Source organism: Salvia splendens, chromosome 9, assembly GCF_004379255.2.
Source record: "Salvia splendens isolate huo1 chromosome 9, SspV2, whole genome shotgun sequence".
Taxonomy (NCBI): Eukaryota; Viridiplantae; Streptophyta; class Magnoliopsida; order Lamiales; family Lamiaceae; genus Salvia; species Salvia splendens.
The window spans coordinates 14,535,437-14,596,384 of NC_056040.1; the positions used below are offsets into that span (position 1 = coordinate 14,535,437).

The window sequence follows — 60,948 nt, forward strand, 5'->3', positions numbered from 1 at the left end:
TTTTTTGACTGATTGTTCGTGGGTATAGAAATTTGAAAGTTCGATACTTGTTTGTATGAATCTATCTTTTAACTGCATAGGGAAATATGGCTTTTGGAAGAAGCTATCCAAACTTTTCTTATATTGGAGAATATATCCGGAGTTTCTGTGATTAGTTGTTCCTCTTTGGATAGAGTCCAGTTCGTTTTATCCCAATTTCAAATCTATGTTTAATTATTTTACTTAATGTTAAAGTTTTCCAATGCAACTGCAGTTATAACTGCTAGCTGCACATTTTTGTTATTGATTCTTGAAACCAAAAGAGAAAAAGAGGAAAGGAATAGAAGGGAAGTATCCAACAACGAAACATAGCTCCCCCCTTTGGATTGTGTTTGTCTTGACCTATCTGCCTTCACGTTACAATCACGTTCAATGTTATCAATCTCGTATGGCGGCTTATGGCGGTTCGCCTAAAAACCGCCACAGGGATATGGCGTATTAGTATGGCGGATATGGCGGTCAATAATTAAATACATAAAATAATACTTTATATATTTATATATAATTTAGAAATTAGAAAATAATTAAAATATAACATTTAAAACACTTTAAACAATTAATAAAGTATAAAATACAACTCTAACCTCCATGTTTCTTGCATAATGCCCCATTCCTAAATACAGTACACATGCAATGTTGTCAAAAGTCGGATATGGCGGTGCTATGGCAGGGACATGGTGCTATGGCGTTTCCACCACTGAACGCCAAGCCATAGCGCCATGGCGTCGCCATATCCGCTATTTGATAACATTGATCACGTTTACCTGGTGTAAACATCATTTGTGGTCAAATTCAGAGAACTATTTTGTAATTATAATAAGTAGTATAATGTATCCGGTCATGCAGTTTCTTGCTCCCAAAACATAATCTGGGATGCTATCTAGTAGTGCTCTCAAGTTTCACTTCAAAAATCAAAGCCTTTTTTGAAATAAAGGATTGTGATTCTATCTGATTATAACCGCTCTAATTAATACAGAAACATATAATTGTATATTTGTACAATTACTGTTTATGACTTGAACTGTGCTATTCTGCTGCAAGAATATTGAATTACTCTCCTAACGTTTACACTGTTGTGTTCATGACTTCTTGTGCAGCTGCTAAGCGGACCTGAAAGGAGCAGAGAGACACATGGTGCTTTTCTTGTGTATGTTTAGTTTCAGCATCTCTCTACATTATGCAAAGAAATACTCATTATTTCAGAAGATGTCTTTTGAAGTTACTTGTGGGAAATGAGCCCTAGTTTGTTTGCAAAACATCTTGATATTTATATGAAAGGTTGCTCTTAGGTAGTACTTGCAGCAGTTTTATTTCGATGCTTTTAGTCTTCTATTATCTTATCAGTCCCCATAGTGATAATGTTATGTTTATATATTCTGTTTTTTTGAGTTGATTTTCAGGTAGCTGAACTATTTTGCTTAGGATTTTGTTATAGGTTCTTGCTTTTGAGTTTGTTAGGAGTCTTAGGACCATAATTGAGCAAAGAAAAAGAAGAAGAAATATAGTATACATATAAAAAGATGACTACTTCTGCACTGGGACATTAGACTGTGTGGTGAGAACTATTGCATCTATAAGAGTATTGTTTGAGAGATGGGTCTTGCCTTATCAAATATCGAACAGTAAACATGAGAATAAAATCAACATTGTCAAGGTCCACTAGCATCACCTTGACTTGTTCTTCACGGATTTGGTTTGTGATTTAAATATATTGTTAACTGGCAAAGTTGCACGTAAGTATATGTTTTCATGTTATACCAAAAGTGGCAACAATATGTATGATCAAAGACAACATTTTTTGGCATATGCCAATTTGCAATAATGCATGTTTTGTGCGAATAAGTATTCTGGATAACCCAATAATACTGGAGTATATAAATAAATATACTGAGCATGTGAGAAATAGTGATGAGTAAGGTCCCCAAGATATTTCTTTAATTCATATAGCATATTTCTTGTTACCATCTCAATGATGCTTATAGTTATTGTGCCACATTATATATTATGTAATGTATGTACTTATGAAATAAATGTACGACACACGAATCTTGAGTCAAGTGGGGTTTTTTTTTGGGTTGTGTTTGGTGTCGTGTGTGATTAACCAAGACGAATGCATATATTACGACTAGATTAAAACTGTAATGAAAATTGACCATGGAATCAGATTCATATTTGCCCTTTTTACTTAGGTTTACAAGCACTAAGTTTCAAATCAATGGATGCCAATTGCCCACATTATGACTTGCAAATCACTCTAGTTTCGAATTTACGTATTTAATTGTAGTAGTAATACATTTTAAGAAACAAAATCTGGATGTTAGAGCCATATATGGTAAGATTGAGCCACAAAAGCTTAATTTCCTGAAACCTTGTTTATCTAGCCAACAGTGGAGCATATGTCAAGTGTACGAATATGATTCTCTCTCTCTCTCTCTAAAGTGATTTCAAATAGTATTTGTGATTGCTTAAACAAATTGTTATGCTTTTAGGATGTGTAGGAAGAAACACAGATAAAAAGCTTTACAATTCTTGCAAGTTTAGACTCATTTTCTGAGTTAAAGTAACATTTTGTTCCATAATTTGGAATACGTTCCAATTTAAGAAAGGGGGATAGGATACTATTGATTCCCAAACTCCCATCCTAATTTATTCAACTCTTGCAACACCATGAGCCGTGATTCCTCACCACAGATCAGGCCATAGGCATGTTCAACCGAGGGAAGTGGATTCATTTTAACTATCTCTCGCTTGATTGTTTCGTATTTGTTGTCAATTGCTATCAAGAGGTGATAGAGCCTTTGTTCTTGAATGAATCTGTCGTGAATCTCGACATCTTCTGCACACTTCATTGGGTTGACTTGTCTCTGATCAATTGCAGACCATAGTTCTTGTAATACACCCCATGTCTCCTCTAGGGAGTTGTTTCCTTGCCTCACTATGCTTGCCTTCACTTCCAGGTCATAGATCTGGATCTTGTCACCTCCACTTGCGTATGTGACGGCCAACGCGTCCCATACGTGCTTGGCCGTCGGTTGTTGAGATACTCGGCTAACCAGCCGTGCTTCAAGGCTTTGAATTAGCCATGTGAACACGCAATGGTTAGCCTGTTGCCATTGCGTGTAGGACGGATCTGTTCGAGGCGGGGAAGAGGGAACTCCGGTGACGTGAGACTCCATCCCCCGACCACAAATCGCCTTTTTCATCAGAACTGCCCACAACGGGTAGTTTCCTCCTCCACTTAGTTTGATTCCAATATTGAGAGGTTGGGTATCGATTCGGTAAGAAATGGGGTGATTTCCTGGTGAGTTATTCATCGCAAAACTATTGCGCATGAAATTGGCAAACTACCGGGCAAATTCGTCGGACATATTCTGGTTTTGGGTTTCGGTCAGTTGGTGTTCTTCTGACATTTTGGGTTACTTGCGCAGGTACAAAAAAGAAAAAAGGACAGAATAAGTGCGGAAAAAAAATGGGAAGGGCCGAGAAAGGTATCACGGACAGTGATGATACCTTATCTGAGTCCTAACCCGCTCTGATACCATGTTAAATGGTTCAGGCGACATACTTTAGAATAAAGAATGACAATACACGTTTAGGTTTGTTTAGAATGAGATGATGATTTTACTATGTAGAGATCCCTTTAAATAGGGAGTAGAAACATGTACATGGTAAGTTTAGGGTTCACTAGGAAAACATATCATTCTATTTTCTGAAATATATTATGTTCATCCTTAATTGCAGTAATTGATTCTCCATAATGAATGCAGAATCAATTCCTTTTCTAACACCTTTGTTCAAAGCTAACTCTTTTTTCTGAGTTTCCGTCCAAGTAACCGAAATTCTCTATATTCATTTTCAGAATTTTAGCAAAGCAACAATTCATCTATCTCTTAATTCACAAACAAGTCTAAAAATGATTTGGACATATATTTTGGAGTATGGAAAATTTTGACAAGTCTAGTAAAGCGAAAAATTCCCACCATCGCTAATGTATTCACTTTAGAAGACACTAAATAAACCTTAAATTTCACCAATAAATACTCCATCGATAACCACTACAAATGCTAATATCACCATCAAAAAGTTCCCTCCGGCCACGCGCCGTGATGAAGTACATCGAAATCTCCGACACGAGCCACGCGCACAACCTCAAGTTCGAGTACGCGGAGGCGCCGTTCAAATGCGACGGGTGCAAGGAGGCGGGCATCGGGTCGCGCTACAAGTGCGGCGGCGCGTGTGAGTTTGAGTTGCACACACATTGCGGCATACCATCGCCGACCATCACACACCCTTTCTACCACAAGTGCTCGTTCCAGTTCATGAGGCGGCCGCCGGGGCCGGTGGCGCGTTACTGCAACGCGTGCGAGAAGGACGTGGTGGGGTTCGTTTACCACTGCAGGCTGTGCGGCTTCGACCTCCACCCTTGCTGCGCCAAGCTGCCCATGATGATCGACGACGGCGAGATCAAATTGTACATGTACAAGAAAGTCAGCACCGCCTGTCACAGGCAATCTGTCTCTCTCTCTCATTATCCCATCATTCCCCTTTCAGACTATTACGCGCTGACGGGGCAACCCGTTTAATACATGTGGATAAAATAACAATATTTTGTTCATGTGTTTTAAATTGGGTACCACATCTAGGGCATAGTAGATACGATATATCGCATCGAAAACATTGTATAGTGTATCGTATCGAAAATATCGATATGTAAGAATTTCATATCGTATCAAAAGTTTCGATATATCGAACTTTCGATATGAAAAATATCAATATAATTACCGTATCGATATTTCGATATATCGTACCGAAATTCGATACATCGTTCCATAACGATATATCGAAGTATCGTACCGTTTTAAACATCTGTATATCGAAAAATATAATTTCAAAACTGAAAAATAATACAAAAAATAATAAAATTTCAACACAATAAAATAAACATTGCTCTCATCTCCATAATCAAAATACAACACAACCAAGTAAAAAAAACACCATAAAGTTTGAACAAACTCCATCACAATAATTAGCAAAAACTAGTAACGGTCTTGATTTTAGACTTCAATATGTATTGAATTTCAATATATTTCGATATATACTGTATATATCGATAATTCAATATGTATTGATTTTCAATATAATTCGGTATACCGAAAATATCGTTATATATCGTATATTTGATATAAAACGATATATCGCGATATAAGGAAATTCATATCGTTATCGTATCGAAAACTTACGATACAGTATCGTATCGTATCGAAAATTATGATATACCGAAAATTCGATAATTTTTCGATATTTTTAAATACGATACGAACGATATGCCCCTTCCGTCCCCAATTAGGAGTCACTCTTTGACCGGGCACGGGTTTTAAGGAAGTGTTTGAATGTGTGGTGTAATAAATGGAGTTAGGTAGTGGAATGTGAGACCTCTTTGACTTTTAGGGTATTTTTTATGTCCAAATATAGTAAGTAGGAAGAGTGACTCTTAATCGGGGATGGACCGAAATGGAAAAGAGTGACTCTTAATCGGGGACGGAGGGAGTATCATTTTTTCAGTATTTTTCCCCAGCACAAACCACATCAGCGTGCAATTTGTCAAGAAATCGAAAGGTGGGTTAATTGCGAAAATTTTATGTTTCATATTTTATTTTTCAGATTTTAAAAAGTACTAGGATGGATCAGAATTTGACAAGATTTCATAATTTATTTTGCTAATATACCCTTGTTTTAATGCTCCATAACAGTACACTGAAAATTTATAATTTTAATTAAAAAATGAAAGTTCAAATTTATGTAATATGTTGAAAACTATACAAACTAAACAATATTAATCATTGATTTCGTACTATGAACATTATATTGCTAAATTAATGAAAATTCTAGATGAGCTACCATATCTAGAAGTTGCAATTATTTTTTAATTCTCTATATGAATTCACATTCTCAAAGTATAGTATTTTTATAACATCATGTATTTCACATGTAATAGAGCGTGTGTTGACCACTTGGAATATAAAAGACAGCAGAAGAATTTAATAGATTATAACGTATGCAAGTTTTATTCTTGAATTAGGAGAAAGAAGACGATATTTCTAGGAATTTTTTGTGGCAATTAATTAAATGTTGAAAGAAATGAAGAAATTGTTTTATTGAGTCCAGTATTTGTTTGGAAGAGAAGGTTTCACAGCATTAAATTCGAAAATAGAAATGGATGATACATGACTAATTATTTGGATAAAGCAGAAAGAAAAGATGGAAGTAGTAAGTAAAAAGTGTAAGAAAACGTGCATCAATTTGAAAAGGCTAGGCCTTTTGGCCTTTCATCTTGTGGTAACCTCCAAAATGTTTATGAGATACCTTATTGCAAAGACTCTTCAAATAGGCACTCCTATCCTATAAATAGGTGGAGTCTTGAGAGTTGAGAACACACCACAACTTACACTATCTACTTTCTCTAGTTTAAGCATTCTAGTTCGCATTGCATAGCTCGGTTCTCGCCTTCAATTCAAGTTCGCCGGTGCCTACGAGTTTGAGGTGCTTCAACTCGATAGGAGGAAAGTCGTTTCATCTTTGGGGACATTACGCCAATCCGTGAGCACTAGCCGGGGCGTATTTCGTCTTGCGGAGAGAGGGTCACCTCGACTCGACTTGAAGAATACTATAGTTTGCATCTCTTTACTTTCGTTGTAATTTTTATTATTATATTTACCTTCCAGTTTTGTTCTTTTGTAATAGCAAGAGTTTTCCCGTGTAAAGGCTACAATATTTCCAACAATCGCAAGACGAAATATTGTACTCTTGCTGAATCATGTCGACCGATGCTGGAGGAAACATGAAAGTCAAAGCTGGAATAAAGCAACGAACGGTCGCAATGTCGATGCGCTATGGAGTGGTTAATTCCTTGAGATCTATTCTCTTGAGAATGATGTTTATCGTTTGTCATTTGACAAGCAAGACCAATTTAGATTTAGTAGTAGTAATTGGGATGCATGGGTTGATGAATATACCAATGCACATTTGGTTCAATATAATTGTGTACTTATTGTTGGAAACAATACTGTACAAATTATTTGAACGTGTTGTTATAAACAACAAAGATCACGAGGTGATCGCAGTGGTCTCCGACGTGGACCATGGTAATAATCCAAATGAATGGTTTGTTGATACGGGTGCCACATGTCATGTGTGCTCCGAGAGAAGCGTTTTTTCTACTTACAAATCTGTTGGAGGTAGAAAAGTACGTATGAGAAACCAAGCCTCTTCCGAGGTGGTTGGTGTGGGTAATGTGTTCCTAAAATTAGGATCCGGAAAGGTTCTTACCCTCAAGGATGTGCTGCATGTCCCAGACATCCGAAATAATTTGGTGTCAGGCTCACTTCTAGTAAATCATGGATTTTCACTAGAATTTGAGTGTGAAAAGGTTATATTAACAAAGTTTGAAAAGTTCATAGGTGAAGGTCACCTAGTGAATGGGCTTTTTGAGCTGAATGTTACGGTCATTCACCGTGGAAAAAGATTAAGAAATAAGGAAGATGATACATCCTCCTATTTGCTTGAGTGCTCTGATTTATGGCATAAAAGATTGGGACATGTAAATCTAAATGCTATAAAAAGATTAGTAAATCTTAATTTACTAAAAGTAGATAAGTTTAACTCACAAGAAAAATGTGAAGTCTGTGTTGAAGCAAAAATGACCAAGCTACCGTTTCGCTCGGTAGAACGGAGCACAAAACCTCTAGAGTTAATCCATACAGACGTATGTGATTTAAAATTTGTGCAAACTAGAGGTGGTAAAAAGTACTTCATCACATTTATAGATGATTGCACAAGGTATTGTTACCTTTACTTATTGAGAAGTAAAGATGAGGCAATTGAAGCGTTTAAAGACTTCAAAAATGAAGCCGAAAATCAACTTAATTGTCGAATTAAGTGTGTTCGAAGTGATAGAGGTGGTGAGTATGTAGCCCCGTTTGCAGAATTATGTCATGCAAGTGGTATAATTCACCAAACAACGGCTCCATATTCTCCCCAGTCAAATGGAGTTGCTGAACGAAAAAATCGAACACTTAAAGAGATGATGAATGCTCTGTTGATTAATTCTGGTTTATCCCAGAACATGTGGGGGGAGGCTGTGTTAACAGCGAATCATATCCTGAATAAAATTCCACTAAAAAATAGGGACGTGACTCCTTATGAGTTGTGGAAAAGGAAGAAACCTTCATATTCATACCTCAAAGTGTGAGGGTGTTTAGCAAAGGTAGAAGTGCCACTTCCGAAACAAGTTGCAATAGGCCCTAAAACAGTCGATTGAGTCAGCTGTGCCTGGCGTGGCTGAAGGAACAATTTGAAACAGTCGATTAAGAAAACGTGCATCAATTTGAAAAGGCTAGGCCTTTGGCCTTTCATCTTGTGGTAACCTCCAAAATGTTTATGAGATACCTTATTGCAAAGACTCTTCAAATAGGCACTCCTATCCTATAAATAGGTGGAGTCTTGAGAGTTGAGAACACACCACAACTTACACTATCTACTTTCTCTAGTTTAAGCATTCTAGTTCGCATTGCATAGCTCGGTTCTCGCCTTCAATTCAAGTTCGCCGGTGCCTACGAGTTTGAGGTGCTTCAACTCGATAGGAGGAAAGTCGTTTCATCTTTGGGGACATTACGCCAATCCGTGAGCACTAGCCGGGGCGTATTTCGTCCTGCGGAGAGAGGGTCACCTCGACTCGACTTGAAGAATACTATAGTTTGCATCTCTTTACTTTCGTTGTAATTTTTATTATTATATTTACCTTCCAGTTTTGTTCTTTTGTAATAGCAAGAGTTTTCCCGTGTAAAGGCTACAATATTTCCAACAAAAAGGTGGTAAATATTGAGGGGCGGGAGAAAGGGGAGGAGCTGGAGGTACAGATCATGGCGTGCGTGAAGGAGACAGCAGGCATGAGACCGAAAGCAGCAGATCACAAGAAAAGCAGGAAAGGGATTAATGTAGAGAAATGCTGTGAGGTGGCTGGTTTGGCGTTGCACTTCAGTTTGTCATATCTGCCGTTGTAGGGGATCCCATCCCATTCCATTCCCACCACCCCTCATTGTTGCTCTTCTACGAGTATTATTATTGTCGATACAAGTCTGATTCTGAAGATAACAAAGTAGGATCAAATAACACTTTCTAGGCCTGAGTTTACAATATAAGAGATCCCTTTTAAATTATTGAGTGCCAATCTTCCTTTTCCAACACACGGAGGAGGGCTCCATATGAATTCTAGATTTCCACTTACTACTTTCTAATGATACTTTCATAGGTAAACAGCAAAATTACGAAGAAATAGTTAACAAATCTATGATGAACAAGTAGGAGTATATTTTAGATGGACCGATTTATTATTTATGAATATCAAGCTCCTTTTTTTTTAAATTAATTACCATACTGATAAAAGAAAAGCACTCCGGATAATAAAGAATATATACACACAAATAGTCAACTCTTAAACGAAAAAAAATGGTTTGGAAATAGAATTGATTTGACAATAACATCATTTTCAATGTAGAGAAATTAAAACCGGAGAGGAAATGTACAAAAAGGCCAATTATGGATTTGGGGACATTCTTGTTAAAAATATGCAAAAGCATCTTAAATGAGCAAAGTGTAATGAATAAGAATTACAAATATGCATTTTAAAATATAGGACCACAAATATTATACTACAATCTCAAAGTATAATTCACTCTTTAAAATATTAGGTCTGTGGCAATAATAAAATTACGCTTGTATGCGTATAATAATTTTGCCTATCGCCCTCTCCTATTAATTACTAATTTACCACTCTAATTCTCCATCTTGAAATTTGCAAACCAACGAAAGCGCAATGTTGATATGTGGGAGTGTTTAAAAAAATTGAAAAAAGAGCAAGTGTCAAGTGTGTAAACAAAAGAAAATGAGAAGCAGAAAAATATAAAATTGAGAAAACAAAACGACAAAATTAAAAACTTCCATGAAATCACGTATACATAATGTTTTGCTTATTATTAATAATATTCACTATTGTTCATATTAGAGAAAGATACACTAAGTCCCAAGTCAATTACTTATTATATTTAGACAAGAATTAAGAGAGTGGAAAGACATAAATAAAGTGCAAGAGATATAAAATTGAAAAAAAAATTGTTTGGATAGAAAATAAAAGTATGGTTTAAATTGAAAATTTCAAAGAAATTCAAACCATTTTACTCTAGAGAATGAGAGTATCACGCGGACCGTGTGGGCCAAACTTTTGTAATATTGGGGAAATGTTGCCACGATATCATTTTCAATTTTTCACAATCACCGGCAATGTTTTACACTAGAATTAATTTGAATCATCTCACTCTCCAGTCTCCTTTATATTATTACAAATCACAATCTACACAAACCGTTTGCACTTTTCAAACTCAATTAATTTACAACTCACAAGTAAATCCTCTTCTCGTATTCTTATTTTGGTAAATATATAGCTGTATATACAAAATTGAATTAATTAGGAAAAAATTAATACTATCCAATCCAATACTGATAATAATTGTAAATTACCCTATTACCAAGTCAACATTTAACAACCACCAAAATCTCCTCCCAAAATTCCTATATATAATTATAACACATTTCTGTTATAAATATATATTTGTTCCTAAATGAAAAATATGACTTGTCCGGCCATGTTTCGATCCCTGAGCGCCGCCGCCGCCACCGTTATTTTGAAAATGGGCATTTGTGTGCCTTCTCACGCTATAGAGAAACCGGTGGATGAGCGGCCTTCGTCGTCGGTGAAGGTGGTGGACCTGGAGGGGAGGCTTGAGGAGTTCCGGCAGGCGGTGACGGCGGAGGAGGTGCTCTCCCGCCACCCGAACAGCTACCTGTGCAGCGCAGATAACATGGTGGTGAACTCCCACGCGCCGCAGCTGGCGAAAGACCACGCGCTGCAGCCAGGCCAAATCTATTTCCTAATGCCACTCTCGAGATCACTAACGCCACTCTCTCTTGAAGATTTGTGCGACCTCGCCATCAAAACTAGTAGAACTGTCGACATCGGCGCTGATCCGTTTCTCCATGGATGCAAAAGATTGACGATTTCTGAAGATGGGAATTGCAGGAATTTTGTCTCTTCTTGATTTATTTATTTGTTTTTTCTATTATATTTTTTTACAGGTGGAAATTAATTAGACGGTAATACTGGAGTCGACTAAACTACCATTATTCTTTTCCAAGACAAACTTTTATTTTATTTATGTGTTTTTTTATGTCACCTTTTCTGTGTGATAAGATTCTAAATATTTTATTTTATTTTATTTTATTTTATTTTAGCAAGAAATTTTAGTCAACTATTTTTGCGAGAATAATGGGATTTTGTAATAGGAAAAGTGGGAGGCATTTCTGTTCCCATTGTAGTATAAGTGTGGTGCATGTGAATGATAAGTAGGTGTATATTAAAAAATATTCTTGAATAAAAATTTGTTTCGCACAAACAATTTAGTACATATTGATTCTTTAATAAATTGTTGTTTTTTTTACCATATATTTTCTGGTTATATAGGTCTAATCCTCTGTTTCAAATCTCAACTACTCCCGTATCTATAAACTACATGTCCACATGGTTTATAAAACCATCTCCAATCTTACACAAAAATTAATTTTTTGCATAGAATATTTCTCTAATCGTATTGCAAATCTAAACCTGTTTTTGAGTTTTTCTGTGGAACAATACCAAATATGAGTGTATACTGGAACTACTGTAATAATTTTGTGAGCTCAAAAATATAAAATTTGAGATTTGTTATAGGGTTGGAGTATAATATATATCTAAAAAATAAGTATGAATTTAATGTAAATGCTTGGGGATGGTCTAAATAATAGTTAATAATAAGAGTAATTGAAGCATGGAGTATACGATACGATAGTAGTATCAGTGTAACATCAAACTATCCTATAAACAAATACTCCCTCCGGCCCCCAAAATTCGTCACCATTTGACCCGGCACGGGTTTTAATAAATGTAATAGAAAGTGGGTTGAAAAAGTTGGTGGCATATAAGTCCTACTTTTATATATTAGTTTTATAATAAAATATGAGTGTGAATGAGTTAGTGGAATGTAGGGTCCACTACCAAAAATGGTAAAAGTGAAAGGTGACAAATTTTTAGGGACGGACGAAAAAGGAAATAGGTGACAAATTTTCAGGGACGAAGGGAGTTACAATTTTAAAAGGAAGTGGACAAAAAGAAATTACATAAATTACAAAATGTGCTTTAAATTAATTTGAATTAAAGTGGTGGTCATATATGTGTTGTATGATGTATTAAATTCATATATTGAGAGGAAGGTAGTACAGTATTAAGTAATGTTTATAGAAAGAAGACTGTTACTTGAGTATTCAAAAGAGAGAACTTAGAACTATTATGGAGAGTATAATATATCAATCTGTACTTAGAACTTAGAACTTAGAACTATTCTGGAGTACTTAATATCGCTTTGTGGACTTGCTATTCTGCGTACAAAGTGAAGTCTTGTTGTGGACATACTAGTAGGGTTGGTTATTCGGTCGGTTCGGTTTGGTTATTCGGTCGGTTCGGTTAATAACCGAACCAACTTGTCGGTTAACCGAACTGAATTGTCGCATTTGAATACAAATTAATGCATAGACTAACATAAAGTAGTACCATATGTTAGTCTATGAATTAATTTGTATTCAAATGATACTACTATATGTTAGTCTATGAATTAATTTGTATTCAAATGCATATGTAAATCCAGACTTCCAGTAACGTTTTTAAAAGAATATTACATATATGGGGATACATGTAATGGGATGTGATCAAATGCAAACTCTAAATATTGTACAAATTCCAAATTATGATCTGGACCGTTAGAAAATGTCAACAGATGACAAAATAGTAGCAACAGAAAATGTCAACACAGTGTCAACGATTGATGCTGTGTTGATATTGTGTTGATATTTTCTGTTATTACCAGTGTTGCTACTAGGGTGGCAGGAGAATCCATTATACTAATAGTAGTATTGCATATGCATTGTTTTGAAGAATGTCATACAATCATATCATATGACCGTGCAAATTAAAGCAGTGCATGAATTTGTGATCCTAAACCTTAGCAAAGTTGGGAATCGTTCATGCCTAATTATATTATATGACCTACTTGCAGTTCACATCCTTCTATTTTGGGCTTTCGTCAATAATATATCTCATTCATTGGGATCTAAAGAGTGGTAGATAGCAATTTGTGCCATCTATTATCTACATATAGTGAAACAATGTCGCCCTAACTACAATATGATGACACCATATATTATTTCCATCCATATAATCTTCTATTTTAGTTAGGAATGTCAATCGGGTCAACCTAGCGGGTTTCAGCCAACCCTACTCAGGTTCAGAATATTCAAGTTCGGACTAATCGGGGTGCTACAAATAAAATTAACATTTGATCAATTCAATACATAATGATGATAATTAATAGGATGAAAAATATTTAATAATGATAATTTTGAGATATATATGTGCTTAAACTCCAATATGATAAAATACTAATTTAAGATTTGTATTAAAAAAAAATAAAACATATGAAGTACTCATTTTAAGAAAATTTAAAGTAGGTTGTAGAAACTAAAATATTTCTTATAGTGAATTTAAATTTTCTAATTTATTTATCTTATTAAATCAATAAAAAATAACATAATTAACATAAAATTGAAAGTTTATCTTTTATTTAGTTATTTATATTATAAAAATTATCAATGAACTGTCGAATTAGGTGTTAAACAGACGAAACAATAGTTAATATTTGCACCTAGGTCCAACCCACCGGATTCCGAGTCAGCCTACTCAAGTTGCAGGCTAATCGAATTATAATTTTGTCGGAATAGAAATTTCTAATTCTAAACCCTCTTAATGTCAACCCATGGATTAGGCTGTATGCTGCACTGAAATCCCTAACTTTAGTCCGTCATGGTACAAACCAACACCATTTCCGTATTAACGAAGCTACGAACAAAAAACGCATTTTAAACTCAAGTAACACATTTTATTCAACAAATAACAACGCAATCGAAAATTGACATAGTAATTAATTTTGCACAATACAACCATAACAGACCAAATTAAACCAAATGTGTGATTGAAATAATTGATTTATGAAGTGAATTCAATTCATGATTGTGGATTCATATGAGACTTGATGGCAGCAACCAAATGATCATATGCCACACTCCATGCCTTCTTCATTTCTGGTGACCAAATTTCTCCCACTGCCTCTTTTATAGTCTCCAACAATGCATATTTCGTCACCTGTTTTTTAATTTAATTTTTTCAAAATGATCAAATCGAGTCAAGTTGAATACTAGTATAAAATTCTTGAAAATGTAAAAAAAAATATAAAAACCTCAAAATGTTCATCAACGACGCCATATTTGGAGTGGACAGTCCCTAATTTTGTTAGGGTGGATTCTCTTATCACAACTTTTCCTGCTTTCCTAAGTTGCAGTGCAGCTTCACATGTCTGCCAATATATCATAAATTTATTTCAACAAATAATTGCAAATTTTGCAGTAACTCATTAAAAAATTGAAACTAACCATGACAAATACAGATTTGGCATGAGGCTTAAGCTTAGGATTCTGCTCCAGCGGAACATTTGAATCTCGCAGAAATGGGAATATTTTTTGAGCCGATGGGGCGATCTCAAATATCCTGATTCAAATTAATATAATTAATTGAATTAGAAATTGATTAAAATGAGTTATTTTGAATAGGTTTGGTTTATTACTTGAGAAAAAACTTGAGACCCCATTCGGCAGCATCCTTCTTCATCAAGTTCCATGACTTCACCACTAGACCTTCTTCTTCTTCGGTAAACATAATCACCACATCTTCATATAATAATAAAAATAACCAAATAAATAAGGAAACTGTTTCTAAGAAAAAGAGTAAATAAATGGAAAGGGATTATAAATGTACTAACCATTTTGATTTGCAGCACTCATTGTTCAATTCGTTAGATTTGTGAATGTGGTAAAAATTGATTAGTTTGATACTATAAATAGTGGGAAAATGTTGGCTCTTGAGAAATGCTGAGAGTCATTTAGTTGAGTTGAGGAAACAAAATCTAATTCGATTTAGCAAAACAAGGAGCGGAACGTGGTTTTCCGCAGCTTCAAATGGCGGCTGCTTTTGACCGGATTTTTGTAATATTATTATTGTACTACTACAATGATCATTGTAATAAAGGTACTCCCTTGTCCGCCGAGTCCCATTTAGATTTTAAGAAAAGTTAAAAAAAAAGTGAATTAAAAAAAAATTAGTAAAATAAAAGTCTCACTTGTATATACTAGTTTTAAATTAAATATGAGTAAAATGAGTTAGTGAAAAATGACATCCTGATAAAAATGAACCGGGACCTTTATTCTTGGACGGACTAAAATGGAAAAATGAGACTCCTACTTACGGATGGAGGGATAATCACTTTTGAGGTGGATCTCAAATTTCTTGTTGTCCAAGAATATTCATGAAAAAATTAATTTTGTACACAGGATAGAAAAAAAAAACTGATAGTACATGAAAGCAAAGGGCTAAATTGCAAAATAAATTTAAGATAGTCAATCTCGACGACATAGAGAGACAAAAACAGAGATTAGGATATACAATGAAGAATTCAAGACAAAATGATGAACTAAAAATCAAGAATTCAACCACATCCATAACTCACATCTGGAGCAGAAACAACAGATTCAAATGGAACTTCAACTCTCTCTTTCACAACGCACCTCGTCTCCCCGTTTTCGAGGACAGGGACCTTCCCAGGCGGGCACTCCGCGCCACCCCCCTTCTCCTCATTCCGCTGCTGCTGAAACAGATCCGAGAACTTGAACTGGTTGTCCCGTTTCCCCAGTCGCGCCTCGAAGCCCGCCAAGCTCAAGATGGTGATCACCCCAACTACGGTTATGGCCGTCTTGGCTGCTGTGCCTAACAAGGCTCTGACCGACTTAAATGCTCCCCCGGCCTCTGGTTTGTCAATATTGTTGGGGATGTTGTGGTGGTGTTTTGCGCCACCACTTGTGAACCCGTTTTGAGAGGATCTCCGAGATGAGGTGAAAGTAGAGAGGTAGCCGTTTTTGGACACGATGGATTGAGAAGGCCGGCTTGGATACGGAGGAAGAAGGAGATCGTTGTTGTCCTCAGTTTCGCTGGCAAAAGCCACGGCCTCGTGTATGACTTCCAAGTCCTTGCCTTTGTATTCCTTCAGCTCTTTGAGTAACTTCTGCTGGCAGTATCCGATTTCAGCCAAGGCTGCTTCTTTTTCGTACCATTGTTGCTGCTGCAGTGCCTGAGAAGGAAAACAGGAAGTGATTAAATGCCTCATACTCAGGAAACAAGAAATGGATCCAAGATTAGAGAAATATGAACCCATAGTTAAAGAGATCAAGTTCCAGAAAACTGATGAGCAAACATCTATAACTACTAGTAATTAACATGTGTCGAAGGCAATTTTAAGCCACAACTCCAATGCAAAGATATGGACTGGATTGGGTCATTCAAACATAACACACAAACACACACAATAGATTTTCCTTACCGGAATATAGAGGCAATCAAGGAAAATCGAAACAGGAAAACCAAACCAATGTATTAGTTGAGTACGGTTAAATCTACATAATGTGATTGCATCAGTTTAATGCCTCTCACCAGTCATCGACCTAGTAATCAGTTTTACTTATTGACATTTGTCACTTCCATCATGAAATTTGTCTATTGTTTCTCAATCGCAATCTCTGAAAGCTGGCCGAGCGAGATCCCATGTTTTTCTTCCTGTGGTCTTCATTTGAGGATCTTTATTGCTCTTTATGAACCAATAAACCAAAGAAATCAAATACAAAGATCTTGGTTCAGCTTGATTGCAAAAAGGTTTTAGTTTTCAATATTTTCTGTTTATTTTAGCCGTTAGCCCTACCTTCGTACCCCGGTCCTCTCATATATGTGATGTGAGTATCCTCCCAACTTCTACCGAATACCAGTTAACGATTGCAGCACCTTTTATGAGATACTATAACTTTAGTATGTTTCTAAACTTTTCATGTGATGAAGGATACATGAAAGCTAGTAATAAACAGTTACAAAACCTCTCATATCTTCAAGCAGAGAATCTCAATAATGCACATCCATGGTTAGCAAAAACAAGCCAGACCGTAGCATAACATCCAAGTAAATCTAAACGAAAGACATTCGTTGTAGGCACAAATGATTGAATAGGCTGAATTTACATCTAAAATCACCAAGTACTAAGTAGTCGATACAATTTAGAAACAGCATCACTCAACAGGCATAAAGCACCTTCATTTCTAGACTTAAATCATACTATTTGAGAATCCAATGGATGAATTATACACTTCCAACAAAAATACACCTAATTCATGAAAACATCAAAAACCTTCATAAACCAGATATTTGTAAAATCACAGAATGTCCGCCGGATGAGGAGCCATCTAAACACCCTTAAAACTAGTTCTTGACCTATAATTAGCCATTCCAAGAATCACAAATCACTCTAACCATTCGCAAAAACCTAGAATTGCCAAGTTTCTAAATTGATTCAAGAAACAAAAACCATCTCAAAGCTTCCAAGAATCCGCATTTAAAGAAAACCCCCAAATGAACACACCAAAACCTAAAATTATGAAAAATGTTACAAAATTAAAACCTGCAAAGAAGACAGCTGTGCCTCAAGGGATTCAAGAGCATCTTTGATACTGAGGAGACTCTCCTCAGCATCGTTTTCTCTATTTTCTGCATCTGGGTTTGCTTCAGATTCCTTGGAAACACTCTCTCCACTTTCTGCATTAGAAGCTGTATTCTGAATGCAGCTGACAATTTTGGACCTTAAGTCTGAGGTCTTCGCCAAAACGAGCACAATTCTGTCCTCGTCCATCGTTAGCTGCAAAGATTGATTTTTTCTCTTGAAATTATGATTGTCAATTATGTTAGGTTTGGGGGCGGTGAGGGAAGGAAGGTTTTGAGCTGGAGGAAAGCAGGAAAATCAGTTCAGGGAAAGCGCCAAAGCAAGTGCTGCCATAATCCGGGAAATTGTGGTTAAAAATGAGATTAAGAGTTGCAAGATATTTGAGGCCGACCGCCGACTGGCTTAGAGCATTCGCGATGGCGCCCGTCCCGACGGACGTCCGTGCGGGACGTCCGCCATTGTGCAAAGGTAATGCGGATATGGACGTTCGCTGCGGACACCGGAGATCTGCAGCGCTCCCGGGACGTCCGTGGCGACGTCCTTGTGGACGTCCGTCATTGCGTTGACCCCAGGAACGTCTGCGCGGACATCCCGATTATTTTATTTTTTTTTGAAAATTCTATAAATACGGCTCGTTGAATTTCATTTCATTCGCCCCACTTGTATTAACGAGTATCTCTCTCTAAATACTTTTCTTTCGAAGATAAATGGAGCGCCACGATAGTGATTCCCCCGCCACGAGCGAGTCACAGGGACCGATCTTTCCCGTTGGCGGAAGTACCCCAATGTCCGCCACGATGTCCGGAATGGTGGGGATGATGCCCCAAATGGCCGTTTGAGTGCCGGAATGACCCAAATGCCGGGGATGATGCCGCCCCAGATGTCGGGGATGATGCAGGGCTCGCCTGTCGCTGCGTGGGGGGAGTATGCAGGGGGTCTCTCAATCACCGGTGGACAATGTCTATCGCCCCTATATGGATTTACTGTCGACGGACAACCCACCTGAGTACTCATCTCGAGACTCAGTTCACTGGCATCGAGACGTTCTCGATGGAGGAATTGGGGCTATCTCTGATCCGGGATTCTCTCACAGACGCACCAACGGCGACAGGGAGGAGGGGGAGGACAGGGAGAGGGAGGGGCAGGGGACGGGGCACTACCTCGCCTGCGGCGGGGTACGATGGTGAGGCGGTGGCCGCTGAGGTGGGGGAGGAATCCAGCGGGAAAAAGAGGACTGTCTGGAGCACAGAGGAGTGCATCGCGCTTGCGAAGGCATGGATCAGTAAAGTGGAGGATCCATATATCGGCGCTAACCAGCATATCGACAGGATGTGGTGTCGCATTAGCCAAAACTACCTCCAATTCAAACCGCCAAGGGGGAAGCCTCACAACGGAGAGCAATGCCGGAAACAGTGGGAGCGGCTGAAGAGACAGCTCTGCCGATTCGTCGGCATTTACACAAACAACCGCCGCTCGACAACCAGCGGCATGTATGCCGAGGATGTGAAGCTACTGTCTCACCATCAGTTCAAAGACGCTGCGGCGGGGTTCGGGGAATTCAAATATTGGGATGTGTATCTTGTGGTGTAGACTTCGGCCTAGTTTACTGCGAGTGTTGAATTTAGCTGGCCGAAGCGGACGAAGATCAGCGCCTCCGGGGAGTACATTAGCAGTGCTGGTTCCCACGAACTCCCCCCGCCGAGGCAGAGTTCCCGACACCTTTATCGTCGGCCCGCCGCCGTCGCCCGGTGGGGCAAAAGTCCGCGGCGCGGATGGCGAGTGGAAGCGCCAGCGAGTCCGCCGAGGCCCAATCGGTAGCTCCTACCCAAAACGATCCCGAGCTCCCCTCACTCGCCCGCGTCGCGCAACATGAACCCCTGTTACGTGCAATGGTTGAATGGCGGACATCGACCGATCGCCATTACAGGTCGTCGCTGAAGGATATCATCAACAATATGCGGCACGATTTGGGGTTGGGAGACATGGCGGAGAGTGGTGACGAGGGGACTACCGGCGGGGACGACGAGGGTACTGGCGGCGGGGAATGCGAGGAGTGAGACGGCAGTTTTTTTTAACTATGTAATTTTTTTAATTATTATGTATGTTTTTTTGTACTATGTATGTTTTTTTAAATAAAGTGGTTGCAATTTCTCCGTATTTGTGTCGAAATTTTAATTTCGTAAATTGTTTAATTCCGTAAATTGTTTAATTTGGTGAATTTGTGAATTTTTATTATTGTGGGAAGTCCTTGGGGATGTTCGCCACTATGCAGTGGGATGTCCTTATGACGTGGCAGTGCAGTAGGAAGTCCATATGATGTGGCAGGAGGTGTTTTTGGGATGTCCGCCGGGACATCCGCACCACTGAGGATGCTCTTAGAGCATCAGCAGCGGCGGGCGTCCCGGCGGACGTTGGACCAGCGTGCCGGACGTCCGCCATTAGGCGAGAGACCGGCGGATGCGGACGTTGCTTGCGGACACCGCAAGTCCGCGGCTTTCCGACGACGTCTGTCGTGACGTCCCGATTTTTAATATTTTTAAAATAAACTTCATATATACGGCTTGTTGAACTTCATTTCATTCGCACAACTTGTTTTAACGAGTTTCTCTCTCCACTTTCATTTCTTTTGAAGATAAATAGAACACCACGATAGTGATTCCCCCGCCACGAGTGAGTCACAAACGCCGACGTTTCCCGTTAGAGTTGGGGGAAACGCCGGCGGAAGTGCACCGATGTCCGGGATGATGCCCAGAATGGCGCCGATGATGCCCCAACCCCAAATGGCGGGGATGATGCCCGGGTCATACAATATGTACCCTTGGTGTGCTGGGATGGGTGGGATGATGCCCCAAATGCCCGGGGTGAGTGCCGCGATGACGAGGATGATGCCCCCAAATGCCCGGGATGATGCATGGCATGACTGCCACTGCACGGGGGAGCAGACAGGGGGTCCCCCAATCATCTGGGGACAATGTCTATTTCCCCTACATGGATTTATTGTCTAGTGATCCGCCCAGAGTATTCCTCTGGAGACTCAGTTCACCGGCATTAAGAATTTCTCTTTTGAGGAGTTGGGGTTATCTCCGGTCAGGGAGTCTCCCACTGAGATGCCACCGGCGGCAGGGAGGACGCCGAAGCAGGGGAGAGGGAAGGGCAAGGGCACTACCTCGTCCTCGCGTGCGGGAGAAAGAGGACCATCTGGAGCATAGGGGAGTGCGTCACGCTGGCGAATGCCTGGGTCGGTGTAGTCGAGGATCCCTACATCGGGGCTAACTAGAACGTCGACAGAATGTGGTGGCGCATTAGCCAAAGCTACCTCCAATTCAACCCGTCAGGTGGGAAGCCTCACAATGGAGAGCAATGCCGGAAACAGTGGGAGCGGCTGAGGAGGCACCTCAGCCAATTTTCCGGTATCTACCAAAGCAACCTCCGCACGGCAACCCCTTAATCGTCTTCCTGCCGCCGTCGCCCGGTTGGGCGAAAGGTCGCGATGCGGATGGCTAGGGGAAGCGCCAGTGGTTCCCACGAGGTCCAATCGGAAGCTCCTTCCCATGACACTCCCGACCTCAACCATCTCGCCGGCATGCAGATGACGCAGAGCCTGCTAAACACCATGGACAAGTGGCATGCAACGACTGATCCCCTATACAAGATGATGTTGAAGGATGCCATCGACTCTCTGAGGGCCGATTTGGGGATGCCACCCCTGCCCAGGAGTGACGCCGGGACTGACGACGGGGATGACGGGACTGGCGACGGGGACGGCAAGGAGTGAGATGGGGGCCGCATTTGTCGAAACTTGGGGTTTGTTTTTTTTACTATGTATTTTTAAAAAAAATAATTATATATGTTTTTTTATAAATAAAGTGGTTGCATTTTGTCCGTATTCGTGTCGAAATTTTAATTCCGTTAATTGTTTAATTTCCTGAATTTGTGAATTTTTTTATTGTGGATGTTTGTCGGGATGTCCTTATGACGTGGCAGTGCAGTGAGAGGTCCTTATGACGTGGCATGAGATATTTTTGGGAAGTCCGTCGGGATGTCAGCCGGGACATCCGTCCCACTGTGGATGTTCTTAGATCTTGTCTTACTTTCAAAATTATTGCACTGTACCAATTTAGGGTTTTAAATATTGAAATACATATTATTGCACTGTGGATGTCCCACTGTGGACATCCGTCGGGATGTCAGCCGGGCATCTCAGTCTCCCACTGAGATGCCACCGGCGGCAGGGAGGACGCCGAAGCAGGGGAGAGGGAAGGGCAAGGGCACTACCTCGTCCTCGCGTGCGGGAGAAAGAGGACCATCTGGAGCATAGGGGAGTGCGTCACGCTGGCGAATGCCTGGGTCGGTGTAGTCGAGGATCCCTACATCGGGGCTAACTAGAACGTCGACAGAATGTGGTGGCGCATTAGCCAAAGCTACCTCCAATTCAACCCGTCAGGTGGGAAGCCTCACAATGGAGAGCAATGCCGGAAACAGTGGGAGCGGCTGAGGAGGCACCTCAGCCAATTTTCCGGTATCTACCAAAGCAACCTCCGCACGGCAACCCCTTAATCGTCTTCCTGCCGCCGTCGCCCGGTTGGGCGAAAGGTCGCGATGCGGATGGCTAGGGGAAGCGCCAGTGGTTCCCACGAGGTCCAATCGGAAGCTCCTTCCCATGACACTCCCGACCTCAACCATCTCGCCGGCATGCAGATGACGCAGAGCCTGCTAAACACCATGGACAAGTGGCATGCAACGACTGATCCCCTATACAAGATGATGTTGAAGGATGCCATCGACTCTCTGAGGGCCGATTTGGGGATGCCACCCCTGCCCAGGAGTGACGCCGGGACTGACGACGGGGATGACGGGACTGGCGACGGGGACGGCAAGGAGTGAGATGGGGGCCGCATTTGTCGAAACTTGGGGTTTGTTTTTTTTACTATGTATTTTTTAAAAAAATAATTATATATGTTTTTTTATAAATAAAGTGGTTGCATTTTGTCCGTATTCGTGTCGAAATTTTAATTCCGTTAATTGTTTAATTTCCTGAATTTGTGAATTTTTTTATTGTGGATGTTTGTCGGGATGTCCTTATGACGTGGCAGTGCAGTGAGAGGTCCTTATGACGTGGCATGAGATATTTTTGGGAAGTCCGTCGGGATGTCAGCCGGGACATCCGTCCCACTGTGGATGTTCTTAGATCTTGTCTTACTTTCAAAATTATTGCACTGTACCAATTTAGGGTTTTAAATATTGAAATACATATTATATAAGACTAGTTTTTTTTGGATTTTTATAGTTAATAGGAGTATCATTCCCTAGATTGAAGTTTGACAATTCATTTGAACATACTCCCTCCGTCCATCAATATAAGAGGAGTTTTGACTCGAAACGGGTTTTAAAAAAGAGTGAACTACATAAATGGTACATGATCTTTCACTTTCGCACATAAAATGATACCTAATCTTTATTTTATATCGTTGTTTGTACCTATAAATCACATGTTTGGTACCTGATGCAATTTTCACCCAAAACCCCCTCTAAACAAATACATTTTCTCATTTGTGTCGTACAAGATATTTTGGTCATACACAAAACTAGTACCAAAAGTGATATTCTCACTCTTTATATTAATCAATATTAATATTATTATTTTAACATTATAAATTAATAATTAATCTAATTTTTATTATCATTCAAATATACTTAATTATAATTATAGTTATAATTATATTTAATTATTATGATAATATTATTGTTATAATACTAAAAACTAGGAATAGTAATTAATAAATAATTATAGTATAACTGTTTAAATTATGAATCATATAATATCATATATTATATATTATTATTATTATTATTTTATATTAAATAAATAACTAATCAATATAGTTTTAATAAAATTTTAAAATTGTGAATTTTATTCATACTGATATAAAGAGTTGAATATTTGTAGTTAGGTGATTCTGTCCCACCCAACCCCTCTGACTTATATACTTATAATAAGTAAATAAAAAAATAAAGTAAAGAAATCACATATTAATAATTTCACCATCCAAAATGCTATAATTACAAAATCCATCATTCACCACACATACAAATGACATCAAATATCATAAACAATTTCATATACATATGCATATGCCTCTATGTTCGATTGATTATTATGTGACATATGGCTCTATGTTCAATTGATTATTATGTGACAAATCAAGCCTGGTATTTGCACGGGATTTCTGTTGTATACCCCCAAAGGTCCCTTTTAATTATTTGAGCTTTTCACGAAGGCCCGTCTTTGATTTAAGCTTTCCACGAAGGCCTCTCTTTGCATATTTTCTTTGACATGTAGGTCCATTATCATTGTATATGACCCGTAGGTCTATTTCCATTATTATTGATATCAGACCCAGGGCAAGACTGTCACATATCCTCTTTAATATAATAATGCATATAATTCTAATGCTGTAAATATATCCATTTCGTATTCCACCAAATGATTCCAACATAATATATAAAACATATACATTGTACCACTCACGTATCCATATCATGTTCCATATAATCTAATTATTCACTTCAATTCAACATATAGCATTAATTATATACTACATATAAAATTAAAAGTATAGTTTATACTCACCACTAGGTGTGAGCATTCGGGTTTCGGTTCAGTTTTTGGCTAAAACCGAACTGAACCGAAAAACTAAATTTTATTGAAAATTAAAACCAAACCGAAACCAAAAACCCAACTACAAAAACCGAAAAGCCGAAATTCTATAAGATTTTTAAAAACCTAAAAAAGCTAAAACCAAAAAAATTAGAAATACTGATTGTCATCCACCAAGAACAACCAAAATCTGAAATACAAAAAATTTAAATTTCATTATTAACTAATCTAATCAAAATGGGTAAATAGTAAACTCATCAACAATAATTTACTTTCAACAAAATGAGTACACATTTCGATAACAAAATTCTTAAATTTTCATAATATATTTCATTTACATAGCATTCTGCTAAGCTAGAGCCGGAGAGATTTAACATCTAGGGATAGATGCCAGGTCTGGAGTCGCGTCGCCTACGTGGATGGCTGGATGGCGGATGTTACCGGTGAGGGCGTGAAGTTGAAGACGTGGGTGGAGGGGCGCTGACATGGAGACCGGAGGCGACAGGCTAGACTCTGGAGCACGGCTGGAGGATGGAGGCGACGGGGTGGAGAAGAGATGGAGGCGACGGGGTGGAGAATAGATGGAGGCGAGGTGACGAGGTGGAGAAGAGATGGAGAAGAGGTGGAGAAGAGATGGAGAATCTAAACTTGAAATTTTGGAGAGGTTTTGGAATGGATGCGGAAAGCTAAAGGAGAGAAATTAGGGTTTTAGTCTTTTTTAAGTATATATAGTATAATATATATATATATATATATATATATATATATATTAAAATAAAATTCGATTTTTCGGTTTTTTTTCATCCGAACCGAACCGAACCGAACAAACCAAAATTTTTAAAATTTTAAAACTGAATCGAACCGAATTTCAAATTTTCGGTTTGGTTCCGTTCGGATAATCGATTTTCGGTCCGAGCTTCTAATCCAACTCTCATGCTTCCCACTTTACAATCTTCAGTATAATCGAAAATAATGTATGTACGCGAGTTCTAATGAGCTTTTCCTTTCCTTTCAATTTCTTTTATTATTTTCTCATCTCTTCTACTGAATTTCTCTCGATTTTTGCTTCTCCCTCTTTTTTTTCCTATCCTACAAAACGTTACTTTTTTTTGTATTCATGAAAGTCGGTTCCTTCTATAATAGCTATCTAAACTTATAAAAGTAAAATGTATACAATTTCAATAAGCTGAAACGTGTCATTTCCTTATCAAAACATGGAATATTAATATATGTTTGACATCTGGACATATAAATAGATATAGGAATTGATTAGGTGGCATGCTAAGAAAATTTCACTCTCTAACCTCATTTTAATAACTTTTGTGCACTTAAATTATAAAACTATCAATTTTTATTCTCTAATAGAAAGTAATCTTTATATGATAATGAATTGATCTAGCTAAAACAATACTTTCCTTTTAACTCATAAAAGAAATTAATAAACAAGAATTCATTGACCAACATTAATAGCTTTAGACGTATGCTCAAATATTGTATACAAATAAAAGTATATTTATTGATAAAGAGGGATTTCATTTCATGTACACACAATGTATTTCATTCAAGGAGTAGACATTTAGACCATAAATATATGTAATTAGATACTTTAGTCATGTTAAGTTTAAATACATGAGTAATGGATATTACATTAACTCCTCATAATTTAATTATATCTTATCTTCCATCATCACTTTAAAGTGTCTACTAGGTAAATTATACATATATAAATATAAAATTGATACTTAATATGGAAATATGGATAGGGATGTTACATATTCAACCCTAAAATGAGTATAAAATCATTTTAATAAAAAATATTCAATTAATTTAATTACTTTAAATAATTAACTTAATTAGGTGTTTTGTTCTTGATTTGTATTATGAATGCAATTAGATGTATGTATAAAACACTAAAAAGAAAGAAGAATAAGAAGAGAAAAGAAAAAAGAGGAAACATAACTAAGGAGAAAAAATAAAGAAGAAAGGAAGATAAAATACTAAAAAGAAAAAAGAAAATGAAGAAAAAAGAAAGAAGAAGAAACTAAAGAAGAAAAAAAGAAATAAGAAAGGAAGGAAAAAAATCACATGTTTGGCACTATTTAATTGAAATTTCCAAAAATGTTATCCATAACAAAAAAACACTTGTTTGTTACCTAGGGTTATTTTTGTCATGGGGTACCAAAGATGATATAAAATAAAAATCAGGTACCATTTATGTGCGAAAGTGAAAGATCAGACACCATTTATGTAGTTCACTTTTTAAAAATTATAGTAGAAAGTTGGTTGAAAAAGTTAGTAGAATGTGAGTCATACTTTTATATAATATTAATTTGTTAATAAAATATGAGTGAGATAAAGTTAGTGGAATGTGGGTCCATTATAAGTAGTAAAAAACAAATAGAGAGTTTATTGGTGGACGAATAGAGTATTTTTATACTGAGACAAATACCCAATATTTCGATATATAATAAACTAAAGTTCGAAATTAGTCCCCTACATTTATCGGAAAAAAGTTTTTGATCCTAGACATAAAGTTTGTTAGTTTTTTATCACAATTATTTTGTTTTTTTCCATATCTAACGGTGTTGTCAAAACTTTATCACATTCATAAAACATTACCTTCCATCTCGCCTGTATTATATGGATTATGACCTATCATTTTTGCTTTAAGATAAATTGGGAGTATATGATATTAATATTAATTTTTCACAGTATTTTATAAACAATTTTAAGACTTCATTTAAGCAGCAGTGCTAACCCAGCTCACACCAACTCAAAAGAAGCCGGTTGCAATTTGCATAAATTTCCCCCCTCTTATTAATAAATTTTAGCACCACAACCAAAAATACCATCCAACATTTCCCTATACATTAGAATACCATCCCAAAAAACCTGTACATAGTTAAGCTACTTTACTTCCGTACTATATCTAAGGATGGTCGGGGAACCATATACGCACGCTAACCGGGCAAAAAGGGCCGTTAAATTCTCCCAAGGAAATCGTCTCTCAAAATACTACGTTTCCACCATGATCTCTCCATGCACAGTTTTATTCATAATTGTAAGCATTTACTGGATGAGCTTCTGCAGGCTTGTTGAGATCAATGATGCTACCAGTGTTTCTTTCTTTTCTAGGGCGCTTCCGTGTCAACTGAGAGCACTTGCTTGAAGTCCCAGATGCCGAAGGCTGGCCAATTTCTACCGAGTCCCCTACATAATGCATGACAGAGTGTCAACAGAATGTAGTAACTGGTTCATTTTGTAAAAACTCACCAAGAGATGTGGTCAGCTTCGGACAAAGAAATGGACATGCAAGATAGTTCAACATGATGAAGGCTTCAAACACACAGGGAGTGACACAATAGATATACAGTTTTCAAATCCAAATTGGGCTTGTAACACAGATCAAAAAATAAAATAGACCTACATATAAAAAATTGACACGGTACTTGATATAACGAAAGATGTTCTTATGTAGTTTTTGATCTTCACAACAGTCACATTCATTGCCAGAATCAATGAACAGATTTAGGAACCAGAAGTAAAAACAAAAACTTAAAAGTATTTAGGCTATAAATTCATTGGTCTTTAATTATTTCTCATAAAGACATGACTTATCAAGAATGAAATCCAAGTTTCAGATCCCTAGCACACTAATTCTCATAAGTCATAAGACTTATCAAGAATGAAATCCAAGCTTCAGATCCCTAGCACACTACTTCCTTAGTTGCAAGTACTTATATTGCTACTCCCATATGATGATAATGATCCAATAAAAGGAACTTATCACATTATTGACCACATGGCTAATAAGCTTAGCTACAGTATTTATAGTATGCAAGTCCATGCAATGGTAACAAACAGATCAGGTGAAGATCTAAAGCAAAATGGTCAACCATTACCAGACAAGATGCAGTATAACATTAATATCAATATCATTTCCTCAATTCATGAATATAAAAAGTCAGAGGTAAATTCAAACCGCTTTACCAGTGGACTGTCCAGCTGCCTCCTGATAATTACCATTGCTATCTGCTAGAGTGTTCCCTCCAAAGGTTAGCTCCTCTGCCTTCTCTATGCCTTTTGACTGGTAAGGAGCTATACTGTGAACGGTATATTGAAGTGAACCCAATAGATCATTCTCAATACACTCATACCTGCATGATGAGCAAGAGTAAATTTCATCATTCAGGTATTATATGGCCCTTCCGCCCCTTCCTGGAAGACTTAACTCACATTTTTTTGCAGAGGTTATCAGTGATAACAGAGAGATTAATAACTTGCATCCTCATTTGCATGACTTCTTCCCCTTGATATTCATCAAATGGCTCCTCGAGAAATTTGGATAGCTTCTCAACATTTGACTCAAGCTGCTGCTGCTGGTCTTCAAATAAATGTTGCTTTAATTCCCTCTCCTTTTCTGTCATCTCGTCGTTAAAGAACTCATTACCAAACATGTAGAAAGCAAACGGATAAGAATAAGAAAGAGCTCGTCTCGATCTAAACAGTCTGTAAATGCCATTAGTAACCCAGCTGAAATCTCTCAACGCTGAGTCTTTTGCTTCTAACCGTGAAACCTTTGATTTGATTTTGTCCCTCAATTTAGATTCCTGCTTAAAGGAGTCTGTGTGAGCTTTATAACGATTATGATAATGCATGTATCTGTATAGGTTTCGTTTTGCACGCTCAGCCTTCTTCTCACCATCTTCTTTGTAACGGCCACAGCTATGATTAGCAATATGCGACCAAGTGTGATCTCGGCCAGTAGCACCGCCGCACAACCAACTACAGAAGGAAATGAATAGTTAGAAGATATCGGGCAACATGAAATTTAAATTGTAAAACTGCAAGGCTATATACATGAGAGTATCCATGGCATAAGCTTGCACATATCCTAATAACACAATTCTCATTTTTGTTATCAAATGTACACCTTTTGCACTCAAGTACTATCAGGCAAACACTATAAGTGACACCTCAAGCAATTAGTAAATTGCACCTTATTTTTCTTGCAGCTTATGGCAATTATGATGACAAAAAAAACAGCCAAATTAAGCCCAAGCAGAAGCAAAGAGAGCATGACATGACTTCAAGCCACAAACCATTCTTTTAGGCAGTAGAGCTTTAGAAGCACAATTTCAACACAAAAGCATATCTTACCAAAAAGCTTGCCCACATATGCAACTAACTAGGTTGCAACCACCATTCTTTTCAACTGGTTTGTGACACTTCGGACAAGGCTTCGTATGCACAGTAATCCAATTGACGGTCTCAGATTCATCACGGCATTTCTTTATCCAGAGTTCCCACATAGAGCATGAACAAGGGGAATGGGCTTCTGATGAGCAACTAAAACAAAACTGTAAACCACAAGAACACTCTACCTCACAAAACTCATCATTTTCTACCCTTATTGCATTCCCACAATGGGGTGTACTGGGACACCATTTAACCATTCTGTTGTCTTCAATGTATGACTCAAGAAGGAATCGGTCAAACTTCGCTGCCAAATCAGGGTGCTGTACACTAACTAGATGTCTAATTATAGTTTCATCACAGATAGCGTTACATTTATGAGCCATACATCGAATCCTCTTGCTTTGACCCTCATTTATTTTGACAACGAAGTGCCCTGTCCAACCTGAAATTGTTTCCCACATACCAGTACCAATACAGTCAATACCAAACCAGTCAAGGCCAAAAAATCTATAGTAGTACTGTAGTACATAACTACGTAAACCAATGAACATAATGAAAGCATGAATTATATCTTTCAGAAGATGCAATGGTAAAAGAATAATAAACCAGAATGAGGTAGTACAAATTTATGATACCGCAGAAGAAATAGCAAACTCTGATGAAGTTAAGTTTCAACTTTCGAAGTGCAAAAATAGGCTTAGATAGAATTTTAAGCAGATGAAGAAAAAGGTGCTTACAGCTATTGCAGAAGGAATGGCCACAGTCCATTTTGGTCATATCTTTCAGTGGCACATCATCTATACATATACTGCACATCACTGTAGAGAAAGGTTCATCAGGATCTAGGTCAAAAATCTCAGTCATTGAAACACCTGCTTCAGAAAACATGTGAGATCTTCCTTTCTCAACATAAACTGCAGTTAATTTCTCAACATCCCATCTGTAGTGAATGAGAAGAGTTCTGGCATGGTGTTCCCTCACTGATAGCAAGTCCATTACAGTCTGCAGATCTTCTCTCTGCACAGACAACAATTTCTTAATCTTCAGTTAAGTTACACCATTGTCATTTGGGTTTCTTACTCAAACCACATCCAAAATTTCAAGAGAGACCTATCACCGGAAATAAGCTACACAAAGCATATTTTAACTGGAGAGAGAATTAATAAATATATGTAGCTCCATACCTGAGCAGCCAACAGAGATGCTTTTGTGATAACCTGCAAATAGCCCAAAGGGACCAGAAAATATTCTAAATCAATAAACCAAAGCATGAATAGTTCAAAAACGCTTCAACCACTATGGCAGATGTCAACAGGTGGTAGTAAAACCCAGAAGAAGAAACATCAACATAAATGAGCGCATCCATGTCCATGGTCATGGTTGATAAGCGAATGGAACATGACAAACAAACAAATAGGCAACATAAAGCAATAATTTGAAGTTCATACAGCTAACCGTGTTAATCAATGAAACCAAAGACGACTAGATGCCACAAAACCCTCAAAAACCATATAAGTATGAAACAGAATTCCATATACATACCACACAACAAATCCGACCAATATATTTCTTAACATCAAACAGCAAAATTTAACTGCAATACAAAACAGAAACAGAAAGATGGAATGAAAAAAATAATTAAAAAATCAGCTTTTTAACCTCGGGAAGGACGGAAAAGGATCAAAATTATTAAAATTCCGCTTCTGTACATGGAAAAATCCATACTTCAAATTCACTAAGCAAAAATCCCATCGTCCATCTCACAAATTAACCAAATTCCGAACTCAATAGTTAAAATTAAAATTATTTTAACGTGCATTCTCAAAAGCAAACGTAAAGCAGCACATACCTTCGAATAAGGGGCTTTGTGCGCGACCCACTGATCATCTGAATCATCGTTTTCAAATCCGTCGAGCGGTTCCGCGTCTTGATCGGAAGAATAACTACAATCATTCTCTTCGCTGCCGTCGTCGCTCATATAGTAATCTTCCTCCTCCATAATTCAGTTGTTATTATATCAATTCTCTCTCTCTGCGTAGCGCAGAAACTAACTGCGGCTATCCAGAAACAAAATTGAGTAGAACAAAGATCGCGATCCGATCGGCGGCGGCTCCTTCCCGGGAAAGTTTGAAGAGAGAGGAGCGAGAAAATCTTAAAAAATAGGTCTCAGAGAGAGGGCTTATTGGGATTATATAAATATTTACGAGGGCTCAACTGTACTGTTCTCGATACGACGCCGTTGCAGTGTAATTAGTTGCACAATACGGAGGCATAAATATAGACCAAACTTACCATATTAATGTATCATACCAATTTATCAGATCCGTTTCAAATACTTTTTAACTCAAATTATAAATTATTAAATTATAAAAGCAGTTCAAATACAAAATAAATTTCAAAAGTTTCAACTTTCAAATAGTCATATGACAATCTCGAATTGGCCGATTCGTACATGCCCGGCTAAATGTTGTCATCGGTTATGAATTCCTATTGAATTTCACTTAGAATTTGATTGATTGAATTCTCATAACATTTCAATTAGATTATAATTTTAATTATATTAGAATTTGATTGATTGAATACACATAACATTTCAATTAGATTATAATTTTAATTATATTAATAATGTACTATTAGAATCGCACAAAATCTCTATTAACGACAGTTAATCAGATTCAGCTTCTCACGTAAGTTATTGTGTATTACCAAATCAAAACTTTACACCTGGAGACTAAACATTCCATTCCTAGTATATTTTGTATTGAATCCAAATTTAGTAAGTTCCAACACCTTTGACTTAAATTCTAGGGTAGTCATAAAAAGGTGTATGTTAAGAGCATTCTCAATAGCGCCCTAACGGTAGGGCTAGTGGTTAGGGTGTGGGGACGTCCACTACTAGAGTCGGCTAACGGGCGAGGACGAATGGGTAGGGCTAGCGGTCGTCCGCGAGCAAAGGGCGTTAGCCGATCGCTCGTCCGCTATTGTAGTGATGCGATCGGTGAACGCGTTTTTTATTTTTATTTTATTTTATTTTTCAACTCTATATATACGGCTCGTTGCACGCCATTTCATTTGCACCACTTGTATTAACGAGTTTCTCTCTCTACTCTCATTTGTATTGAAGATAAATGGAGCACGACAGTGATTCTCCCGCCACGAGCGAGTCACAAACGCCGACGTTCCCCGTTGGAGGTAGGGGAAACGCGACTACAACGGGCGGGAACGCCGGCAGAATGGTGGGGATGGCCGGGATGATGCCCGGGTACTTCAATATGTACCATTGGATGGCCGTCGGAATGGCGAAGATGGGTGAAATGATGCCCGGGATGGCGGGCATGAGTGACGGGATGACGGACGGGATGATGCCCGGGATGGGGGATGTTGCCCGGGATGGCAAGGATGAGCGGGATGATGCAGGGCATGCCTATCGCTGCGGAGTAGTAGAGTGAAGCTTGAAGATGTTTTTTTTATTGTACTATGTATTTTTTTTTAAATTGAAATACGTATGTTTTTTTAAAATAAAATGGTTGCACTTTTTCCATATCTGTGTCGAATTTTTAATTCTGTATTTATGAATTTGTGAATTTATTCTATTGGCTAGGGCATCAGCTAATCCTAGTGCAAAGCTATTATTATGTTGTGGTTAGTCCTAGTGATGTGGCATGCTGTTGATTAGTCCTAGTGATGTGAAAGAATGTGTATATAGTTAGTTCTAGAGCTAGGTTGTTAGTTAGTCCACCCCATTGTGGATGCTCTTAAGAGTTTCAGTCTCCATCTCCACCTTATACTAAATTTAACGAGGTTTGAGCCTCACATGGGCTTCTTAATTTTAGGTTTTACACGTTCCTTATAAGAGTGAACTTCATAGTTTTACTTTTTTAGGTTCATACTTCATGGAAAATGACAAATCACATTAGAGGTGCTTTGAGAGGTCATTTTGTCATTGAGCTATGAAGGATATAAAAGTTATTTTCCTCATTTCATTATCACTTTCCAAAACTCTCAAATGACCGAGTTTATTGCCAAACGAGAAAAAGCAAACAAAAATATTAGGGTTCCAAAAATTGGCATTCAAAACGTTAACAAACTTACTAATATCCGTTTTGTAAATGCCCAATGAAATCTAAGAATATAAATATAAAAGATTTTCGGTAGCACAATTTGAATTAGCATTTGATCTTTAAAATTATTCACTTGATATACAAAAGTTTATAATTATTAACTCTATGTAGTTCCATATTTTAGCAGATAATTTAAATTTTATTGAAGTCGTCTTAAAATCATTTGATAGTATTCATATTTTAAGCCAGATTCCCAAACGGGTCAGACGAATCAAAATTCATATTTTAAGCCAGATTCCCAAACGGGTCAGACGAAGAGTGGATTAAGAGTGTCCACAATGATGGCCCTCAAGGGCCACCAAAGTTGGCCCGGCCACCAAATGTGGCTTTCCTGGGCTCTCCACAATGGTAAATTACAAGGGCCACGAAATGTGGCCCGCTCCAAAATAAAAATTAATTTATTTGTTTTTTTAATGATATTTTTTAATTTAACTACAATAAATTTTATTAGACTATAATTTATGATATTTATAATTTTAATTAAAATAAAACAATTTGGATTGTAAATAAAAAAAATTGCACAACCTAACCAAAAAAAAGTTTAACAAGAACTTCGTTGTATTATATTAACAGGGGAAAATTATACAACGAAATTTTTCAAGTTTAAAAACAACAACCCGAAGCAAAAAAATTGGAAAGATTGGAAAGAGTGGTGTTTGAATTGGGGTAGAAAAATGGAGGAAAAATGGTAAAAAGAAAGAAAAAAAAATCGGTGGCCGGGCCGTGGCTCTCGGGCCGCTGCAGTGGTGGGGCCGCGGCGCACACGGCTGAGTCGCGTGAGGGCCGCGGCCGCGGCTCCCTCTCGGCTCTCGGCTCTCGGCTCTCTCCCTCTTCAACATAGTTGTCTGATTCGCGATACCAACTCTCTCCAAATCTTTGTCTGGATCAAACCCCTATGATACTGCAAATTTGAATTTCTGTACAACAAAAATTCAAAAACTTAGTACTAATACTAAGAACAATCCTCTCTCTATATATGTATATGCAGTATAATAAACCTCGAGAAAGGCTTCTGTGGTGGAGCTGGATCCATCAAGTGCACCACCTAAAATGTAATCACAAAGGTATGTTGCCTGCAACCTTCGATCATGTTTATCATGAATTGAAATTGCAGATGAAATAAAAGGTGGTAGAGTAGCTCTTTGATGTTCTTGACAATTAAATAGGTGCCAGCAAATGAAGCAGTAGCAATAGTCTCCTCATGCGCATATTTACCGTGGATTATCGACGCGTATTCTCCCTTCTTGTGCTTTTCAACGCTATGCCAAACCTTGGCAACCCATGGACAAGTTGTGTCCGCAATCTCCACATTCTTCTGAGTCAGCAGCATCATCTCCTGCACCGGAGCTCCGAACGCAGACAGCACCACCACGTCGCCCTTCGCAACCAGATCGTATTGTTTCTTCCCTTCCTTCACTGGGATAATCTTCACTCCCATCTCCCCCAGCGTCTGTTAAACATTAATTGCAAGCTTAATCAATCTGTAGAGAGATTTAGATGAAGATCTAAGGACTAAGAGAAAACCTGATTAACAGTGGGATTGTGAGTGATTTCATTAGTGAGCCCAAATTGTGCGATCCGGAAAATGATGTCGAGCTTCATAAGCAATTCTCAGAGTCTCCCCAGCAGAATCCATAAGCTTCGCCCAGCTTCAACGTTACCATTCTCCTTCAATTTCTGCATCAAATTATCACCTGATATTCGTCCCAAATTGAAATTTAGTATTTCAAAATTTACTTTTCCACATGATTTCAGATCTGCAGTAACCAATTCACTTACGACCTAGTTACCAAATTAAATTAGTATCTTAGTGAAAAATGAAGTGAACAAATGCTTACTTGAATACTGGTCGCTCATTCGTCCTTATGCCCATATCCGGTGCGGTTGTAATCATTTCGCCTCATGAAGTTTTGACGGAAAATTTTGGGATCAAACTCGGCGGACTTCGACGGAGCACCTTCTCCGGTCAGAGACTGGGAGGATGGCCTCGGTTGCGGAAACGGAAATTCGTTGCGCGCTGAGATGAGGGAGGCTTGCAGTTGCAGAGAGATCGCCATGCCGGTATTAATATATGAAGCTAGTTAACTCAAGCGCACGTTAGAGAAGAGTTTGCTCAGTGAGTTTACGTTGCGCCCCCCATGCGCAATTTATACGGTATGCTCCCGAGTTCCTTCAAATTAATATATGCATGCTTCGTGTGATAATGTCATTTTCTTTTACTATTTTAAATGATACTCATAGTAATGAATATGTAAAAAAGAATATTTAAAGAATAAAATAACTGCACAACTTTAAAATTAGTGAACAAATCAAAGTAAACAATATATTTTCTCTTATAATCTCATTGGAATAATATTAGTAGTCTTTTCAATAAAAAATCACTAGTTGGACCAATCATTTTTCCACTTAGGACTAAGGGATGATCAAAAATTCAAATTGATGAACTTATAGTTGAAAATCACAAGTTCAAGTTCTTATGAATATATTTCAAGAATTCAGGCAGTGTTTTGTCATAAAAAGTTTGCGTAATCACAAGTTCAAGTTCTTACAATTGTAATGATATGACAAACGATTTTAAACACACCACCCATCATATAAACTTGTACTATCACTCCATCGGCGGATCTAGGTGGGGTCGGGGGGGTCGGCCGACCCCATCATATAAACATCGCATTTCTGCGCCTCAGATGAGTCCATGATTCGCAGTTTTAGGGATTTAAGCCTAAATTTGAGGGCTGGGTTTGAGAGATAAACCCTAAATTAAACCCGTCAACATTTGGTAGTTATTCTTCCTTCTTTTATCTCTCTCTTTTTTTTATAGATTATAGTTGTTAGAGTTGGATATAAAATTAATATGGAGAAAAATATTAAATGTATGAAAATCACTATCTATTTTTTTTATATATTATAAAATTACTGTGGAGAAAAATATTAAATGTATGAAAATAGTGATACTAGTCGAAATAGAGTATGTTAAGAATTGTTTGGGTGGTCTACAAATTTTGATCCACAATACATTCTACTGTATAACTACTTCACTTTCAATTTTGTAGCAAAATAAGCTCGTCCTATCCAAATTTTTATGAGAATTGGATGTTACTAGTATTATTTAATCGGTCATAACGATGAGATCAAAGACACAATTATAGGCAACAGTTCTATATCATAGTCATAAACAAAAGTCGTCGAAATGAGAATTACAGACAATGGTTCGAAATCATTCATGAAGAAAATGAGAATTACAGATGGCATTAATCACCCCAAAACATAGCCGATGCATCATCGACTTGCTCAGAATCACATAAATAACTATTTAGACAAAGAATGATCTCTCATTCAAATAGTAATTGAGAGAGAGAGAGAGAGTGTGTGCTGAAAAAAGAATGCAAAACCTGCATCTCTTTACCGAAGCTTTTTACTCACACTCAGAGCTTAGTTTGGAGAAGGTGTCGGGGTACTTGGTGGTTTCATCTCCTCATACCTGCTCATCAACACACACGCAAACTATTACGCTGCATTCCTCTATATACCGATTTCCTTAAATCACATTTTCTTTTTTTGCTGGGAATATTTTATAAACAATAGGAATGTGCTTACATTGTGTAGGGTGATAGGGGTTTGGCCTTTGGTTCAGTATGGCTTTCTGGTGTCTCGTCAACTGGCTTTTCAGGTTCGCTGTTTGAAGACAGTGTTGGCGAACTAGGAGAAGGTGAAGTTGGGACATCATTCCCCCCAGTGAGCTGCGGTTCTACTTCTACAGGAGTCTCCTTTTTCGAACTACTAAAAGTTGGAGTTGGCGAGCTGGGAGGTTTTAAGTCTTCGTAACTGCCAAATAAATCAAATGGTTCACAAACACATACTCTTTCTAAGGGTCTTGCGCGATTAATGTAAAGGGTCAAGTTCCAAGAACTGAAGGTAATTAAGATATATATGGTGCATTATATCAAGAAAATGCTAATGCAACATTTATGATAGATGAAAAATCATCCTGTACGCTATGGCCAAATGGACTTACTTTATGTATGGCGAGTAGGCATGTGGTTTCTTCGGCGCAGTCTGGGGAGTTACATCTTCTATTGATGTCTCTGAAGAACTTGCTTCAACTGATGAAGGCGTGGGACTTGCTGGAGCTGGCACGATCTCTGGCTTGGTGGCACCAGCACCAGTGCTCGCAATAGGAGTGGGAGATGTTGGTGGTTTTAGATCTTCATAGCTATAAGAAGGGATTTTCGATGAAAAATCGCACAAACAAAAAAAAACAAAATTTGATAGACGTTGGTGCAAACTCACGCAGCATAGGGAGACAGAGGTGTTGCTTTAGTTGCCTTAATTTGCTCAGGTTCTTCCTCAGCCGGCTTAGGTTCTTCCTCAGCGAGCTTAGGTTCTTCCACAGAAGGTTTGCTGTCTGATATAACAGGCGGTGATTGATCTGATTCATCTTTATCCTAGCAGCCAGATAAATTTTCTAAACGTTAATCATTTTTAAAAAAAATTGAATTTGCCAAGGCCTATACAACTAAAATCGTTCAAATACAAGCAGACAAAGGAACATTGAATAAAGTTACCTTAACATTGTAATCTGGTCTCTGAGATGGTATCTTTTTCAAGAGATCTCTAAAAGGAGTCAAAGGAGCTGTAGTTTCTGCAATTACTTCGACAACTTTACAGTAAGAAAGGCTGCGGTTCTTTGCCATGAACGCCAGAAGTTCTGCTACCTGTAATATATCATGAGTCGACAAATTCCAGTTTAACATGCGTGCAGTTTGTAATCAACTGAGGGTATAGAAATTTATCGCTGACTACAATACAAGAAGACCACCCATCGAAACAGAGCATGAAAGCATATTACTGCTTATGCAAAAAAAGTTCTATCTACTTGATTACCCAAAAGATACGGTTTATAGGTATCTTGTGAACTGAAAAAATGTCGAAAGAAAATAACCTGCAGGTTTGACACTAGGCCGCCAAATAAAGTATCCTCCTCTGATAAGGTAACATTATGAGTTTCCTTAAACGAATCAGTAGGCCGCTCCATACCTCCAGGCCTTACTATCTGCAGCAATTTTGTTCGATGAGCAAGTTAATGTGTAAAGAAATTAATCTTTATCTTGCTATGTGCTAAAGGTGCACTGCAAAAACTCACTGTATAAGGAAGACCACTCGCAATGAGTGCTTCTTCTGCTTTTCTTTTCCATATAAGGACTCCCCAGAACAGACTTTACCATGTAAGGAAAGGCGAGAATCAATTAAGGACGGAAGATTTAGTTGGAAATTTCAGCTATGCAGCCTATAGAAGAGTATCTGCACTAAGATGTTGAAATGTCGGAAAAGCCTTACTTCAAGATAGCAGCAGGAAATCCAACTTTGTTTGTTCCAAGAGATGTGACCAAAATGAAGTGTTCAACTTTTGCAGAGGTTGCTGCATGGAAAACAGGCATCACTATAGCATCTTTTTATATTAAAATGACAGATTTCCGACACCATAAGGAAAAGATGCTGACACTAACAAGTCTTTGATTACCCTAAGGTTAGAAACCCTGACTGAGACTGCTACTATATAAGCATACATCAGTAAGAAATCAAGATATTGTGTCCTTAATGAATGATGACAAGAACAAAAGGAAAAACCGTTTTGTTTTGGGCATCATTTTCATATTATTTCTGCGTGTTTAGACAAAGTGGCTTCAAAATTTTATACTAATACTTAGACTATAGCAATAAGTTTCCGGGTACCATTAGAACTTATTTTACCTGCATCAATCAAATTTTTGGTAGCCTGGTAGTCAATTCTGTAAGGTCCAGTAATATCAAGAACCTCCTTCTCACTAGCACCGATACAGCATATAACAATTGATGCATTGCCTAGTGCTGGCTTTATCCGGTCCAGCTGCTCCAAGTCACACTCCACGAGTTCAAGCTTATCTATAGCTGGGCTAAAGACCAAAGTAACATAAATAATTTCACTACATGCATATAGCCATGTATAGCGTATAAATCGTTAAATAACTTTTAGGGAAGCAAAATAACTATCTCCCGAGTCATCCACAAGCTTACGTTGAGTGCCTCCTGCAATATCCTCAAGCTTCAAGTTGCGGACACTCTGTTTAGAGAGAATATTTTCATGAATCATAAGTTTGCAAATATTGTGCTGTTAATGAAACTTAATAAATAGAACTCATACTTGCACAAGGGGTTCAGCTCTCTGAACACTCCTAACACCAGCTCGAACGTTTAATCCTAATTTTAAGAGCTCCCTGCAGGAAAACAAAATATTTCAGAAACATAGATCTTTAATAGGCCTACATTGCTGCAGCTTCACATTGAGATAAGCCGAAAGCACACCTCAAAGTTCGTGATCCAACTTTTCCAGTAGCCCCTGCAACAAATACAAGATTTCCATCCTTTTGGTCACCATTACTCGGTGTGGCAGATTGCGCCTGTGATCTGATTGTTGTGATTCCTTCACCAAGAGAACAGAAACAAGGTACATCAGTTGTCAAATGCACCATTCCAACGCCTTTCACTTCTACATTTGGCATTGGGATATAACTTAGGAAGAATGGCCATAAAACAAATAGCATAGAAATTCCACAATATGGCATTGCCATAGGTTTGGCAATAGTTAGATTTCAACTATTAACTTAAGTAGATACTTCTATTTTTTAAGAAACTCTAAAATAGGCGACATTGATATTTCCCCACACAACTCTTCTCCGTATTCTATTGGAAAAGAGATTGAGCCCTAAAAACAAAATACCGAATTTCAGTTCACCCAAAAAAACAAATCAAGCAAAAAGTTTCTCCACAACTCACCAAAAATCCCTAAATCACAGAGAGAGTCAGAGGGATAGAGTAACTACCTGATGATCGAGCTCCGAAATCAAGAAATCTAATCCTCCTGGCATGGAGACAGGCCTTCTTACTAGCGGTCAGATTGAAAACAGATTGGCCACATGAAAAGGGCTTCTCAAACGGCAGGCTCCGAGGAATGCTGCTGACTACCGGCGACTGCATGCAGTGAAGCTTCATTGGCGCCAGAAAACAGCAAAAAAACAATTGTCTCAGATTTTTTTTTTAATTTTAGCTTTTGTTATTTGATTTTGTTATGGAGTAGGAGACGATCACGTTTCTGCATGTTCGATTGGTCATATTTGAAAGTGAATTGCAGACCACATATTTTTGGGCGATGGATTTTAGCTGATTTTATTCAAGATTTGGATTGGGCCGTTTTTAACTGCTGTATTATTTCCTTTTCTTTCATGTCTTAGAATTTGTACGACTGATATTGAAGAAAATCACCAAAACATCACTTTATTCAAATATAGTTTGATAAGAGTCAGATGAAAATCATAAAAGAAACGAGTTCTCGAATTCGTGATTTTCATAACACTCATAGCATATATTCTTAATTTTTTGTAGTATTCGATATCATATTTCCCCATAACTAGCAGGTTGTTTTATTACAAAAGTACATAATTTTATTGTAACCGAGAACAAAACTACTGCTTCTACAGCCACAGAGCATGCTATCACACTTAAAATTTCTTTATCATCAAAGCATAGTATTCGCGCATACTTTCCTTACAGAGAGAGCACATCCGAGTGGAAAGGAAGGCAGCGAACTTTAGTTTACGCGATATTGATACAGACATCTACATATGGTTTACACAGAGCAGGGAAACAAGATGCACTACTCTGCTTAACCAACAGATGGATTCCAACTGATCACAGCAATGTTGAACCACGTAGCAGAGTTTAAGCCGATTGCAATAGTTCCGCATTCTTTAACTTGAAAACCTTTTCCAGAACATCTTGAACAACCTAGATACGATAACAGGGAAAAGTAAAGAAGACATATTAGCATCATTGAATGTAGTAAGCGTACTTGCAAGAGTGGCATAATTGTAACCCGTGAAATCAGAGGAGATGCAGATGCCCGGAATCCCATATCAAGATGGTTATCACTAGTTGCAAATAAGTTTGTGGCTTGGTATGGGAAACAAGAACGGAGTAGACTCACCTTGTCAGGAGTGGATGCACCGGATGTAACACCAATTGTGACAGGACCCTCTGGCAACCAGTTCTCTTTCTCCACCAACTCGCCATGCTATAGTGATAATCATTTAGAGTTTAAAAGATGGATTTTCAGCTCAGAGTGAATCATGGGATAAGATAAGATTGATAAGAAGACATACCATCAATTTGTGACTAATTTTGTTTCCAGGGCCTATCCTCTTCTCTGTGTCAACCCAATATGATGGAATTCCACGCAATTCTGAAATTTCTTGTAGGTGTGATGTGTTACTTGAGTTCCATCCTCCAACGACTAGGATGAGATCAACTGGATCATCAACCAATTTGTACATTGCATCTTGCCGTTCCTAAATATAGGTACAAAGCAAAATGTGTTGAGCTGAATGATATGTAAAGAACAGCTCTGTCTGTCATGTGTTCTGAAAATAAACATTTGAGATGGATACACGACAATAAAAGCACTTTCAGATATTTCTCTATGGTGCATGCACACACACACATACTGACACACACAAGAATAAGCAGTCTTTTGGATCCCAAAACAAGTGAAAGAGTTGCACTGTCATTGAGTCCATAAAACCCAATAGTGCATACGAGGCAACACTTGGAGTTATACAAGAGTAGCAAATAACAATTTATTGAGAGAAATATTTTACCTGAGTTGCATCACAAATAGTGTTGAAACTTATGAAGTGTTCGGTAGCATTTTCCACCCCGTACTTCCGCATAATGGTCCTCTCAACTAATTTTCCTGCAGAATAAAAGTATTAGCAATGCAAGTCACATAGTGCAAATTTTTAAGCATCATACTGCAGAGTGATCACTGACCAATATCCTCTGTTTCTCCCTTCAACATAGTAGTTTGGTTTGCAATACCAACTTTCTCAAAATCCTTGTCAGGGTCAAATCCCTTGGATATCGCAAATTTAAATTTCTGCAGAAAAAACATGTCACATGAAATCCAAGCATATAAGTAAATACTATATTAGTGTGTTATAATAGCCTACCTCAAGAAATGCTTCTTTAGTAGAGCTGGATCCATCGAGTCCACCACCCAAGATGTAGTCACATACATATGTGGCCTGCAGTGTGTTGTCATGTCTATTAATATGCTGGTGATCTATTGCATATAGAACTTAAAACGAAACAGAAATTTCAAACTACCTCTTTCATGTTCTTGACAATGACAAATTTCCCGGCAAAAGAAGCAGTGGCCACAGTCTCTTCATGAGAATATTTACCATGGATTATAGAAGTATACTCTCCTTTCTTGTGCTTTTCAACAGTATTCCAAACCTTATAGCAGAAACACATATAAATTAATATAGGAAATAATACTTCAAATAGAAATTAGGGGTAGGAAAGTGGGGAAATACCTTAGACACCCATGGGCAAGTTGTATCAACAATTTGAACATTTTTGTCATTCAGAATCCTCATCTCATCAACAGCAGCTCCGAAAGCAGGCAATACCACCACATCACCCTTGTCAACCACATCAAATTTTTTCTTCCCATTGTGATGAGGGATAATCTTTACATTCATATCTTCAAGCCTCTGGGGTGAAAATTTCAGTTAGTAACTGTCTATTAATTAAAAATTCGGTCTTCCAAATACTGAGTGATATTGATATCAAAGACCCTCAATGGTCAATTCTTATACACATACCAACTCAAACAAACACAATTCAGAAAAATCAACTGGTCATATGACCGGTCAATCCAAAATTAGAAGAGGTATAGAAATTTAGAAGTGCTTATAACTGATCAGATTGCAAGAGGTTGCAGTTGATAGATCCTCATATACAAATGCACAGAGCCATGAATATTTAACTGCACGACCTTGAACCATGAAAAGCACAGGGATTGCTACAAGCCAATAACATCTCCACAAAAGATATGCACAGAAGAAGGTCTACCACAACATAAACAAGTTTAAATGGAACCCTCTATATCGAAAAGAAGGTTGAAGTAAACAACAAACCTCATTAACCGTGGGGTTATGGATGACTTCATTAGTCAGCCAGATGTTCTCAGATGGAAACTGTTTTCTAGCTTCATAAGCGATCTGAACCGCGCGCTCGACTCCCCAGCAGAATCCATATGCTTCAGCAAGCTTCACTGTAACATTCCCCCATGTGTATTGGTAACCGTTCTCCTTCAATTTCTTAATAATATCACCTGAAATTATCCAGAAAATAATCGATCACTCACCAAAAACGTCACGAATCATAAGCAAATCAACAAAATAACTAATATCACATACACAAAACATTAATCATAACAACAGGTAGCGTTTTTCCATAAAATCACTAAAACTAGTAGGTAAGCGAACGCAGGATCATCGATTCATCAGCACTAACAGACTAAAATTAGATTCCTGAACGGATCAAGCTAAAAAAATCACGTTTATGTCCAACAAACTAAAAACAAATGCGAAATTGGAGAAATCTAGGAAGTCATACTCGTAAACTCTTGGCTCATTTGCTCGAGAGTCTCCTCTTTATGCCCGAACCCCTTCCGATTGTAATTCTTACTCCTCGTGAGGTTGTGACGGAAAACTTTGGAGTCAAAATCGGCGGATTCAGCTTCCACGGCGGAGGAGGAGGCATCGCCACCTCTGGCGGCGGAGCAGCGGAGGAAAGAAGGCCTCCGTAGCTGGGAAAACTTGGCCTTGGGCAAAGGGATTTCAGTTGTCGTCGAGATGCGACAGAATTGCAGAGAGATCGCCATGGGAAGGGGTTGATTGTAGGCGAATTGCAGTGGACTGCGCAATTTATCTGTTGCCTAATAAATTGAATGAACTCGTTTTTGGCGTGTTGCATTTATTTAATGTTGTAAATGCTGACGCATCTTCGCCAACTCAACTTAATTAAACTAAACGATTATTAGTAATTTTTAATTGGATTTGATTTCCCAATTTTTTTGGTATTTGTCGCTCTGCCATATATCCTAATCTGATTCCACGAAACACGATGTTTGACGTTGGCAGATTCTTAACTTGTTTGGAGAAATTAAATTTGTTCAATGTGTTAAGTGTGACTGCTACAGCACCTATCATCATGTAATGGTCAAATTAATTGAACTTTTGTATGAATTTGAATTTTTAGTCAATTGCCTGAATGTTAAGTTAAAGATAAATAAATTTGTGAAACAAAACTAGATATTTTTTTTAATTGTAATTTTAATTTCGTTATCTTTTTTATCAAAATCAAAACTAATATGATAAACAGCGTTGTTTTGAACAAAGTAACTTATCATTATATTTTCAGAGATAATTAAAACAATGGAGATTGGTCTAAAACAATTTTCAGAGATAATTAAAACAATGGAGATTGGTCTAAAACAATGCGATATTTTTATCATAGTATCATATTATTTTGTCAAATAATTTTGATTTTGATTAGATAAGACAATATTGCAAAGACTGTAAATTGTAATTTTATATTTCAATTTTCAAAAATTATAGGGTCGACTAACAGTGAATAAAAAATATAATTTAAATAATAATTTCTCTTTTATTCTTTGTACGACTACTTACCAAACACTTCCTTTATTAAGCTGGTATATTAGTATATGCATTTTTAATAGCAATCCAACTTTTAATTATTACTATTTTCTACAATTATAGGTTAAGGGTACGTTACATCGTTAACTAAATCTTAAATTGTTAACTAAGTTATAACCAACTTTTGAAAAATATCTTTAAACTTTAAATGATTATAATTATTTTAATTTAAATTATTTTTTCATACAACATATATCAAATTAAAGATAATTTTATAAGAATTCCAACGAGATCCCAATTGCATATGTTTCCATATCAAAATTTTAAAAAAATCATGAACTTTCGAATTTTTTGACAAGCAGATAATATCAACATAGCACTCATAATATATCAATGTAATACATATACAGTGTCAATGTTAAATTGTGTTGACATAATAATCGTATTGATATTTTTTATACACTATATTGACAGTTTTTCCAAAATCCTAAATTTGGTGATTCATCTTATCTTTTTAATTTTAAATAATAATAAACAAAATTACACAGGACAATTTATAGACCACTAAATCCCTATAAATCTTATGATTTTAATTTAGTTGTAGTTAGCAATTAAGGTGTTAGTTAGCAATTGATTAACCCCTATATCAATATAGTAATATTTTCACAAATACTCCTATATAGGTATGTGATGCCTCTAGATCACAGTAGACGAGGGGATGGCATTATAACTTTGTTAATGTGTGTGTGCTTATTAATATTTTAAACACTTTGCCAACTATAGGTGGTGTATTACTATTAATAGTGTTGCTAAACACTTTGTTAATGTGTGTGTGCGCAATAGTTTTTGCAACTACCGTCGGCTGATAATATAGCGTCACTTGCACATGTTCAGTCAATATATACTTATCATGTATTTATAATAATTAATAAAGAGTCAAGTGGCATGGGGCAACTGGCAAGTGCAAGTGAAGGTGCATATAAATATTTCACTTCAAACCACAAAAAACGTTGGTCATGTTTTCTTTCTTTTGTCTAAATTTTTATTCTAATGTTGCTACTCCGCCAAACATATTTAAATGATGACTGAACTGCACCAAAGGGCCCTGACTTTTCGCCTTATAACATCAGAGGCCCTTAACTTTTAAAAATACCACCACAGGGATCTGACAAAACATATAATCACAAATCGTGTTTTTTCGGACCATTAGACCCTCAGTAAGGGCAAAATCGGGCTTTTGCATGGCCGTCAGTGCTGTGTCAGCTGCAGCACTGTTGACGGGACATCGAATTGCAATTGGTGTGACAGGTTGCATTGCTTGTTGTCCCCTATTATTTTCACACGCATGAATTGCAATCGGACCTGCATTGAAATTTCACAAATTTTTGCCATTCCAAAACATTTCGCCAGGCTTCTCTATATTTTTTCCCTCCAATTCCACCTTCACTTCATCAATTTGCCATTTCGCCAAAATAATTAGCCTCTGCCTATCGCCTCTGCATTTCATGCCATTTTAATCCTTTTCATCAATGGCTCCAAAACGGAGACGAAGTGCTGCTAGAGCGTCCTCCGCTCGTAGTTCTTCTAGGCGAAAAAAGAAGCCGGCGACTCCATCGTCTTCGTCACAATCACCTCCGGCATCACCTAGACACAGTAGAAGGGGTCGGGGGACCGGAGATAATCGACGTAGACCCAGAAACGTGGAGCATTCGCGATCCTCTGCTTGATTTCTTCTATCCGGAAGAAGAATATAGTAAGTTCAAATTTAAAATTGGTTTCAAGGTTTTTGATTGTGATTTAGGGCTCCGAAAATTGGTTGATTTGTGAAACTGTTTTGATGTCCTCGTTTGGGAAATTGTTTGGACTGTGATTTAGGACTTTATATGTGAAAAAAGTTGGTTTAAATTTGGACGTTTGCTAACTCTGTACAAACCATAACAGGGGACCATCCCAGGATGTTTTCCGTCGGTTTTCATCACGGAGGGTCAATCTTCGAAATCAATGGAAAGAAGAAGTATGTTGGGGGGCAACTGACATTCTTTGACTATTGCTGGATTCGTCAGTTCGATTTCGTAGATCTGGCAGGCATGGTAGTGCGGTTGGGTTACAATAGGAAGCTCATATGTGAGTACTATTACGTTCATCCAACATACAGTGCTGGTTGTAGTGGCGTGGAAATAGGAGGCCCATTGCTGCCCATAATTGACGATGCACATCTGGGTCCTTTTCTCAAAGTCGCAGCTACTAGCACAAAGCTAGTTCACATATATGTTGTCGAGATAACACAGGCGGCCGCCTTGCTGAAGAAGCGGAGGAGTTGCTAAAATTTGTGAATACTAGTAAAAAAACCCACTGTGGTCATTGAAGAACTTGACGAACCGAACCCAATTGTGCCGAAGAGTAAACCGAAAATGAAGAAACAACACCAGGAGGAGCAGAGGAAACCATCGGCACCATTACTGTTGCTTGAGTGGTACCCTAGGGATCTTGAGTTTGAAGAGTATTTGACCACGAGTTTAGAAGACAAACATCGCGAATGGAAGAGGCAAGAGGAGGCTGCCCGTAAGAATTTGATGGATGCATTTGCATCATGTAGTGCAGAGCAAGCAGAAGCTGTTGTGTTTGATGTTGAAGGGAATGAACCAGTGGTTGGTGTTGTTGGACAAGGAGATGTCCATGAATGCGAATGTGGAGTTGAGGTTGAGGTTGAAGACGTTAATGAACAGGTTAGCCATGGTGAACACGGAGGAAGTTTTCGCCCTATGTGGACAAGAGGACCATGACAAACAACCCACTTTTCGAGGAAGAACTTGCGGACGAGCTACAAGATGTTGATGACCTTCAGGATTTGGAGGGTTTGGAGGCATTGAAGAAGAATGGCATAAAGTTTACCCCGTTCAAGTTCGTCATAATAGGAGGACATGCAGCAATGATCCTCGGACAGATGCCCGTTCTCAGGTTGGGGAGACTTCGCGTGAACATGGTGACAGTACTTTACCTGAATCGTCAAACAATCCCCAACGCCAAGAGGTACTATGCAGTAAGCATATGCAACTATATTATGTAATTGTACACAGTGCTTAAGCATGTATACTTACTACACTATTAATTGTTGCAGTCTAATGTTTCGAATCCGAGACCAAGCAGTCGGACAAGGACTCATCCTCAGAGATGCGGCCGCCGCGGTGATCAAGATTGATGGCCTTTACTTATTAACGTTGGTTTGTTTCGGATGGGTTGAACAATTTGTGTCAGTGATGATATGAATAGTATGATTTGTATGGTACAAACTATTTTGTAACAGACTAGTATTTTGGTGGAAGTAAAGTTCTGTGGAAAAATTTTGGTGGTGATATTTTTGTGGATAACGTACGTCGCTTTGTGATTTCAATCATATTTGAGTAACTTCATTTGTGACTTCAGTGATAGTTTGGTAGTATTCATTTGTGTACATGGTTTGTGATTTCAATCATATTTGCGTAACTTCATTTGTGATTTCAGTTTGGTAGTATTCATTTGTGTACATGGTTTGTGATTTCAATCATATTTGAGTAACTTCAATTGTGATTTCAGTTTGGTAGTATTCATTTGTGTACATGGTTTGTGATTTCAGTCATAGTTGTGTAACCTCATTCGTGGCTTTCAGACATATATGAATAGCAACAAAGCAAAGCGTAGTCGATCAGGATTTCAGTTTGTGATTTCAGAAATGAACCACGGAGTGAACACGACATAGCATTGTTATAACAGTAGAAAAATTACAATACATAAGAACAAGATTGTGTTTTTTAAGCGTCGGAGAGTTGTTGCCATCTGACCAATTTTCACCGCCAATGCGTCACACTCTTCAGTTTTCATACCCAGTTGTAGCTTCAAGTCTTCAAACTCCACGGTTTTCAAGCGCAATTTCTCGTGCAGCACACCTTCGAGTAGAGATTTGCTTCGAAGTTCAGCTTCAAATTGGTCTCGCTCAAGTTTCACTCTCTGAAAATAACTGTCTTGACTTGGGGATAGACTCGCATCAAACCATCGAAAAAACTTGCAGTCATCGTCCTGCATAATAATTTCTCATTAATCTTTATGCCAACAAAATTAATGGACAACACGATCAAAATACATGGTTTTAACCTTCCATATAGGGCAGCGATAGTAACGTCTACCCGGGTTAGCAGTCGTCCTAGATGTAACGAGCTCGGCCTCAAGATCGTGATTACACTTCACAATTTCTGGACGAGGCCAATTCCAATTGAAGCTTGAGCCGAACGATTGAGTAGAAGAAGAAGACATTGCGTAACGACCTGAATTCAATTCAGTTTGACAATACAAAAATCAAATCGACCAAGAATTGCAAAAATAATTTTCAAATGCCCGACAGTAACCATACAACCAAAAAAAATCAACCAACAATTGCAAAATAAAATTCCAACGGAAATCGCCTAAAACCCTCTTTGATACCCTAAATTCAGCAAAATCCAGATGAAATCCACTAAATTCGAGATCCCGAACGGCTAGCGAAGATATGAAATCCCCTAAATTGCCCGATGCCGAAGAAGGTAAAATCGCGTATACTGTTTTGAGAGAGAAAGAAGAATTTGAGTAGAACTTGAAAGGGGTAGATGAAACGAAAATTGAGGGAAGAAATAATGAAACAGAATTGAAAAATATAAATGGAATTATGATTACACATGTGCTTGACAAGACCGCACCTGCAAATGCAGTCATAGGGGTGCAGCCTAATGCAATCAAATGGTCTAAACTGCCCTTCACCCCATTTGGGCATTTTCGTCCGAAAAATGGTAAAATATACACGATTTGTGATTATATGTTTTGTCAGATCCCTGTGATGGTATTTTTAAAAGTTAGGGGCCTCTGATGTTATAAAGCGAAAAGTTAGGGGCCTTTTGGTGCAGTTCACTCTTAAATAATTAGTGTTCGACCAAACCTAATAAAATAACGCCGCCAGTTTAGAATTTAATTGATATAATGAAAAAATCGGCAGTCTTGATTAATCATTTCACATAGTCACAACTTTCTTTCAACTCCATATTCCTTTTTTTTGGAAACTAAATGTTTCATTATTATAGTTGATGACGGTAATTGGATTTTAAATTTTTTAACTTGAAAATAAATTGTACAAATACTACTGCACTTCTAAATTGAAAGAAACACATTAATCATTGTTAAATTAAGAATACATTCTCAAGGAAGAAAAAAAAAGAAAGTCAAATTCATGTTTAATTTGTGTGTTTTTTCGACTTTCAAATCCTTGACTAACTAGCCGCCTTTCGTCAATTCCTGCATAACGATATTAAATATTTACTCTTATAGTTTTTCTTTAAAAAAATCCGTCCTATATAATTGACCGGCTAATGGTTAAAAAATAATTATAATATTTCGTTCATATTTATTACTACTAATATTTTGAACCATCAATAGTAAATTAATTTTTAGTTGAATAATAAATATATCTTGAGTAATGAGTTTAATGACTTTAGAACACATTCTCTAATAAACAAAAATGTCAAGTAACGGTGGTTGATTTTCTTAAAAAAAACAACTGTAATAATAGAATAAGAGTAGTGAAAAATTAACAAAAATTGTATGCACAGAATTGGACATTTTAGGTATTTTATATTTACAAAAAATATATCATGATTAATTATATTAATGCATTACATACTTACCCCTCTAGGCACGTTAGGGAAAATTAAGTTTACCTTAATCAACATTTACAAATTTTGGAAACAATTTAAATCTTTGCAATCAATTATGTAGATAACATGTATTAGTGGCATAATTTCTTCTTTCATTAACAACAATGAGGATTTCTTCATGCAACTTAATTTCTTAGTGTTACCATTAAGCAAAATAATAATCTTATTATTAAATAATTTTTAAAATTCCAAGGTATATAAACGATTACATGCATAATACTTAATTTTTTAGTGTTATCATCAAACAAAATAATCATAGTCATTCGAATCCAATTATAGTAATTAAATAATTTTTAGATTTCTAAATTATAAAAAATGACTATATGCATGTATACTTAATTTCTAAGTGTTACCGTCAAAATAAATAATAATAGTATTTCACATCCAATTAATTTTTTATATTGAATTATTCTTAAAATTCTAATTTATAAACTACTACATGCATATACTTAACTTCTTAATTAGTATTGTCATCAAACGAAATAATCATAGTTATTCGCATCCAATTGTTTTATTTCTTCATGATTTTTAAATTTCTGATTATAAAAAATTACTACATCATATATGTACATAATTATTAGTGCTATCATCAAAAAAATAAGATTAGTATTTTGTTATTAAAAAAAATTTAAAAATTTAAATTTTAAAAATGATTACATGCATATATACATACTTTCTTTAGTGTTCTTGTTCAACAATTTAGTCATAGTCATTTACATTCAACTACTTTATTATTAACACAGTAATTTTTAAATTTCTAAATTACAAAAAATGACTACATGCATATATAGTTAATTTCTTATTGTTACCATCAAAGGAAATAATTACAGTCGTTCACATCCAATTATTTTATCATTAAATAATTCTTAAAATTCTAAGTTATAAAAACGATTACATGCATATATATACTTAATTTATTAGTGTTATCATCCAAATAAGTAATAATAGTATTTCACACTCAATTATTTTATTTTAAATAATTCTTGAAATTCTAAATTATAAAAACGACTACTTGGATATATGCTTAAGTTCTTAGGCCACGCTTGGTTGCTAAGATTCTGTCTGAGAAAATAATCTGATTCCTTATTTTTTAAATTCATGTGTATATTTTGATTTCTTAATTTCTTAGTATCATCATCACACGAAACAATCACAATCATTCGCATCCAATTATTTTATTATTAAATAATTTTTAAAATTTTAAATGATAAAAAATGACTACATGCATATATACTTAAATTCTTGTTTTATCATCAAAAATAATAATATTAGTATTCCGCTTCCAATTATTTTATAATTAAATAACTCTTAAAATTCTAAGTTATAAAAACGACTATATACATGTATACTTTCTTAGTGCTATCATCCAACGATTTATCATAGTCGTTCACATCCAAATATTTTATTATTAAATACTCCCTCCGTCCCTCTGTAGTAGAGGCATTTCATTTTGAGCACTCGTTTTGGAAAAATGATAACAAATAGTTAAAATGGAGAAGGAGTAAAGTAAAAGAGAAAACAATATAGATAGGAGTCTTCTCTATATTATTATTTCTCTTAGTTTTCTTTTTCTCTACTTTAACTATTTATTATCATTTTTTTCAAAACGAGTGCTGGAAATGAAACGCTTCTACTGTAGAGGGACGGAGGGAGTACTAATTTTTAAATCTCTAAATTATAAAAATGATTACTTGCATATGTATTTAATTTTATAGTGTTACCATCAAATAAAATTATCATAGTCAGTCACATCCAATTATTTTGTTATTAAATAGTTCTGGAAACTTCAAGTTATAAAAATGACTACATGAATGTATACTTAATTTCTTAATGTTATAATCCAACGAAATAATAGTATTATTTCACATCTAATTTCCAAGTAATAAAAACAACTATATGTATGTATACTTAATTTCCTTAGTGTTATTGACCAACAAGTTAATCATTGTCATTCACATCCAATTACTTTATTATTAAATAATATTTAAATTTTCAAATTGAAAAATGACCACAAGCATATATATACTTAATATCTTAGTATACCATCAAACGAAATAATCATATTTATTCATATCCAATTATTTATTATTAAATTGTTCTTAAAATTCTAATTCATAAAAACGACTACATGCACATATATACTTAATTATTTGTATTATCATCCAAAGAAGTAATATAGTATTTCACATTCAATTATTTTATTATTAAATCATTTTAAAAATTTAAAATTTTAAAAATGACTATATGCATATATACTTATTTCTTAATGTTATCATCCAACAATTTAATAATAACCATTCACATTCAATTATTTTATTATTAAATAACTTTTACAATTTTAAGTTATAAAAATAATTATATATATATATATACTTAATTTATTAGTGTTACTATTTAATGAAATAATCAGTCATTTGCATCCAGATATTTTTTGTTAAATAATTTTTAATTTCCCATTATAAAAAATGGCTACTTCATATATACTTAATCTCTTATTGTTATCCTTCAATGAAATAATATTACTATTTCACATCTAATTATTTCATTATTAAATAATTCTTATAATTTTAAATTATAAAAATAATTACATGTATATATACTTAATTTCTTAGTGTTATCTTTTAATAAATAATAATAATAATATTTCACAGTTCACTTATTTTATTACTCCGTATTATATAATTATTAATGCTTTGCTTGCCATCTAACAAAATAATACCGTAATAGTATTCCACAATTATTTTATTATCAAATACACTTCTTAAGGCTTTAGGGAAATAAAAATGTTGTCATCCAATTTCTTAGTGTAACTCAATTTATGCGATTCCTCTAAATAAATGGCACCTTTTTTGTAGTGATTATCTATATTTGATATTTTCATACTCCATTTCCATATAAAATCAATGTAATTTGATATTGATTTAACTTTACAAATATAACAAAAGGGCATTTAAGTAAAGGAATAATAACTTATAAGATAACCGGCTTAAATAAAAATCGATTTAAAATTTTAAGGGCATTTTGTATATATAATTTTTGTTAATTTATGTTTAGTGATAAATGGTGGTCGTTGTAATTTTAAAGAATTTTCATGATTTAAAAGGCCCAATAATGGTTTTCAAAGCCCACTTAATATCCTTGTTTTTAACTGAACATCTGTATTTGGTTTTGATGAGATTATTACATACATTTGCTTATTATCAAAGCCAACTCCCATTAAAACCATTCACATAAAGTTTACAATAACTCTGTATATACATATATATATACAACTAGCAAGGAACTTCCACTCACCTAACTGTGTTGATCTATTTCGAGCTAATGTGGAATCACGAACCAGTTTGCAATACTTCATCGCGCTTCAAGAGAAACACCTTTTTCAGAACATCTTCAACAACCTGTATGAGAATATTCACAAGAAAACATTATTGGCAGGTGCATAAGTAGCAAGTGCAGTTGCAGCATATTGTGGAAACTCACTTTGTCAGGAGTTGATGCACCTGATGTAACACCAATTTTAATAGGACCCTCCGGTAGCCAATTCTCTTTCTCCACCAACTCGCCATGCTGTGTGAAAAATAATTTAGACGACAATCATAAAAAGTTCAACACATCCAAAAGACAAAGATAAAAACAAGGCATACCAACAGCTTGTGGCTGATTTTGTTTCCAGGACCTATCCTTTTCCCACCATCAACCCAATACGATGGGATCCCACGAAACTCTGCAATTTCTTGTAGGTGCGAAGTGTTACTTGAGTTAAATCCGCCAACCACTACCATCAAATCAACCTTATCTTCAACCAATTTATACATTGCATCTTGCCTTTCCTAAATAAACAAAGTATGGTTATATGTTAGTGATACTAGTCTAGATAGACCCCAAATATATGTATATCCCTCTTTACATCTATTTTACAAGAAAAACACACAACTGAGAAATAGCATTCAGGGAGAGATTTTACTTGAGTTGCATCGCAAATGGTGTTGAAACTCATGAAGTGGTCAGTAGTATTTTTGACTCCATACTTGCGCATCATGGTCCTCTCGATTAATTTTCCTACATGATACAGAATTAGCAATGAAGCCACATGGTGAAAACGCTTTAAGTAAGATGTTTTGGGGTGATGAACACTGACCAATTTCCTCTGTTTCACTTTTTAACATAGTAGTTTGATTTGCAATACCAACTTTCTCAAGATCCTTATCTGGGTCAAATCCCTTGGATACTGCAAACTTAAATTTCTGCACAAGAACTATGCCACATGAAATCCATTCCCAGCATAAAATAAATGACTAATATCAGCAGGTGACAATCATCTTACCTCGAGAAATGCCTCTCTAGTAGAGCTAGATCCATCAAGTCCACCACCCAAGATGTAGTCGCATACATACGTTGCCTGCACAATCATGTCTACATAAACAACAATGCTCTATCACATCCAGAGCTTAAAAGCGATGAAGCGGAAGTTCCAACTTACCTCTTTAATGTTCTTCACAATGATATACGTCCGAGCAAAAGAAGCAGTAGCCACGGTTTCTTCATGATTATATTTACCATGGATTATCGATGTATAATCTTTTTTCTTGTGCTTATCAACAGTATTCCAGACCTATCAAATACCAAACATGTTAACATAAAAAGGAATGACTAATTCTTAAAGCTGTTGGGTGGGGAAGAGGGAAGTACCTTAGACACCCATGGACAAGTTGTGTCAACTATTTGAACATTCTTTTCACTCAAAATCCTCATCTCATCGACGGCAGCTCCAAAAGCAGGTAATACCACAACATCACCCTCATTAACAAGTTCAAATTCTTTCTTCCCCTCATTTACGGGAATAGTTTGTACTTCCATATCTTCAAGCATCTGCAGATGGAAAGTTAGATAACTAACTATATTAAACCCTCTAGCATTTCTTCTTCCTAATACAGATTTCTAACTGAACAAAAGTAAGAAGTGCATTCTATAAGAGTAAAGTTGAGAACAAAGATCTTCAACAACCACAGCACATATCAAATGATTAAAAATAGGCAACAAACAAAAAGAAGTTTTTGATCAACCAAATCGAAATTGTTTATCAATTATAGTAGTAGTAGTAGTAGTAGTAGTAAACAACCAACCTTATTAACAGTGGGATTATGGATCATTTCATTAGTGAGCCACATGTTATCAGAGGGGAATTGTCTTCTAGCTTCAAAAGCAATCTGGATCGCACGCTCCACCCCCCAGCAAAATCCATAAGACTCTGCAAGCTTCACTGTAACATTCCCCCATGTATATTCATTCCCATTCTCCTTCAATTTCTTTATTATGTCACCTGAATTGAAAACAAATCACAATAATGGTCACACACACCAAAAATTCAATAAGTAACCAAAACAACCAATAGCATTGCATACAACCATATGCTTAAAAATATAAGGCAAATTATAGTAGAAAAGCTACTAGAAATAGTAGGTATAATAAGTCAAAGCAGGTCAATCAGCATTAACATGATACTCAGATCCATTTCTAACGTTAAATCTTCAGATTAATCCCAAATACATAAAAAGTTCATAAAAAAACACAGAAATTGGGGGATTTCAGAACATCATACTTGTAAACTCTTCGCTCATCTGCTGGAGAGTCTGCTCTTTAAGCCCAAACCCCTTCCGATTGTAATTCTTACTCCTCGTCAAGTTGCGACGGAAAGCATGGGCGTCAAACTCGGCAGGTTCAGAAGCCACGGCCGACGACGAGGCACCATCTCCGCCGGCGGCGCACCGGAGCGAGGAAGTCCGCCGCCATCGGAACAACCTGGTCCCCGGCACCGGGAGCTCGGTTGGAGTTGAGATGCGGAAAAATTGAAGAGAGATCGCCATCTCGATGAAGTCTGCTCAATTCAAACACTGGAATTGGATTTTGTTCACAGTGAGTGAGTGACGGAGTTGATTTGGCGGTATGATCATGGGAAATTTCATGGCGCATTGCCAATCACAAAATGGATGACACGTGTCATCGAATTATTTTTTGAGTGGTTAAGAATTTAGAAACTAACAAGTGTGAAAATTAATCATCGCGCAACATTCCGTGAGGAAGTAGCGCCACATAAAAATATGTTATCATTTCTGTAATCGATATTTTGTCATTCTCAAAATAAAACAATGCCAAAAATGGAATGTGAGAAAATGTGGACATCATTTCCAGTCACAAAATAAAAAATAAACTTCGTTACTATATGTACTATAATTTCCTGATGGGCCTCTCAATTTACTCTAAATCCAAGTTTACATTTTTTTACTCGATGGGCTTGTAGTTTATTTTTATCAGCACCTAATTTGGCATTCATATTATGCATAAGTAGGGTATACTGTATAATAGAAAACAGTGTCAATTTGATCATTACAAATAAATAAACATACATATTTTTATTAAATTAGTAAATTTATGGGGAGGGATAGTAATGATGATGATGATAATAATAATATATGTATAATTTGCACATTCCGCCTACAAAAATTACTCCATTTTCTGTATTGCCTTTATTAATATGTCCGAATTAATTCACCACTTAATCGGCTCAATTCTCTCCCCCAATTACACACCTTGTCAAAATATCACTATACTAGAGAATAAAATTCCTCACTATAGATTCTAACCTATGCTACTATATGATTAATTAAAATATTATAAATAACCCAAAAATAAATGTTCAAATCATTAATTAAGGTTCTTGACTGTGTGTGGTCATTCCATTTCCCACATTCCCATTCTGAGCCAAATTTGAGGTGGCTTGAGACTTAATTCTCTCATCCGCTTGCAAAGCCTGCATTAGAAAAACATTTAACTCGTTGTCAATTAGTCCAAAAATTACACAAATAAACATCATACTATTATATTTATGACAATATTTAACCAAAGTGTTATTTTACACACACCTCTCTAGCCCAATTAGTCCGAAGCACATTTAGTGACAATACCACGGTCTGAAGCAAGCAACCGGCTATCATCCCGATCCAAATCCCTTTGACACCAAGGCCGAGTTTGTAGCCAAGCAATGCACCAAATGGAAGGCCGAAGACATAGTAGCAAGCTACGTTTATCATAGCAACCGAGACCTGCCACCCGGCCCCAACTGCCACCCCTGCATGCATATCCAAGGAAATAATTGTTGGTTTAGTCACACACGTAGAATCATACATTATTATTCTCTACATTATTCTCTCTCTACTTTAACTATTTATTATTATTTTTGCAAAACGAGTGTGAAAAAGGAAATGAGTCAATCTTTCTGGGACGGAGGGAGTACCATGTAAAATTGGCTGGATGCTGTTGAGGAAAATGGTTGCTGCCAAAAAATAGGCCAATTTGGATGTCTCACTTATGACTTCCTTATGGCTAGAAAATAATTTGGGGAAGATGTCTTGGGTTGCAATAACTGCAATTGTGAATATAATGCCAAATATTGTTGATGTAACCACAGCTACTATCACAGCAAATTTCGCAGCTTTCGGATTATTAGCTCCCAGTTCATTTGAAACACGAACACTATCAATTAAAATACCCAACCTATATGTCAAATTTTGTGACAAAATATCTGTTTGCAATTTCTAAAGTTTTGCTAGGTCTACGAATGTTACCTTATTGCAGCATTGAAACCCAGAGTGATCATCAATATCCAAAGCTCCACATTCATGCTGCCGTTTTTTGATCAAATCAAGTAGTAAATGTTACAAATTCTAGTTTTAAAATATCACAAACTTATACTCATTTTGTACGTTCGACTTCATCTTTGCATTTTTTTTTTCTATTTTTATGATTATGTCATACTCCTACCCTACTAAACAATGTTTTTTCAATCAACTAGGAAGTTCTGGATTTTAGTTTGCCCTGGTAGCCACTAGCCACGTCAGTTTTCCATACCATGAAATTGGAGCTGTCCACATACATACATCATCAGTCTAATCGCCAGAGACACTATTAATACTATTATCAGATGAACTATTAATAACAAAATTGACATTTACGTGCAAAAATATCTAAATTGCAAAAACTAATACTCCATGCTACTACTATCCTTACTAAATAATACTTCACTCATCCATCATTAGATATATCTCGTTTTATTTTACTATTTTAAGTAAATCAACTAACTCATTCACTATACTAACTCTCTCCACTAAAATTTGTCTAAATTTTAAGTAGCATAATCTAACCAGATAGATATAGCATCGACCGCAATCTCAGGATTCTTCAACCACCCAACCATCAGAATGACAATGGTGTAATACCACAATTCCAAGCTGCCAATCAAATCAATAATCAAACCAAAACAAAAGTAGTAAATCTCAAATCCCAAATAACTAAAACTCAAGCTAGCAATGAGATTACCACAACATAACAGCCGAGGCCAGCGACAGCTTAACAAACCCCAGCAGCGACTTAAACGCCGCCACCGAAAACCCGGTCCACGACTCCTTAAAACAACCGCACAAAACATAACCCACCTGCGCCAACACCACCACCCACCACGTCACATTCTCCGCAATCGCCGCCCCCGCCAGCCCCATCCCGAGCCTCGTGATCAGCACCCAATTCAGCACCGCGTGGAACCCCAGCCCCAACACCGATATCACCGTCATCACCCATATCTTGCTCTGCGCCTGCAGATACTTCTGCACCGGGAAATTCACCGCGTACGCGAACAGCTGCGGGATCACCCACCGCGCGAACTTCCCCGCCATCTCCGCGATCTCCTTCTTCTGCCTCAGCAGCTTCAAAATCGGTGAAGTATATACGTAAATCGGCGATAGGAATATTGCCGTGACGAGGGTGATGATGCAAGATCTCTGAAGGTAGATTCCGAGCATCTCGTATTGGCCGCCGCCCACGGCCTGGCCGCACAGCGTCTCCAGGGCGCTTCCCATTCCTAGCTAATCATTTTTCAACAATCAAATTTAATTTTAGTTCATAGTAAAATGAATTCATAGGATAGCAACCATTATGCCGTAGACGAAACCCTCGAGGACGTTCTGGACGATGGAGACGGCGGCCAGCTCGAGCTCGCCGAGGTGGCCCACGAAGGCCACGGTGACGACGCCGATGGAGAACTGGGCCACCGTGGCGATGATGGCCGGCGCGGCGATCTCCCACATCTTCTTCGACTCGTCCCATGTTTTGGCTTTGAGGGTGTTCTTGCTTTGGGAATTAGTATTATTTTGGGGAGTTTCTAATTCCATGGCTTTGGCTGCTTTTTTTGGCAGTGTAATAGTTTGAGCTCTTGGTTTTTTTTGGTGGTTTTCATTTTTCATAGTGTATATGAAATAAAACTATATGGGATAATTTGTTACTATGTCACACGTCTCTATTTTTTCACTAAGGCCCCACTTGAGAGGCTGTGTTTTCAAGAAATGATTAACTAACTACATATGTACAAACTGATTAGGTGGTGTTGGTTGGCTTAATATATTTATTACTCCTATTAATTTACGATATAGTGGAATATTTTTAGAGGAGTCGTGAGTGGTGGTGAGCATGAAATGAATGATGAGTTCTAAACGATTTTTCCTTGTTTAATTTGGAATTTATTTTTGGAGAAGTTAATTGTCATGTGCCTTTGTATGCAGTTTGAACTTGATAACGAAACACTTGTTAGTTGTTAGAGGCAGGTTTCGTGATAATGTTGACTTTTAACTTATTTAAAAATTGTTGTTACACGTCGCCACCCCTTTACCTACCTCCCTCTCTAAAGTCTCTATAATATGTTGCATGTCTCTTTGCTTGGGTGAAGACATACAGTATATTTTTAAAAAGATACTAATACCATTTTGTTGTTTTACAATTTTTGGGGCGAGTAAAAATAGCCGAAAATCTTATTCCAATTAAATAAAATCAAAATTTCAAAAAGTCAGA

General features: G+C 36.9%; 8 protein-coding genes and 1 pseudogene across 11 annotated transcripts; 2 read left to right on the forward strand and 7 right to left on the reverse strand.

The window, feature by feature from the left end:
- The first annotated feature begins 4,028 nt into the window (after positions 1 to 4,028).
- Positions 4,029 to 9,217, forward strand: LOC121749198 (annotated as a pseudogene).
- Positions 9,218 to 10,721: 1,504 nt separating this feature from the next.
- On the forward strand, positions 10,722 to 11,189 carry LOC121749199. Its single transcript, XM_042143787.1, has one exon. It carries the CDS (start codon positions 10,722 to 10,724, stop codon positions 11,187 to 11,189), a length of 468 nt encoding a protein of 155 aa, XP_041999721.1.
- Positions 11,190 to 14,092: 2,903 nt separating this feature from the next.
- On the reverse strand, positions 14,093 to 18,162 carry LOC121749200 (plastid division protein PDV2-like). Its single transcript, XM_042143788.1, has 6 exons — positions 17,784 to 18,162; positions 15,779 to 16,412; positions 14,856 to 14,958; positions 14,665 to 14,779; positions 14,472 to 14,588; positions 14,093 to 14,377 (listed from the first exon to the last, which is right to left on the reverse strand). The coding sequence occupies exons 1-6, from the start codon at positions 18,009 to 18,011 to the stop codon at positions 14,240 to 14,242; spliced, it is 1,335 nt and encodes a 444-aa protein (XP_041999722.1). The 5' UTR covers positions 18,012 to 18,162; the 3' UTR covers positions 14,093 to 14,239.
- A 9,111-nt stretch (positions 18,163 to 27,273) lies between these two features.
- On the reverse strand, positions 27,274 to 31,826 carry LOC121749027 (probable E3 ubiquitin-protein ligase ARI2). Of its 2 annotated transcripts, none has more exons than XM_042143638.1 (7): positions 31,529 to 31,826; positions 30,864 to 30,896; positions 30,417 to 30,696; positions 29,641 to 30,121; positions 28,717 to 29,265; positions 28,471 to 28,637; positions 27,274 to 27,690 (listed from the first exon to the last, which is right to left on the reverse strand). In XM_042143638.1, the coding sequence occupies exons 1-7, from the start codon at positions 31,676 to 31,678 to the stop codon at positions 27,530 to 27,532; spliced, it is 1,821 nt and encodes a 606-aa protein (XP_041999572.1). In that variant the 5' UTR covers positions 31,679 to 31,826; the 3' UTR covers positions 27,274 to 27,529. The 2 variants fall into 2 exon arrangements, with proteins under 2 accessions (XP_041999572.1, XP_041999573.1); XM_042143639.1 differs by having other exon boundaries at positions 27,548 to 27,690; positions 28,463 to 28,637.
- A 2,634-nt stretch (positions 31,827 to 34,460) lies between these two features.
- LOC121747403 (4-hydroxy-3-methylbut-2-enyl diphosphate reductase, chloroplastic-like) lies at positions 34,461 to 35,843 on the reverse strand. Its single transcript, XM_042141438.1, has 4 exons — positions 35,639 to 35,843; positions 35,325 to 35,494; positions 35,016 to 35,250; positions 34,461 to 34,717 (listed from the first exon to the last, which is right to left on the reverse strand). The coding sequence occupies exons 2-4, from the start codon at positions 35,400 to 35,402 to the stop codon at positions 34,686 to 34,688; spliced, it is 345 nt and encodes a 114-aa protein (XP_041997372.1). The 5' UTR covers positions 35,403 to 35,494; positions 35,639 to 35,843; the 3' UTR covers positions 34,461 to 34,685.
- A 1,100-nt stretch (positions 35,844 to 36,943) lies between these two features.
- Positions 36,944 to 40,973, reverse strand: LOC121748223 (protein TIC 62, chloroplastic-like). Of its 2 annotated transcripts, none has more exons than XM_042142452.1 (13): positions 40,661 to 40,973; positions 40,143 to 40,326; positions 39,982 to 40,054; positions 39,855 to 39,900; positions 39,552 to 39,728; positions 39,138 to 39,219; positions 38,944 to 39,016; positions 38,743 to 38,853; positions 38,366 to 38,515; positions 38,091 to 38,245; positions 37,816 to 38,013; positions 37,398 to 37,625; positions 36,944 to 37,281 (listed from the first exon to the last, which is right to left on the reverse strand). In XM_042142452.1, exons 1-13 carry the CDS (start codon positions 40,827 to 40,829, stop codon positions 37,233 to 37,235), a joined length of 1,695 nt encoding a protein of 564 aa, XP_041998386.1. In that variant the 5' UTR covers positions 40,830 to 40,973; the 3' UTR covers positions 36,944 to 37,232. The 2 variants fall into 2 exon arrangements, with proteins under 2 accessions (XP_041998386.1, XP_041998387.1); XM_042142453.1 differs by having other exon boundaries at positions 40,143 to 40,260; positions 40,661 to 40,969.
- A 227-nt stretch (positions 40,974 to 41,200) lies between these two features.
- Positions 41,201 to 44,629, reverse strand: LOC121748224 (4-hydroxy-3-methylbut-2-enyl diphosphate reductase, chloroplastic-like). Its single transcript, XM_042142454.1, has 10 exons — positions 44,298 to 44,629; positions 43,817 to 44,013; positions 43,211 to 43,390; positions 42,999 to 43,130; positions 42,842 to 42,916; positions 42,663 to 42,768; positions 42,491 to 42,585; positions 41,996 to 42,181; positions 41,821 to 41,907; positions 41,201 to 41,621 (listed from the first exon to the last, which is right to left on the reverse strand). Exons 1-10 carry the CDS (start codon positions 44,563 to 44,565, stop codon positions 41,556 to 41,558), a joined length of 1,392 nt encoding a protein of 463 aa, XP_041998388.1. The 5' UTR covers positions 44,566 to 44,629; the 3' UTR covers positions 41,201 to 41,555.
- Positions 44,630 to 54,248: 9,619 nt separating this feature from the next.
- On the reverse strand, positions 54,249 to 56,997 carry LOC121749809 (4-hydroxy-3-methylbut-2-enyl diphosphate reductase, chloroplastic-like). The gene is made up of 10 exons (XM_042144455.1): positions 56,654 to 56,997; positions 56,178 to 56,374; positions 55,744 to 55,923; positions 55,535 to 55,666; positions 55,379 to 55,453; positions 55,193 to 55,298; positions 55,019 to 55,113; positions 54,699 to 54,884; positions 54,535 to 54,621; positions 54,249 to 54,452 (listed from the first exon to the last, which is right to left on the reverse strand). The coding sequence occupies exons 1-10, from the start codon at positions 56,916 to 56,918 to the stop codon at positions 54,384 to 54,386; spliced, it is 1,392 nt and encodes a 463-aa protein (XP_042000389.1). The 5' UTR covers positions 56,919 to 56,997; the 3' UTR covers positions 54,249 to 54,383.
- A 561-nt stretch (positions 56,998 to 57,558) lies between these two features.
- On the reverse strand, positions 57,559 to 60,322 carry LOC121746847 (protein DETOXIFICATION 33-like). Of its 2 annotated transcripts, none has more exons than XM_042140788.1 (7): positions 60,036 to 60,322; positions 59,428 to 59,969; positions 59,253 to 59,339; positions 58,677 to 58,733; positions 58,346 to 58,584; positions 57,975 to 58,180; positions 57,559 to 57,862 (listed from the first exon to the last, which is right to left on the reverse strand). In XM_042140788.1, the coding sequence occupies exons 1-7, from the start codon at positions 60,273 to 60,275 to the stop codon at positions 57,761 to 57,763; spliced, it is 1,473 nt and encodes a 490-aa protein (XP_041996722.1). In that variant the 5' UTR covers positions 60,276 to 60,322; the 3' UTR covers positions 57,559 to 57,760. The 2 variants fall into 2 exon arrangements, with proteins under 2 accessions (XP_041996722.1, XP_041996723.1); XM_042140789.1 differs by having other exon boundaries at positions 59,428 to 59,965; positions 60,036 to 60,321.
- Positions 60,323 to 60,948: the final 626 nt, after the last annotated feature.

What these genes read in the sequence shown, in the direction of transcription:
- LOC121749199 (XM_042143787.1), top strand. Translation starts at nt 10,722, where the DNA reads ATGACTTGTCCGGCCATGTTTCGATCCCTGAGCGCCGCCGCCGCCACC.
- LOC121749200 (XM_042143788.1), bottom strand. Translation starts at nt 18,011, where the DNA reads ATGGACGAGGACAGAATTGTGCTCGTTTTGGCGAAGACCTCAGACTTA. An exon ending in CCAAATCTGTATTTGTCATG is followed by an intron (nt 14,589 to 14,664) that starts GTTAGTTTCAAT and finishes ATATATTGGCAG; the next exon opens with ACATGTGAAGCTGCACTGCA. An exon ending in TCGTTGATGAACATTTTGAG is followed by an intron (nt 14,378 to 14,471) that starts GTTTTTATATTT and finishes ATTAAAAAACAG; the next exon opens with GTGACGAAATATGCATTGTT.
- LOC121749027 (XM_042143638.1), bottom strand. Translation starts at nt 31,678, where the DNA reads ATGGAGGAGGAAGATTACTATATGAGCGACGACGGCAGCGAAGAGAAT. An exon ending in CATCTCTGTTGGCTGCTCAG is followed by an intron (nt 30,697 to 30,863) that starts GTATGGAGCTAC and finishes TTGTCTGTGCAG; the next exon opens with AGAGAAGATCTGCAGACTGT. An exon ending in CCATTCCTTCTGCAATAGCT is followed by an intron (nt 30,122 to 30,416) that starts GTAAGCACCTTT and finishes AAACAATTTCAG; the next exon opens with GTTGGACAGGGCACTTCGTT.
- LOC121747403 (XM_042141438.1), bottom strand. Translation starts at nt 35,402, where the DNA reads ATGAAGCTCGACATCATTTTCCGGATCGCACAATTTGGGCTCACTAAT. An exon ending in ACAATCCCACTGTTAATCAG is followed by an intron (nt 35,251 to 35,324) that starts GTTTTCTCTTAG and finishes AATGTTTAACAG; the next exon opens with ACGCTGGGGGAGATGGGAGT. An exon ending in ATACGCGTCGATAATCCACG is followed by an intron (nt 34,718 to 35,015) that starts GTAAATATGCGC and finishes TTTGTTGTACAG; the next exon opens with AAATTCAAATTTGCAGTATC.
- LOC121748223 (XM_042142452.1), bottom strand. Translation starts at nt 40,829, where the DNA reads ATGAAGCTTCACTGCATGCAGTCGCCGGTAGTCAGCAGCATTCCTCGG. An exon ending in CAAAAATTTGATTGATGCAG is followed by an intron (nt 39,220 to 39,551) that starts GTAAAATAAGTT and finishes TTTTCCATGCAG; the next exon opens with CAACCTCTGCAAAAGTTGAA. An exon ending in CCCCTATCACCCTACACAAT is followed by an intron (nt 37,282 to 37,397) that starts GTAAGCACATTC and finishes GTTGATGAGCAG; the next exon opens with GTATGAGGAGATGAAACCAC.
- LOC121748224 (XM_042142454.1), bottom strand. Translation starts at nt 44,565, where the DNA reads ATGGCGATCTCTCTGCAATTCTGTCGCATCTCGACGACAACTGAAATC. An exon ending in AATGAGCCAAGAGTTTACGA is followed by an intron (nt 44,014 to 44,297) that starts GTATGACTTCCT and finishes GGATAATTTCAG; the next exon opens with GTGATATTATTAAGAAATTG. An exon ending in AAATTAGTCACAAATTGATG is followed by an intron (nt 41,908 to 41,995) that starts GTATGTCTTCTT and finishes TTATCACTATAG; the next exon opens with CATGGCGAGTTGGTGGAGAA.
- LOC121749809 (XM_042144455.1), bottom strand. Translation starts at nt 56,918, where the DNA reads ATGGCGATCTCTCTTCAATTTTTCCGCATCTCAACTCCAACCGAGCTC. An exon ending in ATAATCCCACTGTTAATAAG is followed by an intron (nt 55,924 to 56,177) that starts GTTGGTTGTTTA and finishes TTCCATCTGCAG; the next exon opens with ATGCTTGAAGATATGGAAGT. An exon ending in CTTGTCCATGGGTGTCTAAG is followed by an intron (nt 55,667 to 55,743) that starts GTACTTCCCTCT and finishes GGTATTTGATAG; the next exon opens with GTCTGGAATACTGTTGATAA.
- LOC121746847 (XM_042140788.1), bottom strand. Translation starts at nt 60,275, where the DNA reads ATGGAATTAGAAACTCCCCAAAATAATACTAATTCCCAAAGCAAGAAC. An exon ending in GCCTCGGCTGTTATGTTGTG is followed by an intron (nt 59,340 to 59,427) that starts GTAATCTCATTG and finishes TTTGATTGGCAG; the next exon opens with CTTGGAATTGTGGTATTACA. An exon ending in GTCGATGCTATATCTATCTG is followed by an intron (nt 58,734 to 59,252) that starts GTTAGATTATGC and finishes AAAAAACGGCAG; the next exon opens with CATGAATGTGGAGCTTTGGA.